Below are 60,948 nucleotides of genomic sequence, written 5' to 3'. Positions count from 1 at the left end.
ACAACCTCGATTCATGTTGGGTTTTATTGCCACTTCACTGCACTAAGGTGCAATAAACATTCAGTGTCATCTTTTAAAAAATGTTCCTGGGAGTAAACAGGAACTGTCCTCTATAAGAGTGTATCTTTATTTTCAAGGAAGACTTAACTAGTATTACATGGTTTAGCAAAGCACTGTAGAAAAGCTACATAGAATAATTTGTCTTTGATAAATTGTGCAATCAATTTATACAATAGAATACTATCCACACATACTAACAAACTAAGAAATGATAGAAATGCAATCATTGCATAGCAGAAAGCAGACTAATAAGAAATATTCACATCTAATGAGCAAAATACAGACAAAATGTTAGCCATGAGGAGTCTGGAAGGTAAAATGCTCTTAATAAACACATTGAGTTAACGCCGAAAAATAACAGATATAAACAGCAACACAGAGGTTAGAGCCATATTTCATTTTATTTTCTATACATGATATCTACACATGATACCAGAGGATGAAATGTCCTTGGTTCAGTCTTTATTGGCCTAGCTCATTCAATTTAGGCAGGACCAAATCAAACAATAAAGCACATTTAAAAAGAAAACCAGAGTTTGTTTAGGAAAACACAAACTGTTTTTTCCTATATCATTGGATAGCAGCTTTTTGAAAGAAACATTGCTCAAAACTTGGGTACAGATCCCAACAGACTTATTTGGCAATTATGCTGATAGGTTTATGTCGTAGTATTCTAAATGTGGTTAGACTATGACCTGCGGATTCTGGATGCTAATTTTAAACATCTCTGAAATTCTATCAGACAAAAGGAGACTTCAAAAATACCTTCTGCATAAATATTCATCTCTCAAACATCTGGGAAGTAATGAAACAGACCAGAATTTTTATAGGGAGTATTAATGGACCTCTTGTAGTTAAAGCCCTTACATAGTAAACCTACAAATATATTGCTACAGTATAAATGAAATGTAATAATGTTACTCAATAAAAGCTATTTCCTGTACATTCTTTCATGTGTTTTTATATTTAATGCTACATATGGTACAACACATTGAGAAAGTTGGTATCAGCAATTATAGCAATATTATACAGCTGATTTTCTAGCTCCAACTAATGCTTTTCCATTTTCTCTCTATTTTATAAGAGCCTCAAATAGGGAAATGTGGCATGACCTGAGCAGAGAGCAACTGATTTACTACTGCACACTGGATGATAGTTTACAATTATAGGCTTTCTCTATATAAGTGGACTTTATACCCATCTATTTTAAATTCCATCTGATTCCCACAGGCTGTTCTGTTTTTAATGCAGGCTCTAAGGTATTTCCGTAGCACTTCACAACATTCTAACAGCTAAGAGCGGTGAGTCCTACACAATATTGTAAGAACACAACTTTAAAAAAGTAAAAAATGTACAATCTCATGCTGTATATTTACATACATAATTTATATAATAATCTATATTTACTAATCATAAATTTCAATCTAAAGCTTTTAATGTATTGTTATATAAAATAATACATTCAACAATTCTAGAGCTTGCAAAATATGTTTGCCCCTCTGAAAACATCTTTTCATAATGAGAATCAAGTGATCATTGGACCCATGTGCTATCTGCATATAGACAGGGTGGCAAAGGGAGTATTTTTTAATTGTTTTATTTATTTATTTATTTAGTTAGTTAGTTAGTTAGTTTTTGGTTTTAATGAGTGTATGTCTCTGTTAAAATGATTCTTCATTGAATCTAGTGATAAAAGCTCAGATGATGGTGAAGTAACCTATTTATTAAACCATTTCTCTCTTTTGGATTAAATGTGGTTAACAGTAAGGAACTGCATGTTTGCCTATGCAATTTTCATGAATTTTAAAATAGCCTTTAACAACAGAATAATGCATTAGCCATTTTTAAACAGAGGAAAAAATGGGGATCTTTAGCTTTGGAAACAAAGTGTTAAAGCTATACATCATTTTAAAAAACAAAACAAAATGTAAACCACACTGCAGTTTGTGCAATAAAGACATAGATTTTTAAAATTTCATTAAACATTTATAATTTATTCCTTGAAACACCTCCACATAAAAATATTTTTGACATATACAGTATCTCTCTCTCTTTTTTTTTTTTTTTTTTTTTTTTTTTAGAATACTTGGAAATATATATCTACAAATGACCTGGAGTTAATAGAGTTAAAGTTTTATTTTCCTTCTACTTTTCCTCTTAGCCTGGACCTAGTCCCCCACCTTTCCTCTCTCTTCCATTCTGTCTCCTTCTGTCATGACTTTTCTCTCTTGCTTCCTCTCTCAGAATCCTGTCTCTCAGCTGTATGCTCTGCTTTGCTCAGGACTGCTGGACAGGGGTCTGTTGTTCTTGTATGAATTATGGAAATAAGGAAACCTTCAAATTCTTTAAGACAGAGGCAATAAAGCAGGTGGGAATCACTGCGTTGAGAACAGAAAGCAATTCCCAGTGTAGAGGACTGAACAACAGAATGTGAATGAAAGGACCTATTGATGTGGGGTGGGGGCTTTTAGCTGAGGCTCTCTGTTTAAATATGTAGCCCAATAGACCAAGTTAAAGATTCCAAATAGCAGCGGGAAAGCTATTCTTGACAGTCGGTCAATTTTGCTGACGCTGTTAAAGGTTTTCTTGGGTTCTGGTGGTTTTGTTTCCGGCTTGACTTCTTTTGGTTCTATGGTTGCACTTTTAGCAATGGTGGCTAAGCCAGGGTCACCCCTGGCCAAATTAGGGGTGTAGCTGGTTGCTGTTGGAGCATAAGTGTTGTTTTTCTTAATGAGAGGATCCTTCACTTTCTTTGGCTGTAGAAGGAAAGAGTAAAACCATTTTGTTCAGTCAACCGTGGGAAGGAAGTTTATAAGTTGCTGAGCAAAGTGACCTTTACTTTGGAACCCAAACCTATTATTTGTTTACAATGTGAGAAATGTGATATATGACTGTATTATGGAGATAATTTAAAAAAGCAGACACAGATGCCCAGTTATAAAATTGACAAGTTTGGACATCTACCATACAGCACAGTATTTACAGCTAATAATACATATTCTAGACTTGAATGTTGATAAGAATAGGTCTTAAATGTTCTTACCACAAAAAAGAAATGGTAACTATGTGACAGGATGGAGATGGTAACTGATGCTATGGTAGTGATGGCTTCACAATATATAAGTGTATCATATGAACCACACTGTATACCTCAAACTTACACAATGTCATGGGTCACATATCTCAATAAAGCTGGAAAAAAGTACCCAGTATTTTCCTGTCTTTCCCATCAGGAGGTAGAGTGAGATGATGCCAGATGATGCCTATTCTCAAGAAGCTTTGTAGCCTCAGCCTTTACCCTCTGGAGACATATTACTGCCTCATGAAGAAGTCTGGACTGGAAAACTGGGTGACCAGAAATCACGTGCAGTGAGAGGCCCAGCCAGTCTCAGGCCCCAGACGAATGAGTGGCTACTGCGGATGATCTCCCCCTGGTGGAGCTTCTTGTGTACTGCAACCATGTTGCTGAGCCCATAGTCTACTAATGGAACTACCACCAAGTTGTTCCCAGCCCCAAAGGTGTGGTGGTTTAAGGCACTGTTTTGGAGTGGTTTGTTTTACAATAGTAAGGTGCTGAACTATTATTTGCTCCTTCTCCCCATGTTGCCAGTGCGCAAATGATCAAGCAGAGTTATTCAGGGTATCCCGAAGTCAGTTCTTGTTCCATGTCAGCTGCTTGTCCATGTTACCTGTACAATGAGTCACAACTGCAGCATTTCCTGGGGTTTCTGTCATAAAGAAATTTCTAAAAACTGAAGCAGATCATTGTTTACAGCTATGTGGTCTGATACCGTTGCCACTAGTTACTTGCGACCATTGAGAACTTGAAATGTGACTAGTGTTTAAGTATAAAATATGTATAGGATTCTGAAGGCCTATTATAAATATAATATTTTTGTATACTGGTTAAAGAATATTAATAAGTCACTAATTCTACACCTGAAATTAGTATGATACTGTACATTAACTAGAAGTCAAATAAAAACTTGAGAAAGGAAAAAAAGAAGAAAATTTAGTTTCACTGGTTTGTACTTTTTAATTAAGGCTAATTAGAAAATTTTAAATTATATATATGGTTCGCATTTGTGACTCACATATTTCTGCTGGACAGCACTGGCCTAACAGTGTAGTTCTCTTTCTTTTGTGCACACTAAACCACTAGTTAAAAATTTCTAAAGGGCAAATCTCTTGTGCACAATCTCATATTTTGAATCAGAATTCCTCAGGAGCAGAGTCTGGTTACAGAAACTGCAAAAGGGTATATATGGAGAATACTGATGAGCCGCTAAACTTGACCAACCAGACTCAATGCTCTCTGGAAAATTTGTATTTTTATTATTGAATCAGAATAAAATATCACTACCAGAAGACCTGCTGCTTTTCACAAGGCACACTAGTCAGGAATTTAAACAGTTTAATTTTTGTTTTTTTTTATTATCCAGCCCTGTGACCTGCTATTTTTTCCTCCTCTCCAAATCCTTAAGAATTATATTAGGACATGACAAAAAGCCCAGAATTTTTTCTTTCTAGTATAACGTCATTAAAAGTAAGGCCACTTAGGGGCACTGGGTGGCTCAGTTAGTTAAGCATCCAACTCTCAGTTTTGGCTCAGGTCATAGTCTCAGAGTCCTGAGATCAAGCCCTGCATCAGGCTCCCTGCTCAGTGTGGAGTCTGCTTGAGATTCTCTTTCTCCCTTTCTCTGCCCCTCCCCCCACTCATGCTTGCGCTCTCTCTCTCTCTCTTTCAAGTAAATAAATAAATCTTTTTAAAAAAAGTAAGGCCACTTATGTACTCCTATTTTATAGTGAAGACAGATTTGGTTAAGCTTTATAAAGAGTGACAGAAATTTCCCATAATTATTTGTACAAAAATAATGCAAGTAAAAGTGATTCTCTCTTTCAATGTCAAAGTGACTACAGGTCAAAAATAGATATGGTTTAATATGTCACACAGGGAAAGACTAATACCATATGATTTCACTTATATATGGAATCTAATAAACAAAACAAATGAATAAATGAACACAAAGCAGAAAGAGAACCATAAATACAGAGAACAAATTATTGGTTGCCAGAGGGGAGGGCACAGGGGTGGATAGGCAAAATGGGTGAAGGGAAGTGAGAAATACAGGCTTCTGGTTACAGAATGAATACATCATAGGATTAAAAGGCACAGCATTAGGAATATAGTCAATGGTATTGTAACAGCATTGTATGGTGACCATTGGTAGCTACATTTGTGGTGAGCACAGCATTAATGTATACAGTTGGGGAATCACTAGGCTGTACACCTGAAATTAATGTAACACTTTGTATAATCTTTACTGGAATGAAAGAATAGATATGGTTTATTTCAACACAGTTAAACAGCCAAACTGAACTTGTGTTAGTCCATTTCTTAAAAATAAAAGTTCTAACATTGCAGACGTTAAAAACCGTGCATGTCCTTTAGATAAAATGTTTATGTACTCTATTGTGGAAGAGAGGCAATGGGTTCCAATATAATCAAAACTTGTTGAGTGACAGACATTCTGTTAGATAAACTGAAACAATCTGCAGCAGGAATGATTCTTGGAGAAGAGTTTATATTATTGATATATTTCATTTTTCCTAGTCTCAAATTATTATAATACTCCAATACTAATGCTTCTCAAGTTAAGAACTTTTTTTTGCAACATCATGTTGAATACAATATTGAGAAATATGTGGTTGGCTTATCAGGAAAGAATACTTAATTATCTTTCTAAATTTTTGAGAATGTTGAGTTCCCCCATATTCTTTAAGAAATTGGTATTTCTTTTAGCAATTTACCATATGAATATGGATCTTAAGCAGGCTCCTGAATCCTCAGTTGATAATGTGATGACTTACAGAAATTTGCTTTTTAATTTCAAGTTATACCATGTTAGAGACTGAAAATTTAACTCTCCTGAAAACACTCACCTGGGTCATAGAAAACATATTTTATTCATCTTCTCTGAATGTCAAAATGAGACCTGGATCACACTATGCTCACACTCCCTGATATAAGCAAATGAAACTGGCAAAGCCCTGGGGAAGATTATTTTAGAGGCATAGATAATTTACAGAAAGTGTTATCTTTCTCATCAGGATGAGCTTAGATGAATTACTGATAAATATATATGCATATATATAGATAGGATAATGACACTACATCTATATTTATATGCTGAATAACATGGACTGTAGATTGATGGAGATCAGAGTATTTTTGATGAGACACAGCACTTGAAAAAAAAATACAGGGTCAGACAGAGATAAATATAAAGTGGACTGTGAACTCAACCGATGCCTCAATCCAAATTGTACGTTTTTCAGACCAAATTCATGATACGGATACTGACACTGATGAGACAGAATCAGAAAGACACTGGCCTCTTGCAACAAAGAAAGTATTCAGCTAGAAAAGCAATTTTTCCCACGGTTGGCATATGACTATTCAGTTGTCTATCACCCACGTTTGCGTACCATTAATTCTGAAGCACTTTAGCAGACGATTTCCCCGATTCTGAGATGTGCATTTAAACATGTTCACATTTGTGACTCTGGGCTATGTCTTACACTTTGGTGGTGTCTTATGATTAACTATTTTCCATGTTTGGCTCACTCTCCTTTGGTCTCCCCTTCTGTTCTAGTACAAATGGAGACCATCAATGGCTAAAGTACGTATCTGACCGTCACTCTGTCCTCACTCTTTCACTCCTCTCTCCAACTGGTAAATGCGAATCCCTTTGTCTTGTCCTTTCTCTCTACTGAACCTGAGCCAAGGTCCTTGGTTTGCAAATTAAGAGAAAAAAAAAATTTTTTTTTCATACTTTGCAAGTATGTTTTAAGACAAGTGAATATCGAGGGCCTGGTTCAGGTTCTGTTGGCTGTCATAATGCATTCTACACAGACTTTCTTTTGCTTTTACTTGTGTAGGAGACCACTGGGGGGTTCAGCTGATTCGTCTGTGCCTGAGGGGCAAATCTAAAGGAGCTTTTCCTTGTCAGCTTCTTTTCTTTCCTACTTATGCATGTATTAATGGCCCATCCCATAATAGGTAACACTTTAAATTAGTTTAAATATGGTAGAGGTTTCCACCACAAAGGATTCTCTTTTCTAGTACATCTGTGGAGCCCTGAGAAAAATACCATAGTTAATCTCTTTACCATAAACCCTTCCCGGTTCTTGAATATCCTGAGACTCTGTGATATAGGACACGGCATTATTTGGGAGTATTCAACCAGACTTTATTCTTAGGGACTAACTCATGATACTAGTACTCTGAGGAATAGAATTTTGGGAAAAAGCTGCTATAGAGTGATTCCTCCTAGATTATTTCTAGACATCTTACAATCTCTGTGTCTCTGACTTTGACCTTTCTACCATCCCAAGACTCACTTGCATTTTGACATATTTTTCCTCAAACCATAGAAGTAGAAATAGCCTCACCACATGTGCTTTAAAATACATTCCAAATTAGGTTCTAATTTAGAGAAACAGTAATGAGCTTGACTTGATAATTTTCTATAATGAAGAATTTTTCTGTGATTTGTGTATGATCCTTAAAGCAAACCTTTAATTTGGAAAGGAAATATATTTCCTGTCCTTTACTTCACTGAAATTGGAGATAATACATTTTGTAAACTAAGTTCAACAGAGACATTAGAGTTAATAATTTTTATGACCAAAGTGATTAAGCTCTGAAAACAACAAAAAGACTATTATTTTCAAGTTCAAATTACAATGGCATAAATTTATTTGCACCTAATGTCAAGTTGAATAAAACTGTTCTTAAATCAATAGAGACCCAGGAAAACATATTTGAGAATAAATGTTTACGTTCATCTCTCTTTTATCTCCTTCACTCTACTCTGCACATCGGCCCACTTAAAACAACCTCTCTCTTTAGCAGTACCAAAATTGCCACAGCAGACAGTCACTTATGATTTAAGAAACAGAGAATCCTCATTAGTCTGTGTCTGCACTCTTCATCCATTTCCCAAAGTCCAAACATGCCATACCGCAGGTTGAATAAAACATACCAGTGACAGATCATAGGGAATATTAAAGTACTTACCTTTTCTGGAACCACACTTTTGCCATCCCATGCATAACCTCTCTTGGTGAAATAATTGACTGTGGCAAACTCGATCAGAGCTGAGAACACAAAGGCATAGCACACTGCAATGAACCAGTCCATAGCAGTGGCGTAAGCCACCTTAGGGAGGGAGTTTCTGGCACTGATACTCAAAGTTGTCATGGTGAGTACAGTTGTTACTCCTGTAAAGAAAGAAATTAAGTGAATCTGTGGGTTCACATCACAAAATTTGATCACTGAAGGTCAGCCTACTTGTGCAAAGGGAAACCAGCAGGACCATAGGTGCCCCTTTCATAGCTTTTTTTAAACCATCCAATATTCCCTAGTTTTCCATGAATTTTAAGGTAGATGATCTTTGTAACACTTCCTACGTTAGGAAGTGATAAGATTAAGAAGAAACACAGAGACTTCTATTAAATCATATTTTTGATACACGATCGCAGATGTAGGGAATGGACTTACTTTAGGCTTTGGAGATGTTACAGAAAGTTCTGGGGCATTACCTGTATTATATAACCAACAGATGGTTTAAGAAATAGTGACTGGTAAACAGCCCTTAAATTTACATATCAATATTAACAGGAGCAGAGAGCAAGGTACTTAAATGTCCGTATTTGAGGAACAGAACAGCCCAGTTTCACATCCCAGTTCTTTCACTGCTGAATGGGAAAAAATTGCCTCACAATTCTGAACTTCTGTTTTTTTTTTTTTTTTTTAATTATTTCTTGGGGCACCTGGGTGGCTCAGTGGGTTAAAGCCTCTGCCTTCGGCTCAGGTCATGATCCTGGGGTCCTGGGATGGAGCCCCACACTGGGCTCTCTGCTCAGCAGGGAGCCTGCTTCCCTTCCTCCCTCTGCCTCCCTCTCTGCCTGCTTGTGATCTGTCAAATAAATAAATAAAATCTTTTAAAAAATTATTTCTTTATAAATTAGTAAGTCTAACTCAGAGGGTTATTACGAGTATTAAATAAACTACTGTAATAAAGTGTTTAGCATTGAACCTGATACCACGAACAAAGTTAATGGCTATTATTATTGACAACTTCAGTCCTTGTTAATAAATCTCTGCTAGAGTGAATTCCTTTTTTTTCCCAAAATTTGGTTCATGAAGGCAACTGTCAGAAGTTAATTTGGAAATGTATGCTCTTAAACTAAATGTATCCATAAATTAAGAAGGGCATAAAGAGAGGGGTGTGTGTACGCGTATGCGCGTGTGCGTGTGTTTGTTGTCTTACAATTCCTGCTATAAGGACAGGGAAAAGGACAAAAATGTGTTGAGCATCTACTGAGTTCCAAGAATTCAACCTGATAATTTACATATTTTATTTTATTCTTCTCAATCTTTTAAACAGCACTATTTTACTTTAACTGTACTCTCATTTTATAGGCAACTGAATCTTTTTTTTTAAATTTTTTTAATTAACATATAATGTATTATTAGCCCCAGGGGTACAGGTCTGTGAATCGCCAGGTTTACACACTTCACAGCACTCACCATAGCACATACCCTTCCCAATATCCAACGACCCTCTCCCTACCCCCCTCCCCCTGGCAACCCTCAGTTTGTTTTGTGAAATTAAGAGTCTCTTAGGATTTGTCTCCCTCCCAATCTCATCTTTCCTTCTCTACCCCGTAAACCCCTTACTTTTAGGTAACTGAATCTTACAAAAATGAAGACGGAACCTAAAACTTGGATCTATCTGGCAGCAAAATTACACAACCGCATTGCCTCTAAATGACAGCATGGAGCACAAGAAGATGACTTTTGAAGACATAAAACAGGCTTCAGCATTGCTGCATTCTGGATGCCTTATACTAAACTGTTACAAAGTCCAACTTTTGTACCTTTTTCTTTTTCCTTTGTGTATTGTTTCTTTAAACATCTGTGACCCTCTCAGACTTCTCACTCAGCACAGAGGAAAGTGCTGAGTTGAGACTAAAAACAATAGAAATATGTGTTCTAAGTAAATGTTAAAAGGCTAAAGGTCTTGGGAAATTGTATTTGTGATTGTACGGAACTTAAAACATTAGAAATATATAACTTGATACACAGAAATACTTGGCCACATTTGAGTTTACAGATATGTAGTTATGCTCACCGAAAGGGCATGAGTTGGCTGAGACATCAGATTGTTGAAAATGTTAAGAGCAAGGTTTTTGACTTATTAAACATTCCAAATGCTTTAGAGAATTTTCAAAAAGGAAGAGTAAGATTTATTAGGGTAAGAAGGGGGAAGGGTGAGCATTTAAAAAAATCTTTTTCACTATAGCATTATTGTTCATTCTTACAAAAATAAAAATAAAACATATGCTCTCTATTCTATTTTTCTTAATTTTCAGTGAATAAAGGCCTCAAACTGAATATACATATAGAAATAAGCATCTTGACAAGAGTTCAGGATTTAGTGCTTGTAAGTGGCTTCAAGACTAGCTAATACTAACAAATGATAATTTTTTAAAAAGTTTGAAATGAACTACTCTTGTGCTCTGCAGCTGGAAGCATTCTGGATCTTAATATACCTGTGTTCCTAGGCTACTGTCAGAGCAAAGATTTGGCAGTTTCAACCTGGAAGCACTTTGATAAATTCAGAAGAAAAGACTCTTTCCGGGGCACTTGTAGCAAAGTCTTGCTTTTTTCCTGAGATAACTGATTTTCCATTCCTTGCCTATTCTTGAAGAATGATACCATAGGGATCTCTGCACATGAATAATCTTCAGATTAGATTATAAACATCTTAAGGCTTTTTATTCCGTAGTAAGAGTCTTAAACATAGCACATGCCTAGTTGATATTCACATGCATTTATCTACATACATTAAAACAGCTTTCTATTTAAAGAAAGAGGTTTTTTTTTTTTTTTTTAAAATCACACCACAATGAGAATGGTAATTCTTTGAACCTTTCTATTGTGCTAACTTCAGATTTTAATGTATAATTATTTTTTCATTCCACTTGTAACGTCACCAGCATAATATAACTTGCCCTCCAGACCCTTGCCTGTATGTCTTGATTGGCACTTACCAAAGACAGTCCTCGCTGGTACAGACTCTCTGTTGAGCCAGAATGAAACTTGGGAGAGAATAACTGTCATTATGCATGGCAGGTATGTTTGAATAACGAAATAGCCAATTTTTCTCTTCAGGTGGAAATGAGTGGTCATAACAACATATTCTCCTAGAGGGTGAAACATACAATAAAGTGAGCAATTTGACCCTGAAAAGAAATTATCTCTGGATTTTTTTCCATCAACAGCAAAATCTTAGACTTAAAACATGTCCCATGTGAATCTGGTTCCTGAAGAGAAAATGTTTATCCAGGAAAGAACAGAGACATTATTAAAACACCAAAATGGGGTTGAGGATAAGACTGAGGTGCCAGAGATCTTATGGATACTGCTACACCCTTATCCCGGTGTATCGAACATGTAAGAGATATAGAGTATCTATTTACAGAATGGCTCTAATGACCATGAAGGCAAAGTGCAAGATCCTGATGACACACAGTAATGGGTCAGAACAGATCAAATCCCCAGTTTACCACTGTGGAGGACATTCAGGCTGTCTAATGAAGGAGCTTTGGTGTCCAACTTTGGGGGAATTCCTGTTCTAATGCCAGCACTTCCTTTCAGCTGCTCTGTGGCCCTGGGTAACTCATTTAGCTTAGCCTGATCTTTGGAATGAGGAGAGTGGGATATAATCCATGGTTTCTCAAAATTTATTTTGAGGAATACCTCCACCAGAATCACCTGGGAAGGTTTTGAAACATTCAGTTCTTCAGGTCCCACCTAGATACACAAACCATTCTTTAAGGGAGGCCAAGGAAAATCCACTTCAATATAGCTTTTGAACTGTTCCAATTCCATAGCCTGGGCTAGGAAACAATGGACTAGCTGGGCACACTTAATGTCTTTGTATATATCAAAGTCTGATTTCATTTAGAAAAGCAATTTCATTTACCAAAGCGATTGACATGCAACCCAAATTATAGGAGTTTTTTTTTTTTTTTTAACTGATGTTATATTTTTTCAATTACAAGTCTTAGAAAATTTTAGCTTTATCCACTCTGAGTATATACTTAGCTGTCTGGGGGGGTGGGGGAGGAGAGAAATAAGTGTATTCTTACTAAGAAAACACAGCTTTCTTTGGTATTCACATTACTTCACCTTTCTCCTTCCTTTTAACTCCAAATTTTGCCCTATGCAACCTGTGACCATGACCAGCCCATGACCATCTAGCTTCAGCCCCTACAATGTAACTAAAACTGTTCACAACCTATTAATACCCCACTCTTCATCTTTCTGCAAAGTAATCATAGAGGTTCCTGGTGTAGTTCTGCTTTTAGGTTTCTTCCACTTTTTTTTTTTTTTTTTGGCTCTAACCAGGAACTTCCCTTCTCCTCCTGCCCCTAGACTCATTTGTATCTGAAGGGCTGCCAAATCCACAGCCCTAAATGACACTGCTTTCAGAATCAACCTGTATTCCCAATATCTACTGGACATCTCAGAAATACTGATTTTTCATTGACATCACCAAGTAAATATGTTCAAAAACTGACATTAGTTAACTTTTCCCATTAAAAAAAATAATGACGAGTATATACCTGTGCTGCTTTCCCATTTAAAGTCTATCTCTAAATTCATGATACTCTCTCATCTGTCTGCTCACTCAGACTAAAATCCTGGGATCAAAACTTGGATGTTAAGTATGGCTTCTGAGAGAGAGAGAAAGGAATCAGTTGATCATCACAATTTTAATTTCTCCTGGGCAGTATCTTTCAGTCTATCTCTTATCTCTTGGTCACTGCTCTTATCTCTTTTGTAGATCTATTAACTGCCTTGTTTATCTCCAATCACTTCCTCATTCAGTTTTCCCAAAATTTTGATGTCAGAGTAATCTTTTTAAAGCATACATAAAATCTTAAAATACCTTAATGGATTCCATTATCTACATTAAGATTTCTCAGTCTCAGCACTATTGACATTTCAGACCAGATAATTGTTTGTTGTGGGGGCTGTCCCAGTATTAGTTGACCTGTACTCACTAGATGATACTAGCAAATGCCTCGCCCTTCTCCAATGTGACAATCAACAGTCTCCAGTGTTCCTACTGACAGCAAACTCTGTTACCTGGATTTAAGACTCTCCATATCATAGCTCTAATAAGCATTTCAGTGCCATGTTTCTTGCCTTACCATGCATTTTCACATCTCAGTATCATGACCAACAAAATCCTCTACTTCACATCTATTATTGCTGAATATTTTGTTCATCTTTGGGTTGGGTTCAGTCCATAGCAGAAGAGGAAGAAATGTGCTGTAAAGGAAAGTTTATCAGCTTTGGAAGCAAATGGATTTGGGTTCAAAACTTAGATACACTATTTTCTTTCTGGATAGCCATGGGTAACTTGCTTACAGTCTCTAATCCTCAGTTTCCTAATCTATAAAAAAGCGATAAGTATGGGCGACTGGGTGGCTCAGTGGGTTAAGCTTCTGCCTTCTCTGCTTAGGTCATGATCTCAGGATCCTGGGATCAAGTCCCGCATCGGGCTCTCTGCTCAGCAGGGAGACTGCTTCCCTCTCTCTCTCTCTCTGTCTACTTGTGATCTCTCTCTGTCAAATAAATAAATAAAATCTTTAAAAAAAAGTGAGAAGTATATTGTGGGGAGGATAAAGAATAAGGGCTCTAATTAAGATAATGCCATGTAAGAGTTTCAAAATAAATTTTGGTTCCCTTCTCCATTTTCTTCTCTTTTCCCTCCAATCAGAATTGGTAAAAATATTGGTAAAATAAATGCATTTATTCTTTATAGGAGAAAATCATTCACACGCACAAGTATGCTTTCACTGCTAATTATTAATAACAATTGCCATTGACTGATCACTAGTAAGTAACTTCAAATTTATTTATAGCTTCTGTTTACATTTATAATAAAATCTCACACTTTTTATTTTAGCTAACTTATATCCTTCTATCCCTCTTATCAAACTGAGAGTTAATTTGGAAGAGGACAGTTCTTTGAATATAGCATGGCTTTACATACTTTAAGTATTTAACATCTGTGCATGGTGAAAAGGGATGCATTGAGGTTTAAGGGTGCTCACTTAAATTAACATCCATGAGGCTCTCTATTTGGGAGGGCAAATACAATGTTTACTAATTTCTTCTCGGTTTCTGTAGACACCCTGGGTGATGACTCCAAGGTCATCTGAAAGAAATGAGTGATTCAAATTTCAGAAAAAAGCAGAAAACCAATTTTTTCAGGACTACTAAAATGTAGTCTTGTGTGGACATGGCCATGTTACATTTCATCCTCTCAGGAGTATGCATTATTATTCCTAACCATTCATTCAACTGTGGTTTACAAAATGTCATCAGCTCAAAGAAAAAATTCCATCTTTGATATAATGTCAGAAGGATGAGTGTCTATACATATTCCATTATCATCTTTTGTTGTTCGCAATGTGACATTTTAGGAAGATTCTGCAGAGAATATTATTTTGGAGGAGCTATTATTCCACATTATGTTTGTTCTATAAACCACTTCCTCACTAACAAGTTAGAGAAAGAATAGAAGGATTTCAAATCTATTGAAACCATTTTCCTAAATTAAAAAAAAATCTAAGAAGTTTTGGCACAGAACATGTAAGTAAGGAGAAAAAAGGCAGCAAAATCAGAATGATGTTGTAATAGTTTAAAAATAAAAGAAGAACACAACAACAAAAAAATCAATCTCCTAAATTGAATTGAAAGAAATCTCTAGACATCAAGGGCTTATACGCTAAGCATGTCAAATTCTTTTCCTCTAATTCAACAGTCTAGAAGAATTATAATTCAAATATCCTTGCATATCATGTAACCCTCAGGGAAGCTTGTAAATTAGATGTGACAATATTTCTGATACATTACCATACAAAATTAAGGAGAAAGAAAGAAAAGAAGCAGGGATAGAATTCTATAAAGGAGCTTTGAGGGTTTGTTTAGTAAATGGCTTCCATGTACTTGAAGAGTAAATACTTTGCTTAACTTTATTTGACTTCAGTTTCCTAATTTGTTCAATTAAAATAATAGTGCTTTACTTAACTATTTCTTAGGATGTTGGAAGGATACAATGAAATGATAGATATGAAAGTCATTTAAAAAAAATTGAGTCATGTGCAAATTGAGAGTGCAAGATAGAAACGATAGAAATATAGTCTCTCCAGCTCTAGAAAGCAACCATTCACGTCAATGAAGTTATAATGAACATTGGGTCCCTATAAGTCTATAATAGGTCCCTAATAGATCACTTTCCTTCCAAGTATTCTTAACTTTGTGTTTTCTAAGCTATGTATTTCCTAAGTTTTTATGCTGATTTTTTAATAGGAATGAGAAATCAAAAGATAACATTGAGGGAGGAACTGGTATTTTAATATCTGTGTCAAAGAGTTCTGGAATAGAAATAAGAAAAAAAAAATGGCTAGAGTTCTAGGCCACTGAATCTTTCTAGACCTGTCTCTTCATCTGAAATATGAATTGACCAGATAACTACCCTACCCCCAATCCCTACTTTTTACATTTTATGGCTACAGTTATTTCTCTGGAGATCATATACTAGGCTTTGTAAATGGGGGCTCTAAGGATCCTTGGATGAATGCTGATCACTCTTATTGCCCCCTGGTCAGGGAAAATGCTTGTTTTCCTCATTCGTTTTGAGCCTGCAGTGTCATCCTTAAATCAACTCATCCAGAAAAGACTATCTTTAAGAAAGAGGATCTCACAATTTCTCTTGGTCATTTGTTCTAAGGATAAGACAGCCACTCATAAAGAAGAAACATTCTTATTCAGCAAGGCTAACCTAAAATTCCTTTGATCAAATCTCTCTTTGACTTTGGTAAATATGAAGGTTTTACAGGCACCACTATGTATTTTAAAAAGGCATTGTACATTATTATATTCTTATTATTTTCTGGCCATGATATTATCATTATGCCTGGTCACTAATTTAATTATTATATTTCTCTGTATAAGTCATATTTTCATGCTCTTTAGTCATGGTTATAATTTCTGTACAGGCTCTCCTTAAAAAATTACTTAGGAAACATAATGCAGTATAGTAGAATGAGATAAGGGGCAATGTCTGGGGTCCAGTTCCAAACTGCCTTCTCTGATACTTCAAGCAGAAATGACTTCTTTATGTTATGTCACTCCCTTGCACTAACTCTATCATCATTATTAATAGTAATATATAATATTTATTACATAATTTTTATATGTCAGACACTCTGCTAAGCAGGTTACATGCATTTTTCTTATTTCAATCTCAGAGCAGCTCATGAAGTAGATCCTTTTATCATCTACAAATTTTACAAGAGAAAGATGAACAGAGAAATGTCTTGCCAAAGGTCAGACAGTTAATAAGTAGTATAACCAGCATTTAAACCTTCACAGTATAATTCCAGAGTCCACACTCTTAAATCCATGCTGTACCACAGCCTTGCATTTCACACATGTCTATGTTGCCTGTTACTAGTCATGTGGTTGAGCACTCTGCAGCTAGACTACCCCCAGGTTCAAATCTCAGCTCTGCCATTTCCTCACTGTGTGACTTAGGAAAAGCAGTTAAATCTCTCTGGCTTCAATTATGTCCCATCTGCAAAATGGATATAATAAAGTTAATACCTATATCCTGGGATTGTCATATTAGAACAATGCCATGAGCATGTTAGCTACTTACAGCAATCAATTATGAATTTCTTGAGGGCAGGAATTAAATGACCTTCATCTATCTTTCCCAGGCCCAATTACAATGTCAAACACTGAAAGTGAATAAATGGTTGAAGGAATTAGTGAATAAATTGTATTGGGTAACAAAGAATTGTATTGGATTTGAGAGCTCACTGGACTCATCCTTCCATGTGACTGTAAAGGTTTTCCTCTGCCAGGTGAGTAGGTGTACTTCAAACTAACTCTCCAACTTACTGTCTTCTCCCAAATCTGGTGGCAGACCTCAGGAAAGATACTGGGACTTTAATGGTTTTGTACTGAATTAAAAAATCCAAGCAGTGGATCGAGCCTCATATTCCCCCCTCCTATGTCACTGAAGTGATCTAGAGGTATTTGACTTGAAAGAGATTGCTGGTAGTACCTATGAATGTGTGTTCACACGTAAGTTGGCTCAGGCAAGCAGGGAAACCCCTTCTAAGAGGTGATTTGAATTGCTTCTCTCCCCGCAGAGAATTTTAAGGTAGAGGAGGATGGTTTTTTACCTAATCATTCTCCATGTGGTGCTCTTTCTTGCTATCATTCCTAGTCTTCTGGCAAAAAGAGGGAGGTAAAGTACTCAATGCCATTTATCTTAATATTTTTAGGACTCTGCAAGGATTTGTGAAATATGGAATGGAAGACCTTAAAAAGATCTTTGTTTCTTCCCACAGAAATCTATCGGGTGGATTTTTGATGAGCTAAAGTGGACCCAGAGGAAGTGTTTAGTTCAGTGTTTTATTGTAAGGTTGAAAGTGTACACCAAACTGAACCCCTACATCTGAGAATTTTCTCACTATTTTCCTTACCTCCCTTCCCTTCCTCCCCACCTGTATCAATTATGGGAATGACAAGAAAGAGTTCTTGTTTGTATAGGTAAACTTGCTGCTTTAGCACAGATTGAGTACTTTCAAAAGACCCAGAGTATGAGGTACAGCCAGTTTGGTGATGGGGGGTTGGGCCCTGCCTCTCATTTCCTAGCTCCATGTATGTCTGTATATCAGTTTTGAATAACTACAGTGCATGTAGCCTAAATCCTGATGAAGGCAGAAACATCTCCAAGTTTATCAGAATGAGCCACTCACTTTGCCGACACGGAAATTGGTCCTAAAGAGGGATGAAATGACATGTCAAGGTCACTAGCACTACAACTGGAGTGAGGCACTCCTTTCTTTGGGTAACCCTCCTGGCTTGTGTCTACTTCTGCTATTGAATGCATGCCACTGGGGTTGAGTTATTGTTGCTTTCATATCCCTCAGCCTTTATTCTAATGATAATGGAGAATTTCTTGAGGGTAAGTTCTATGTTTATTATTTTCAATGTTCTGGGCCTAAAACAGTGATTATTTGGTTTCCAACAAATACAGATTAACAACATAAAAGTCAACCCCTGCAGCAATTCCTCGTTGATTATTCTAGGATGGGTACATTTATTGTTTTATTCATTAGTTCACAATATTTATTTAGTGCCTCTTCTGTTTTAGTTACTATAGTAAATGATAGGGATACAGAAGACAGATATGGTCCCTGCCCTCACAAAAATGTTAATCACAGCATTTACCACCCATTTTGATAATTATAGTTTATGTGTTTGTCTTCCCTTAGACTTTAGATTCCATGACAGCAAGCTCTCTGCCTTGTCTTTGATTGACTCTCCAGTGTCTACCACAAAATCCAGTTTATAATAGCATTTGATTTTTAAAGGTGAACACTGCTCATTTTAGAATGTTTTCCCACATAACTTACAAGCGAGAGAAATTTTCAGTATTTTTCCATGTTTTGGGATCTCAGACGACATACCATTTTGAGCACTTACCATATATATGTTCTGCTTAGTGTTTTATATCATCTCATCTTTAATGCAAAAGTATAAAATGCCCACATTTTAGAGGAGACCAGAGTTTCTAGTTGGATAAATGACTTTGCCAAAGTCACAAGACTTCTATGTGGCAGGACCAGGACTTGAGTGCATCTCTTTCTCACTACAAAGCCTAAAATCTTTCCACTATGACACATGTATTTTTAACATGGGCAAAACTGAGCAACAATCTTCTCCATTTTTCAAAAGAAGAAACATAAATATTTGGGCTTCCAGAGTAGCCATGGTTGCGGCAAAATAAGCAAAATGCAGATCCCATTAAACAGGGATTTTCTAATAGCCAGAATAAGATATATTGACCTATTACTTGAACTTGTTAGAATTATCAGGGTCCTAAGATAAAACCTGAAATCTAAGGAAGAAATTTTTTCTGACAAGAATAGCACATCTGCCCTTATATATTACCAAATTGCATTTTTTAAAAGAAATTACCAAAGTGGATGAACTAATTTAAAATTTTAAAGACAGCTATAAAAACTTCTGGCTCTTGTTAAGCTTTCATTGACTGAACATAATTAAAATTATTGGGATTGAGGAAGGGTTAACGATCACATTACATTTAGTCACAAATGGATATTTGCATAACTAAACTTATTTCTTGAAGCAACTTCAAAATTTAAAATTTGGGTCTAGCTGCTTAATAGTATCTGCTCTAGTTCTTATGTATAATGATCACTGCTACAAATTCACCAAGATTCACTGACTCATTATAATAAATCAGGCCTAGATAATATTAATAGCTAACATTTTTTGAGATTTTTTTTTTATATGCCAGAAGCTATTAAAGTACTCTTCATGGATTTAATTCATGCCTTCTAACAACCCTGTGAGGTGACCACAATCAACACACAAAGTGGAAGAGTAAGAATTTAATCCATACATTCTTCCCCAGAGTTCACATTTCTAAATACTCTGCTACCCTGATCACATAGAACTAGCATCTTATTTTGCAAACCAAGAAACAGAGGCCAAAAGACATTAAATGAGGAATACAAGGGCACAAATCTATAGAGTTTACACTAGTTCCTAGCTTAGGTAGTCTCAGGTTAGTGAAATTTTCTCTCTCTTTCTACTTGTGTTATTGAAGAACTTACTGAATTCTCACATTCTCACAAAAACTGTTTATATTTCTTCTGACATATCTGGAATAATCAACTGGCACTTACCTGTACTAGACTGAACAATTCCCGAGTCTACTGTTTGCCCAAGAAGATCATACTGGTTTAGGCGTGACCCATCTTCTGCTACAACCACCGAGCGTGCTGGCTCTCTGGTCCACTCATAAACAACTTCTGCTCTGGTATAGGCATCTAAAAGGAAAGGAAGGAAAATGTCCATGTGTCATGTTACTTTGATACTCCTCACTAGCTGATAAGTGCTATTAGTTTCCTATTTTCAATTGCATGGTTCCAGTGAGCAGGCCAGGAAAAAAAGAGCCCATGTTCTTTGGCTTAGGAAAATTAAAACACGTTTTCCTGATTTGTTCAGTCATCTGTTCACTTTTACAGCAAATGGTTATTGAGCATCTACAAAAGACAAAGAACTTTGCTGAAAAAATCCGTAACGAACAAGTTTCCCTGATGTTGTGGAATATGCACAGCAGTAATGGGGACAAAAACAGACAAGCTAATAAACACATAATTTCAAGTAATGTTAAATGCAATAAAGCCATACACAATAGGCTAAGGGAGTAGAGAATGAAGGATGTGGGCCTATTTTAGATGAAGGACTCGGAGAGGGTCCTTGAGGAACTGACAGTTAAATGCATGACAGAAATGAGAGTAGGGTATGTCTTGGGGAAGAGTTTGTTGGATAGGTGAACAAAGAAGTTTCTTCCTCTGGTCCTGGTAAAAGCTTGATATGTTTGAGTAAGAGCAGGAATACCAATGTGACTAAATCTGTGTACATGAGAGATGAAATACGGTTAGAGGCAGAAGCCTGGGTCTGGATTATGTCAGGCCAAGGGAAGATCATGATAAATATGAAATATAACACCAGAAATTCTACCAAGCACCCATTTTTAAAGGAAGTGTAACTTTACTTCCTCTTAATTAATTCTCCTTTTTATGGATGTTTACTATCACGATGATGATGTTGATGAGTTACACGATTTAGCTCATTGCACTTCTCAATCATTTTCATTCTCCATGTTACTTTTAACCTAGCCATCCTAGGATGAGGTCATAATCCTGATCCGTAGAGAGAGAGAGATGAGGTCATAATCCTGATCCGTAGTTCAGGAAGGTTGGGGGAAGAGATGTATAGAATGAGTGTGAAGGAGAAGAAGGGATTCCATATCTTTTCTGGTTTCTAGTCACAGAATACCCACTACACATGGGGTGGAATGACAGTATATGCTGTTAGATGTTTTATACACACACACACACACACACACACACACGGCTTTATTAAGGTAAAATTGAAAATAAAATTATAAGGTATTTAAAGTATACAACATGAAGATTTGATATACATATACATTGTGAAATAATTCCTACCATTGAGCTAACATGTCTCATAAACTTAAATTTTGAATCATTTCAGCATTGCATTTCTTAAGGAGGAGGACTGCATTTGTTAGCATCTAAAACATGTTTAGTTTTAAAAATCCCTCGAAGCGCAGAGCACTAGTTGAGAAGAACCATATTGCTCACAGTTTGTAAGAACTTATATTCAGTAAAATATTTTTCCCATCATGGTAAATTTTTCTTTTTTTAATGGAAAGGTCTAACCTAAGAACACATCTCAAGTTTATGGTAACACAGAATCACTGATTGTTAACATGGAAGGACTTTAGAGGTTATATAGTTTGTCTCATTTTACAGATGATAAACTAAAGCACAGAAACATTGAATGGCTTATTTAAGGGCTTAAATATTTAAATAGCTATTTAGTGAAACAAACAGAGATAAGAGCATAGAATGACATTCTTTCTACCCTACTGTTATTAATAAGGATTTCCTAGGCAAAAACTGTATATTATATGCTCAAAATCCAAGCAAGGGGATACTTAGTGGTCAAGTAATTTGGGATGAAACCAATTCTAAACCTCGTGCTATTTTTGTAACAAATGAAAAAACTCTTGCTACTGTATTGCACTATGATTAGCAGTAATGCCTGGACTCTACTTTTTTGAACTTCATCATGTGTTGTTGATAGGCTGCTAATATAGTTTTAGATGAAAAAAATCTGTTACCATCCCCTTTAAACTTCATATAATTCAATGTCTCACACTTGCAATCTCTTAGAAACTCCACTGTGTATGAAACCTACAATAAACTCAGCGTTGCTGTGAAAGTGGAGATGACATATTGTCCATGTCTCTCAATGGAAATCTCCCAGAATGCAGAGTGGACCCACAAGGTTAAACAGGGGATGGGGATGAAGGAGAGCACTTGTTGCGTGGAGTACCAGGTGTTTTATGGAAGAGTGGATTGACTACATTGTATACCTGAAAATAATATTACACTGTATGCTAACTAACTGGAATTTATTTTTTTAAAGATTAAAAAATTATTTAGGGGGAGAGAGAGAGAGAAAGAGGCTGAGAGAGCATAAGCAGAGGGAGGGGCAGAGGGAGAAGCAGACTTCCCACTGAGCAGGGAACCCAATGTGGGGCTTGATCCCAAGACCCCGGGATCATGACTTGAGCTGAAGGCAGACACTCAACAGACTGAGCCACCCACGTGCCCCAACAAACTAAATGGAATTTAAATAAAAACTTAAAAAAAAAAGAAAGTTGGTGTTTCATGATATAAGGCATCACAATAGGTGATATACCTTATTTCTTCATTTTAGTACTTAAAAAGGAGGTCCTATGACTGCTTCCTTCATTTGAGACTAATCAGCATAAAGAAGATAAGGTTAAAAAGAGTCTTCAGCTACTTAGTAAAAATGTTGAGCTCAGATTTAAAATAAATTAGCAGATTACCTCAGAAAAAATTTAAAAAGAAGACAAAAAATTTTGGTTGGGCTTATGAAAGAACTCTGTGGTGCTACAACATTGGGAGCATAGACTTGGTATCAGAAGAGCATCTGCTAATAAGACACTATCTCTTCACTTTTACGGGCCTTTGTCTTTTCATTTGTATGAAGCAGGTGCACTAAATAATTTCCAAAGTTATTTATTATTCAGAATTTGTTTAAATTTCTACTTATCCCTCTCTCCTTATTTACAAGGCACTATGCTTGATAATCAGCCAGGAAACCATCATTTATCTAGTCCATAACTAGATCTAGCACTTGCCTACATCTTATTGTCAGAATATCATCTGAATCTCTTCATTTAGAATCAAAGCCTTCTTTGTATTTTCCTCAAAAGCAGTTAAAAGATGTCAACTAAATCATGCACACTGTCTTCTAGTTATATGGCCTTATGAAGATGGCTTTATCCCCAATAAGCAAAAAGAGTGCTGTAACACTGACAATCAGGGTCGAATGGAAAGTGGTAATGGAAAGTGGAAAACATCTGCTTTTCTGAGGTTAGTTCCTATCAACATATGGATGATTTTGTTTCATTAGCATTTATTACATAGTATTCTACTAAATTATTACAAAATCTTCTAGCTTATCTCTTGATTATTTTCTTCTGTGCGATTCTGGCAAGATGTTTGCTTCAAAAGCTGGGTCAATGCATTTTTAGCCCACTTTTGCCTCAGTTTCTTCATTTCAGAAGTATGCTAGTTAGGCCAGGACAGAGAACTAACTATACAATAAATCAACCACCACTCCTTCTTCTCAAGCCAATGGCAGGTGATGGTAATTAGTCATGGCACTCTCTCACTGAGCTCAGATGCTTATTTTTCAATTTCAAATCTTCTCTGTTTAATTACCCACAGGTCTTAAACCCTTTTCTGAAGCAATCTTCTCTGAGACTTAAACATTAAAGGGGCATTTAAAACCCGATTACTATAATTTTTATCTATTCAATAAATATTTATTGAGTGTCTACATCATATTAGGCTCTGTACTAGGAAATGCTGAACAAAATAGGTTGTGCTTTCATGGGAGTTTTACAGTCTCCAGACAATAAAAATGTCAACCAATAAATAAAACTAATAATTATTGCTATAATACATCTAAATTAAACATGTATTATAATCAAGAAGATGGGTGGGACTGTATGTAAATTTAGATAAGGTCATTAGGGAAGCCCCAGAAGATGACATTTATGCTGAGAAGTGAAAAATAGAAGAAGCCACTTACATGAAGAACCAAGGGAAGAGTAACCCAAGTAGAGAAAAGAGCATGTATAAAGGCTCTGAGGTAGAAAGCAGATTTTTATTTAACTTCAGTTTTCTTACATGAGACATTATGTGTTTTCTACTTGCTATCCATTTCCTCCTTCCTAAAATACCTCCTATTTTCTTCAGGCTAACAATGTGCTTAGTTAAGAATATTTCTTCCCAGCCTCATTTGTAGTCAGCATTAGCAATGAGACACATCTTTGATTAATGAGATACACGTAAATGTCTGCTAGGATTTTAGGGAAAGCTTTTATCTCTTTAATACAGGTGCTCGTTCTTTCTTCTTTGTCCACTATTCTTTATTTTGAAAGCAGATGCAATGGCTGGAGTTGCAGCAACCATCTTGTGATCAGGAAGAACATCTAAGGGCATCTTAAACATCATTGTTGTTAAGATGCTGACAAAACAACAACCAACCAACAATCACTTACCATCATCCATCTTGTATAAAAATATAAACCCCTCTTCTTTTTCAGCTAGTTATACTCACGGCTTGAGAGCATTCCTGATTAGTACACTAAACAAGTAATTTGTTGTTCAAAATAAGGTATTTCTGAAGGTAAAAGGGGGCACTACTAGTAGTTATATTAGGATATAAGGCAAAAGTAAGTACTGCCCCAGGCAACCTATAATGCACGATCTTTCTAAGTATAAGATTTTGTGGATTAGATGAGCTGATACATATACAAATGTTTAAAATACTGCCTGGCATACCAGTAACACATAATACATAATATTGTTAAAAATGGAGGTGGTAATCAGGAGAAAATATAGTAGTCTGTAACATAGAATATACATTAAATTGGGAAAAGAGTGAGGAGGAGGGAGTTATCACCAAAGGCCTGTTTGGCTGACAATTTTTGAAGTAGTTTGTCCTTGGGTTTCAGTATAGAATTCAATTTATAAATAAACTTGTCTTTCCATGACTAGAGCTGCTAGGAGCCTGAAGGCCCTTTGCTATTTTCTTTGCTTGCTGTCTTCCTACACCACCACTTTTTTTTTTTTCTATGAATCATATCTTCACCAAAATAGTTGCTTAGACGGTCTGTCTAGTGGGAGCAGAAAGATGGTTAGGTAGTCCAGGAGCTGACTCAGTCCAAAAGTAACTCTCCTGCAGGAAACCAGGAATACATTGTTCTTACTTCTTACTCCCTTTATATATGCATACTAGGCAAAAGCAGAAGGCTAGAGGAAGACAAGAGAACCTGACTCTGCTGGGCACAGTTCTGTTCTCTTGGCTCCTCTAATGTGTGCCTGCACAGTTTTAAATAGCAGAAGCCTCAACAGTTATCATAAAGGTATCTAGGATACCTTCAAAAGCACGAATATACACATAAATTTCAAGGGATATCCAACCAGATCTAGAACTTTTCAAAAGGTTATGATTAGGGTAAATTCTCATCAGACAATATTTGTTAGGTGTAGGCTTCATTATGAAGAAACGATTATCATCCACTGCTGCCACCTACCAATATTTTCATCTGATAAACAACTTGCAATATTCTTAAAGTCAAACAAATGTCAGTAATGACACAAAATAAGCACAGTGATCTCCATCTATTGGCAGGGAGTTATTATCTATGTGGTAAAAGCATCCATACTCCACTTGTTTTTCCATGAATACAGCTTTAACAAAAGTAGCATTTTTCCACTAATTAATTAAATCCACTCTTTCTTATAATAATCTCTTCCTGAAAAACATTAAAAGTGAAATTAAAGATTATTACTTATAGAAAGTATTTTTTTAAAGTTTTCATGTATTTATTTGAGAAAGAGAAGGAGAGAGAGAGAACGAGGAGGGGGGTGTGGGGGTGGGGACGGGGAGAAAGAGACTGAGCAGGAATCCTGATTAAGGCTTGATCCTAGGACTTGGAGGTCATGACCTGAGCTGAGGGCAGACAATCTTAACATACCAAGTCATCCAGGCACCCCTAGAAAGTATTTGCAGCAAATCACTGAACTTTCTTCATTTTTATCTTTTTTTATCTTCTAACAGGTTTTACTAATTGGAGATTTCTTGCTTAAAGACTTAGGTTTCTCAGGGGTGCCTAGGTGGCTCAGTCAGCTAAGCATCCTACTCTTGATTTTGGCTCAGGTCATGATCTCAGAGTTGTGAGATCGAGCCCCGCATCAGGCTCTGCACTTAGTATGGAATCTGTTTGTCCCTCTCCCTCTATTCCTCCCCCTGCTCTCTGTCTCAGATAAGTAAATGAATAAATAAAATCTTTAAAAAAAATAAAGACTTAGGTCTCTCATAAGAATAAAGAAAAATTAAAATTAAAAATTTACTCACAGCTTCCAAATTTTAGTGGGCAGGCATGTGCATCCATAGGGAAGTCCTCCAAATGCATTGGACACTCAGCTCTCACCGTCAGCCTTATCAGTTGAGGAAAACAGAGGATATATAAAAGAGCCCTATAGATTGGGCACTTACTGATTAATACGACTCGATGTTATTAACTATAGCAAATATATTAAGAAAAGCAAGAGAGGCAGGCACAAACAGCAGCATGATACTGAGCTCTTAACCAAAGTATCTAAAAGGAATTATTTACAACGACGATTGGATTTTGTTTTTGAGAAAAACATTGACATCAGATTTTGTATGATGGGCAAGCATTTGTTACGTTTCCGAGGACAAGCATTATTACTTAATCCACCTAGACCCAGAAAATCTCTAAGGACTAAAACTAGATGTAAGCAAATAAATACTTAGATAAAGACTTGAATAGCTAGGAAGAGAAGAGGATGTCTCCTCTGCTCAGGGCAGCTCTCCCTATCTCCTCCTTTAAAACAGCACCAAATGGGATAAACCTACAAAGGAAATAGGCAAAGGAGAGTTTGTGGGTGATCTCACTATATTCCCACCATTTCGTTTTATACAAATTTACTGTCTAATGGAAGCCAGGACTCTGCTTGGCTTCTCTTTAGTCCCTATCTTCAGTTCTATTTACATTTGAAAAATATATTTCACTGAAATATATTTGATTTTGTTTGGTGGAATTATGAGGGAATTTATGTCAAATTCCTCACATGGTTCTTATAAAATATATTCACTCATATTAATAAGTAGCTCAAGAAATGTGGTAGGGATGGCTTTATAGTCAGTAAACTCATTAAGTTGCAATGTTGATTAAAGCAAATATGAAATGTATAAATTAATGACCAAACTTGCATCTTAAAATCAAAATATTAAGGAAAGTGATGACATATTAGCAAACGTGGTTTAGGAGTTTAGGAGATGGGCAGTATCAGGCTAGTTATTGACGAAGAACACAGCACACACCAGGTAGTATGACTTGGGCAACTTTTCAGTAGGTACAAATCTTGCCCCAGAAAATTGTCAGTTGCGAGGAATAAATATGGAACTTAGGCTCAAAAACAAGTGTAGGGTGTTTTGTAAGAGGAGAATATTTCAAGTCTCTATTATAAATAGATCCTACTTGGATGATCTGGAAAGGTCTCAGCACGTCTGTCCACTGATCCTCCATTTTCTCTCTCTCTCTCTCTCTTTTTTTTTTTTTTTTAGAAATTTGTCATTCTTTAATTCTATTACATGTTTACTAGTTGAGTCTAAAATCTAAAGTGTCTCTTAAAGCATTTTTTTCCCTTTCTTTTTCATTTGGATATTTTGTATAAAAAGGTAGAAATTCTGGCAGCTTTCTTCAAAAGCAAGAATCACTTTATTCCCACATTAAACAAAATCCACCAAGTCTAGGATTTTGCCTCCATTACCTTTTTTGTGCCAGAGGAATACTTGGGATGGTCTGAATTACCAAGTACTGTCCAGGTCTACAAAAATAACACTCTAACAAGTCACTTGGGTATGAAATAACTGCTTCCCTTAAGAATGAGTTCTGGACAGTTTTTATTTGCTTACAAATTAGGAATATTTTAAACATTTTTTTTTCTTTAAAAGTATTCACAATGTTTTTTGTTTCACATTTTCTTCATTGAACCATAAATGAATAAAGATATCTAGCTGCCACATTCTCCAATAATCTCAAAATGGAGGAATGTTTATTAAGCAGGAATTTTATATAGATATACACACACACACACACATACATACATACACATACACATGTATGTTCTTCATATATGTAAATATTCTTCAATGTAAGCAAGATTAAGAATATTTATATTCTCAGTCTAATAATAACACTATAAATTCAGATACTTCTTCTAAGTGCATACTTCCACATGAATCTATAGTTATTAAGATACTTGAACTGTTCTTTTTTTTTTTTCCTCCTTTTTTAAGTAGAAACATTTTCAGATACATACCTTGATATTGCTTCTAGAAATCTGATCTAGAACTTATTGGGATGCAGCAATATATGAGGTTAGTAGTAGAAGTAGAAGTTCCTCATATTGAATTAGAGCAAGTTGGAGAGATACTTGCGACATATTACTTAATATACATTATAAGCTTCCCCCACTTTACCTAATCATTTTACTTAATGCTTTAATGCTTGCATTAAACAGTCTGTTTATTTTTTACAGCGGAGTAATTATTAAGGTTGAAAAAAGAGGGCAAAGAGGAAACCAGATGCGCCGCCATGGCCTATCAGCTTCATGATCACATATATATGGAAGAGAAGTACAGAAAGAATCACAGAGAGAAACACAGTCATCCTTACCTCATGGTGTATAACAAGGTGCCATCCTCTGTGATCCTCAGGAGTTTGTTGGGCATGGTCATGTTGTGTGCCACTGACTTCTTTCCATTGTGAAAAAAGGTATCCGGAGTCCAAATCTTACTTGCCATTAGGTTATTTAACCGGAGAACTGTCATGGGTCCTTTAAATTTTAATCTTTCATCCTTCCAGCTTTGACGGAAAAATACATCTATTGTATATTCCTAGATAATTTTGGAGAATGGCAAAGAGTTCACGGAGCTGTATTTTGCAATGCAAATACTCAGACAATGCATAATTTTTACAACTTTAAAAGCAAAATATGAGCTGGGTGACGTTTTCAAAAGTAAACTTGTGGTGGTCTGTACATAGTGGTTTCCGGTGAATCATTTTTTTTAAATATCTAAAATGCCAGAAATATTGCTTGGTCAGAAAAAATCCACAGTTATCTCCTCAAGTATGTGAAAAGAAAATCATGCCCTTCTCCCTATGCCTCTACCACACCAGCACTCAAAAAAATAGAATACAGTACACATAAAAACAAAACTCATGCTGGAGTTTACTGTTTAAATTAGATAATGATAGCTACTTAGATATAGTATTTTGGGGGGTCCTTCCATAGTCTGAAAACCTCACAGTCAATTTCAAATCATCCGTGGTTCTAATACTAGCCTGGTAATCCCATCTCTTTTATGGGTAAGCAAAAAAGAAATTTTTTCACAGATAATGTTTATAGTCTTTCAAATTTTCCACAACAAAGAAGATTATGAAAATAATCTGTTTCACTGTTAATTGGGATCTTCACCAAAAAAAAAAATGCAGAATATGAGGGTGTGTGTGAGTGTGTATCTGAGTATATGTGTGTAGAAGGCACATGAGAAATGTGTGAAGCTCATCATCATTCACAGCCAGGGAATCTATTTATTTGAATAAACACAGCATTCCTTATGGCAATACCCAGAGACAAACATCTGCTAATCTGAAAACAAGCAATGTGACTTACCAGCTCCTAAAACTGAAAAGGGTAATATCCATCTTCCTTGCAGCACTTGCTACACTGACACTAAATTTGGAACTTAATGGTTTGAAATAAAGATTACCACATTCTCCATTAATCTTAGCATGCTCCAAACTGGAAGGAAGACTAACTTGAAAACATCATGCTACATTTTCTTAATCCCCTAAACTCTAATGCATTAGAAAGCTGTTTTTTTTTTAAATCTTATATATATCATCTTTAGAACATGCAGAAAAAATAATGTCTGTGTCTAGGCATATTTTGCATCAATTTAACTATCTGCTTTTTTCTCAAGCTTTAAGTAAGATTGGGTAAAGACTGAAGAAAGGTTTATCCTTCTGCCACACGTTTGGTATAGCTGAGATCTTCTGCTCAAGTAATTATTATTATATATAATTATTATTATTATTGTAATCAAGTAATAATTATTGGACAGTTTACAGAGGACCGGGCATAGCGCTATATCTTGACTGAAACAGCAACAAGGAAGTGTAACATGATGCCAGTTTATGTTTGTGGGCAAGACAAACTACCTTGTTTGTTGCTTAGGCTTTTCTGTGTCTGGAAGTGTGACGTGAAAAGGCACTGAGATACATGACATAGCAATTTACTCACCAGGAAACATTTGTTAAGCATCTTTAAATTTAGCAGAGGGAGAAATTGCTTAAACTTGGATGCTGTAAAGAAAACTCATGGAGTAGGATGGGCATCCAATGGTATTTTCCATGAGGAGAGAGATGGGGTGGGAACCTATGGACTACACTGGGAAATGATACACAGAAGCATTGCTTGCCAGGAAGCAAAGGGATGGATTTACGCTGAGCTCTCTATGTTCTCTTCTCTGGACAATAGGCTTATGAGATATGGGTATGATAGTAAGGACATTTCTATTACTCAGGAATCGACCACGTAAGCTCTATTTTCTATCCAACTGAAATACTTTAGCCTGTCAAATAGTAGAGGAACAGTCACTTGTTAAATCAAGATGCCCAACTCACCATATTCCTATGAATCCAAAAATTTTATTTAGTTGATTTGTTCATTTGCTCCAAGGAGATTTTTGAAAATGAAATAAATGTTAAATATCTTAAAAACCTTAAAATAGATTTATTATCAAATCTTTGATAAGATACATCCCCAAGTCAGTGATTCCAAAAATTATGTCGAAACTTGCCAAATTCCTCATGTTTACATATTTGTCATGTTTACAACCAGCTTTACTTGCCTGTGCTAATGGCAGACACTGAAATTCCCAAATTCATATGCTATTCTCCCTCCAAATACTATACTGGCCACACAAGCATGCACACACACACTGCAAAACTAACTGGATAAGCTTTCATTTAAATGTTCCCTTCAGCTGGAAGTGGAAATGAAAAGTGAAATAAAAACACTTGATAACAATCAGATCCTATCTAAGCAAGAGTGTAAATATTTAGTGTCCCATTTTCTAAGAACTGCCCGTGCAACAGTGCCATGGTAGCAGCAGGAGGTTCTCAGCATGACCTCACCCTTGGGGTCATAGTGCACTAGACCAGGATGGGCCAGAGCTCCTTCTTTAGGAAGCTGGAATATGAGGGAGGAAAGCAGAAGCCACAGCATAATGGTTATGGATGTAAGTTCTAAACCTGCTAACGAGAACTAAATTGTCTGTCTGCCACATGTGTGACTTTAGGTCATTCTCTATACTCCAGTTTCCACTCTATAAAGTGGGGATCATACAGTAGCGATTTCACTTGCCTATTGTAAGAAGTGAGTTAATGATGCAAGTGAATAGTTTACAAGAATGTCTGAAACATAGGAAGTTCTCAGTAAACATTAGAAGTTATTTGTCTCCCCATTTCTTTGCTTTTCAACAAATTTATATTAGATTTCAATGTAGCTGAGAATGAAAAAAAGTGCTCTTTGTTTGGACTGGTAGCAGGATAGGAAACCTCAGGAAAGTGAGGTGGTCATAACCAAGTATATCTGAAGGCAAAGGAAAAGACTCTACAGAAGACTGAACAAGTAGGAAGCTCTGACAAAGATGCTGTTCAAGGTTCAGTGTTCTAGCTGCCATCATTCAAGTGACAAGTCTCTCCACATTACCCTGTTCAATAGAGTAGGTCGCTGGAGAATTGAGTCTTACTCTGAAGACTGGACAGAACATCCGTTATGTTCCTAAATAAATATTGTTTTGAAGTGTTCCCACTTGCATCATCTACTACCATCTGTGTGTGCTTTGACTTCATACGTTTTCACCACCATGGAAAACAGGGCTCTGCAACTGTGCTGCCTGGATATTTCTGTCAGAACCTAGTGCCCTGGGATTGTGCCGTTTGATTGCCAATTAATGGTTTTTAAAATAAAGTTAAGGAGTTGCCCTAATTTTGTTTTCTATTCCAGATGAAGTCAGATGCCTTGGGAGCTGTGGATCCTCTAGGGGCACACAGCCTGAGTTCAAGTTGCTACTTAGCTAGGTCACTTTCCTCTTCTGGAAACTGCGGATAATAACAATGCCTAGGTAAAATCATGAGTACTAGATGAAATATGATCTATAGACCTATTAGCATGGTGCTTGACATATTGTAAGCATTCATTACTGTTGAATTCTGTTATTATGGTTATCCTTATTAGATATTTTATTAGTTATCACTTTAAAACCTACAAAGCTTTTCTTGTCTTGAAAAATAGCTTTGTCATTGGCCTTCTAATTTTGATAGACTCTAAATCATACTGCTCTTTATTTGTAATTCACCTATAATATGGTTTAAATGAGTAATCTCCAACGAATTGGCCAGGTAGCCACTTAGCATATCAGTTGTAGACCTGGGTAATTTGGTCCTCTGACAGAACAATTCAAAGATTATCCTGTTCAGAAATTTTAGGCAACAGGAAGTATAACCGGCTTAGACACTCTCTTCCTTCTTCCTATCTGATTTTTGACCAAAGGCCATTTATGAAAAGTAATGCACAAGTCATAGACTTAATGGTATATCAAAAGCCCCAACATACACCTTTAGTCCAAGAAAAAAAAAAACAAAATCAGTGTTTCCTTAAATGACAATCTAAGCAAATAACTCAAAGGTATGCCAAATATTTCCAAGAGAAAATATGCCTTTATTTGAGCACCATCCCATAACAACTCGTATTGAGCATCTAATCTTTGTGAGGCATTATGAAAGATGCCAGCGATAGAGAATATTCATTTTTAAATATGATGATGGTAATGATAATAATGATAATGAGGAGGAGGAATAATATCATTATCAGTGTGTGATGTTTGTAATGCTTCATCCCCTCTTGATGTTTCCATTTATGAGAAGAGAGCTTCACCTGTGCAAAACTTCTGAATGCTCTCCAATCCCTCATACTCCTTTATTTAGGGAGTGGAAGAGGGAAGAATAATTTCATTTGATGGGTAAATCTGGAAGGAAAAATCAATCTTGCCTATCTCAGCCTCTTCTTGCTGCTCTGTCCATAAGACTCACAAATTCTGATGTTTCTCCAATCTAGAAATTTTATATGGACAGTCTCTGCCCTAACAAATGGAGGCCAAAGTCTTCCCAGGTGACTGGGTGGGTTAATCAGATCAATTCTGATGTTTACTCTCTGGAAACTCACTTGTCTACAGATATAAAGCACCTTCCACAGGACCTTAATAATTAGTAATGAAGATGATTATTCTCAATTTCCAAATCCCTTATTTTATTATCTTATTTCTCAAAAGGTTCAGAACTCAGGAAAGAGGGTATTATTTGCTGAGTCTCACAAGATTTTGTTGTAAAGACAATAGAGACAACTAAACCTATCATTAAATAAGTAGGAATTCAACACTTACTATGAGGCAACCATGTGCTGATACTCTGAGGGATGTGAGGCAAATGTATCTTTACATTTTTCGGCACTACTTTAGGAAAATAAGACATTTATATAAGAGAAATAACTTTACAAAGCAGTGTTATAAATGACACCAAAAGCTAAGCTATTATTTTATAGTCATTAAATGTGACTAGAAAACAGAAAGGTAAACCTCATCCACTATCGGATTAATAAAAAAAAAAAAAAAAGTTTTCACTAAGCTTTTGGGTCTTGATTTGGGCCTTTGTGGAAATGTAGAATTTAGATGGGTGGGAAACAGAGGGAATTTTCCATGAAGGATACACAGCATGATAAGGAGTTCAGAGGCAAAAGTAATAACTATTGAGTTTACTGAGAGTTTATTGAGCACTATCTATAAACACTTTATTTACATTGCTCATTTAAAATTCCTAACTATCTTACAAGGAGAGGCTATTACAATAATACACCCATTGTAGAGACTTTGGGGCTTACGCACTTTAGTGATTTGCCCAAGGTCATGCTATTGGCAGTGGTGAGATGTAAATTCAGCCATCCTGGATCCTAGACAAGTTCAGCTCACCCCCAAGTGCTATGGCCTCACAGAAAGTAGTATTTAAGCAAATGACTAAAGTAAATTGTCAATATTAGGAACAAGAGGGGATGGGTGGTAACATCATCTGTGAACTGTATGGAATACAGGCAGAGGAGTTTAAATTTGACCTTAAACCTGACTGGGATCTATTAAATGTCCTTAATTAGAAAAGCAGCACAAGAGAATAGTGCTTTAAGACAGAATTCCAACATGGGAGAATCACAAGAGGTCCTCGGGGTGAATAGTTTAGCAAAAAATAGTGTATAACAATATTTCAAGAAAGTGGTCTACAGATCAACCACTATAATAAGTTGCCAAAGAAATAAATGCACACTTGTGGCTAATTATTATATTTCTATTTCTTGCATAGAAATAATGGCTGACATTCATTGAGTGCTTCCTATATGCTAAGAACTTTTAAATGTTTTTCATGTATGAATTCATTTAATATTTATGATAACCCCATGAGGTATTATCATCACTCCCATGTTACACATGAAGAAACTGAGGCAAAGAGATGTTAAGGAACTTAACACACACGTATAAGCACAGAAGTTGGGAATATAAACCCCGACAGCATTCTGGTTCAGAAATCTATATTCTTACCTAACACTCTCTTATGCTTGGTGACTCTGATTTGCATAGTTGGTACATTTCATAACCTGTGTTAAGATCTAACCTATCTAATTATCTTAAGCCAGCATTTCCCAGTGTTTGGCTCACAAAGTATTAGCTCTACAGAATGTCAACAAGTACCATATTAAAGGTTTAGACAAATATGACTGGAAAACACTAGATTAAATGTAGTTAAACAGGTTTCCTTACTTCAGGACTTGTCAGAGCTGCCAAAGTGGGTACACTTGTGAATCTCCACACTTTGAAAAATGCTGGTTTTAACTGATATTTTATGTAACTTTTATTCTCAATCACTTGAACTATTATGAAATCAGAGAACTTTTATGTAAAGATGGTGTCAACAGAAAGGCATTTCAAAAATAATATTCAATAAATATATCTTTGAAATATTTCACAACAGTGTGTCTTCATGGGCTCTTTATGATTTTTTTATTACATAGGAGCATGGCTATTATGAGTATGCAAATATTACATCAGCGTTCTACTCTTATACCAATTCCCATCAGATAGAAGAGAAATTCATGTTAACTTATTGGGTTAGGAAAAGAAAGAACAGGTATGCATTAATTTTATTTTCATTCTTGGTAATAATTAATGAATTTCTTTTGCAGTAAAGCTGAACATTTCCCACCAATGTGTTTTATTTGAACTATTTCTCTGTCTAATTCTGGTCAACTATTCACTCAGCTTTTATACTCACATCCCCTTTCTAGCCAAGAATAATCCAGAAATCATGATGTTCATGGCTATTGTATAAGAATGCTGGCTATCTAGAGACATAGCATCTTTCAATCAACATGCCCTCCTAAATAAAATGTAAGGCAGATTACACTATTTGGCTTACAGGACATAACCCAAGTCAAAGCAATCATTTCAGGAATAGTAAAAAAGAAGACTGCAGTGGTTGATATCATAAATGGGTTTGGCCTAGAAAGTAAGTGGGTATTTTCTATGATATGAATATTATATATTAGTATATGTTACTTATTATGCATACAGAAAAACACAAAGATAGAGCTAAGCTATTTCAAGTTGTCCTCTAAGTACTTGGTTTATATTTTCCTTTCAAAAGTTAAACTTAGGAAATACACCAAGAAAACCAAAAATGCAGTGTCACTTACCATATCATGGTCTGAAACAGGTCCGAAACTGGTGACGAAGATGTCAGTCTTCACTTCAGTTACACGCTCTGTTGAAGCAGGAAATTGGGACAGTGAATGTCTATCAACAGTCCTTATTAGATCTCACTACCACATACTCATACCCAAATGGGAAATTTATTGGCTTTGATTAGCTATTTCTAAAATTGGTCCACTGTGTAGTCCTGATAATTTACTGCTTACACATGAAATTTCACAGTTAATATTTTTCAGTAGAGAATGGAGCCTAAGTATGCCACTTGGGAGGCAGACTTTATGGAGAAGTCAACTGCTGCTTAACAAATTCCTCAAGAATGGGCACACTTTCCTAATGATACCAAGCCATCTCACATTGTAATAAAAAAAACATGTTGGCATATGGGTGTCATTTAAGCTTAAATACTCTACTCTCACTCTTACAGATCCTCTAGCTATTTCGGATACTTCTGGGAAGTATACGGTATACTGTAGCAAGCTTTATTAACTCCTTAAGGGCTCAGGGGCATGTTTTGTAAATGATGCTTTCTGGCATTAAATCTTAACTGAATCATCCAAATTACTCCCCAGGAAAAACTGACAACCTGTATCAATACTTGCAATTTTGAGGACAAGAAGAATATATTATGGCACAGAAAAAGTTCGTTTAGTAGATTCCATTTCAAGTTCAATGCGATTTTATTTTATTAGTCTCTGAGGCATATATATCAACCAATAAAACATATTCATTATAGTCTGGTGACAACTCAACACAGGCATTTTCAAGGAAATTCAGCCACCCCCCAAAAAAAAAAATGATAGAAAAATGCTGCTTTCATAAAAGGACACAATTTGTTTAGAGGTGAGAGTGAAAAAGATGGCTTTGTAATTTTAAACTGTAGCTCTGAGAAATAATGGTCTAGTATCTTAAGCAATTCATTTTATTTATCAGGACATTTATATCTCTGAAGTAGGACATTAAAAAGGTGATCCAATATATGCAGTAATGAATTCTTCTGAAAATCAAGAATTTTATCTCTCAGCAATTCACTTGTAAACAGTTAATACTTTCAGTATAAATTTCTCTCAAGAAGGTCATGTTGAATACTGTACATAATGTGTACCACAAATGAGAATATAACTTGGGAGGTAGAGATAATCCCTCCAATAACCAATATAATATTTTTTGGCTCATTTCCCTTCCCCCCCTTCTTTCTTTTCTTCCTTTTTTCTCCCTAACAATTTCATTGGCTCCAAAATGTTTAAATGAGCCACTTGACATAAGAATTATCTGAGATTTACTCTTTAAAAAACTTGAAAATGGAGGACATAGTTTGAGACAAAGAAAATAGAGCTGTGTTTTTAGAACTCACTTCCTAGAGCACCTGGGTGGCTCAGTGGCTTAAGCCTCTGCCTTCCCTCAGGTCATGATCTCAGGGTTCTGGGATCTAGCCCCACATGGGGCTCTTTGCTCAGCAGGGAGGCTGCTTTCCCCTTTCTCTCTGTCTGCCTCTCTGCCTACTTGTGATCTCTGTCAAATAAATAAAGAAAATAAAAAAAAAAAATTGTAGAACTCACTTCCTTCCAAAGTCATTGTTAACCTTCTACAGCAACTAAAGAGCTTGAAAGGAACAGCCATCAGCAATGTCTTAGCTGGAGTAACCACTGGCCTGTTCGGGCTGTTTCCATCCTCTGTCTGCATTTGCCCAGTGCTTATATCTCTTTTTCTCTCCTGCACCCTCTTTCTGTATGTATTCTTTACTCAATTAACTCTTTTTCTTAGTTTAAACATCTGTTATTTCTTAAGACTCCATCTAGAGTTCACACTATATTAGAATACCAGGACTGACTTTCAATTAAAACAAAAATAAAAAGAAAATACATGTTATCTATTCCCAAAAGCTGGAATTTATTTTATTAATTGAGCTCATTTTTGTCCTTTATTTTTCAGCATTTTCCTTTCTAGTTTAAGCAAAGGAGCCTTTGATATGAAAAAAAAAATGCACTTATTGCCATGAAAATAGTACAAAAAGAAAGATATCAGGTAATAGAGAATTGGGCACCTTTTCATCCTAATTACTAGTATCCCAGGTATGCTCCTTATTGGTAATAACTTTATTTCTTGTTACTTATGTAGATTAATTTCTTTCTTTTAAAAGTACCCTATATTATGTGATAAAGGAGAATTAACATTTATGTTTTCTTTCTACAAAAATCTTCAAATAGTTGGATCCTCTTGTTATTTATTTTTCTGAGTGGTTGATTCAACCTAATTTTGTTTCTAAGGTTGAGTTTTGATTCTCTGTAGATTATAAACTGTAAGACTTATGGTGAATATCTTACAGATCTGGGTAACATCTACAGAATTAAAATTATGTCCATTCTTTCATTTTTATTTTTGTGGTAGGGATCTACTATTAAATGCATGTTCATTTGGGAAATATGTATGAATCCCTGTCTGCATACTTGCAAGTGCTTTGCAGTTTGGGACAGCTTTCCTGAACTCCTTTATCACCATTATCTATTTCTTGAGTGTAGGGAGGGCATAATTTTTACACTTCAAGGTAACTCTTCAAGGTACCTAGCTTTACAAAAATTGGCTTAGCAGATGTTTTAGGAGCAACCAATCTGTTTTATCTAGCATGATAAAGCGCTCTAAAGAAGTGAGATATCCACTTGCCAAATATATGGGCTACTTCCCTCTGCTGTTTTAAAATTGTTAGTAAATGATGTTGCCATATAACTAACAAATTATAAAGACCAAAAAGCCTATTTATAAAGATTACTGTACCAATAAAATGGAGTGTGAAACATGGTTAAGTTTATACACATTAATTGCCAAACATAATTGTTAGTGTGCCATATAGAGAGATTAGGACTAAATGCAAAGCAGTTCACACAAATGGCTATAATCACACTTTAAAAATCTATTTCTTTAATCCTTTATCTATCCTTGCCCCTAAGTATATTTACCATACCAGTTCATCATCTTCAAGTGCTTGACCTTATTTTCTACTAGTTCTCTGATACTTCCCAAACATCACCACTGTAATATTCCAAGGCATGTACACTGACTGAGAGCCCTCACCTGAGTCCTTCAGATGACCTTCTCACCATGCACTCAAATCATACAGATATCCTTAAAGAGTTTCTGATTTGTCCTCTTTGTTCATCCTGTTTTTCCTCCAAACATATTCACAAACCCTAAGGTTAGGGTAGCAAAATTTCCAAACTGAAGGTTGCCTGGTGGGGGTTGGGAGGGGTGCAGGGACACTCAACTACTAAATGTAAGAGGTGGGTGATGGCACCAGAAGAGAAAGGACGATGGTGCTACGACATCCAGGAAACCATCTGGAACTTGGGATAAGGTAATTAAAGAAAGGGAACAACACTTTCTGTATTTTTCCCTCTAACATATTTTCCTTGCCACATACCCAAACAGTTTTCTTTGATTTGTCATCAGCTGTTTGTGAGTGGCCAGTTTCCACTGCTGAAAAACTCTGGTTATTATGTATGTCTCTGGAAGATGCATCATGAAAATTAGCATGTCAATGTCTCTAAGAAATCATGTTTTAAATAAATGTCATCAACCTTTTTTATCCCTGTATTTCCCAAACTTATCTGGGAATGTTACTATAAAATGTTACAAAAGCATTATGGTAAACATAAGGCTAATGTTATTTATCATGTTGTTTATTTAAATTTTTTTTAACTTGAAAGTATGTTCAGAAATTTCAAAAAGAAAAATATGAAGAAAATTAACCCCCTTAGAATACCTTCATTCACATACATCTACTACTAATATCTTGATGTATTCCTTTCCTCCTTTTTTTTTCCTATTCAAATGATTATCCTTAAACCACATTCTAATTCAGTTGAGTACAATTTCAGTGACAAGAAATAGGTTCCTTTGACCAAAAGTATGTTTTTCCTTACAACTCACAGGCAATTTCCTTAGTGATACGTGAAGTCATTCTTTACACAGATTTATAATTCAGAGTGCAAAGGTTCAAGATAGAGGACTGTTATGAATGTACTTTAGTCAAATTATAAAAAGTTAACTTGCCTTTTCAGTAAAGAGATGATGATTTGAAATCCAGACCCATTTAGGTCTAGGATCAGGCTTAAATGGAAGATATGCTCATATGTATGTGCTTGGGCTGATATCTCAGAATTGTTGAAGAACCTTCTTTTTTCCAATTCTGGGAAGATTTAGTCATCTTTTCCCCCTCCTTTCCAACTTGAAATTCCCACAAATCCCCATTAAGGAGAGAAATATATAGATATATAATTTTAGGATGTTATTTATTATTTAAGAAATTATTTATTATTTAAGGAACATTAGAACATTAAAGTCCAAATTGTATGCTCTAATACCAGACTTTATTGATTCAGCACTGGACTCTACTGTTATTAGAAATACCTAGAAAGTACTCAAGGCCTTTCTACAGAACACATGAGGAAAAGTGAAGATACTTTAATGTTCTAAAATATTCTATTTAAGAACACACAACATGAGTCAGGAACTTCTAATGAAATTTAGCTAGAGTGATTTTACTGTTAGTCAAAGCTAAACATCAATGAACCCCTTATGAAACTAGGAAATTGTCTGAAAATGGAAATCAATTAAAATAACTCAGTTGGAGGAAATGTTCAAAGAGCAGATTAATTAGCAAATGATTTTTAAAGTATTTTCTTCACAGTAATCCTTCCCTGTCCATTATAAAAAAAAAAACAACAGTCTTTAAAATTTGTATAAATTTATATACATGTTAGACTCTCACAGGGATAATCATGGAATAGTTCTGTAAAATGAAATTATAATGTTGGTGATTATTATTATAGTAATTTGGGATACCTTAAAATAGTACATCAATGTCAGCAAAATTTTTGATGATAAATAAACCAATTAAAATCAGTCTTTAAAGAAGATATCCTTCAAACATATACTTTATATACATATATAAATGTTTTATGTGCTTTATATATATGATTTGTGTATATTTATGTTATATATATACATACACACAAATGTATATCTATATATACAAACACATACACATACTGTATTATATACTCTATAGCTGTTAGATAGTAGTAAATCTGTTTTTAACAGAGATTTCTTACAATGTTGATATCCTGCTGATAAGTATTGAAATAACAGATGTTTTGAAGTGATAATTCAAAAAGATGATTAGTGCTTGAGGCAGAAATGAGAAAAGCAGTATAGTATAGTAAGTAGTAAGCACATTGGATTAAAAGTCAAAACACTCAGATTTTAACTCTGATTTTACTGGAGAACAAGCTGTGTGATTTTAGGTACAAGCCTTTAATATTTCTGAGCCTGTTTTTCCCCTTTTTAGTGAAGAAATAACACCTGCACAGTTGAGTACATAACACTAGAGTAAGGGCGGAATAAGATTAGATGCTAAAAACACTGTGAAATACATTTGTTGAGTATATTAGTTTAACCAACAAATGTTTACTGAGCATTTTCTACATGCCACACAGGCACTGCTCTAAGTAATAATACTGGGTTGGTGAACAAAAGTGCAAATGTTCCTATTCTGTAGCACATCTTACAGTCTTGGGGAAAACCTATTTTAGATAGGTTAGAAACATAAATAGGAAAGATAAAAAGATGATAGATTAGACACATGAATTGGTAGTAGATGACAGGAAGGTGACAGATATAATTACATATATAATTATATCCAAACACATACACGAATTATACTAATTCATTTCAGATCACTGTAAGTACTCTGAAAGAATGTCTTTTGAAGAGATAACTTTGAACCGAGACCTCAATGATGAAAAAAAATTCAGGGAGGAGCAGAAAGAGAAAGATGATTAAAGAAGAAGAAGAAATAACAAGATCTGAGGTGAGAACAAACGTGTGATGTTTAAGACACAAAAAGCCCGGGGGTACCTGGGTGGCTCAGTCAGATAAGTATCTTCTTTTGGCTCAGGTTGTGATCCCAGGGTCCTGGGATTGAGCCCTGTATTGGTCTCCCTGTTCAGTGGAAAGCCTGTTTCTCCCTCTACCCCTTCACTGACTTGTGCTCTGTCTCTCTCAAATAAATAAAATCTTAAAAAAAGAAACAGAGGGGCGCCTGGGTGGCTCAGTGGTTAAAGCCTCTGCCTTCAGCTCAGGTCATGATCCCAGGGTCCTGGGATCGAGCCCCGCATCAGGCTCTCTGCTCAGTGCAGAGCCTGCTTCTCTCTTTCTCTCTGCCTGCTTCTCTGCCTACTTGTGTTCTCTGTCTGTCAAATAAATAAATAAAATCTTTAAAAAAAAAAAAAAAAGAAACAGAAAGTCTGATAATATATCTGGAGCCTGGTTATGCCAATGATTGTGGTACAAGATGACACTCTGGATGCGAGTGTGACCACACCTAACGAGCTTTCTGCATTTCACTAAGCAGCTGACCTTTATTCTAATGCACTAAAGAACCTTTGGGTAATGAACTAAAATGATGTTACTTGTGGTTTAAGAAGATAGCTGATGCTGTGTGAATAATGCGTTGTAAGAGTGTCACAAAAAATGGAATAGGGAATCAACAATGAAGAATTAAAGATGGTGTTTTTATTAAGAATGCCTATCACAACAATTTATTTAATATGGTGTTGGCCATATTTTCACTGGAAATGCTGTCTACTGAGGAACTCAGAGTAATATTCACTAGGCCTAAGTCTATTCTGTAGACTTATAGCTTATGAAGGGGGTTTATTGTCTCCTTTATGTTATTTTCTATCTGTTAATTCACAGAAGCAGTCACTGTATGGAGACTAAATGGACTAACATTAGTCATCATAATAAAGTATATCTTAAAACCCCACTTGGAAATGGTCCTGTTTGGAAATTGAAAATGTTCTGGTCTCCCTACATAACCGTCAGTGTGTACTCCTGGATTGGACAATGTTTCAGCTCCCTGCCAATCTGCCTGGGGCAACATTTTTGCTCCCTGTCCTTCATTTCTGTTCCCTAAATTCTTTAAAATAATTGGCAACTTTCTCCAGCTGATATGTAGAGCTACTTAATTGTGGCTGTGTTCAGCTACTAAATCTGGACATGGGGTAGAAACCCACATTTCGAGGTAACTAACAAATCCCTGATCCTTTTGTGTTTTCAGATTCTAAGTACTCAAATGATACAAGCATCTTCCAGGGGGGAAAAAAGGGAAAGTTTACCATGGCAGAGATGAAACTCATTTCCATTGAGAATTTCCCTCCTTCCTTCTTTATGTTATAGGCAATTTCTATTGAGAGGGAGTAACCTATAGAAAGTTGGCTGTGTTGGAAGAATGGGTTTCTTTTGGTCTATGTAAGTCTTAATCAAAATTATATAACTGGGGCACCTGGATGGCTCATTCGGTTAGGCATCTGCCTTTGGCTTGGGTCATGATCTCCGGGTCTTGGAATCGAGCCCCGCATTGAGCTCTCTGCTCAGTGGAGAGCCTGCTTCCCCCCCCCTCTCTCTCTGCCTGCCTCTCTGCCCACTTATGATCTCTCTCTCTGTCAAATAAATAAATAAAATCTTTAAAAAAATGTATAACCTGTAATAGCTTTGAGGCATCATACTTCCTGTTTCCATCACAGCATTTTAGTTACATAAGACTAACACTATAGCAATCTTTGGAGGAATATGGGATCTATTTAGGACTGTGTTTTCTCTTAAGTTTTCCAAAACGGCAGAGTTTCTCATCTCAGAAACACTACAACATTATTTTTCAAGCAAGGAATTCAGATTGTACCTGGAAAAAAAAATCACCTACAGAAAACTTTTTAAAAAATATTCTACATTGTTTCTAGAATCAAGAAGGGAAATGAAAACTATAAAAAGTTCAAAAGTAACTGCACAGAAAATAAACTGCGGCTGTTACTAATAATTTGGTCTTTATAACTTAAGCATAGCCTCAGTGGCTACATTTTACCTCAGGAAATTCTTGGCACTGATCTGTCGATGATTTATACACAACAGGAAACGATGAGAGTAGAAAGTTTCTAAATATGCTACAACATTCCTTTGGGTATCTAGCTTGGATTCATTAGACAAGCTGGCTTCAGGAGCTGACTAGAGATCCCAGCCAGTGAAGGTTAAAAGGGGCTCTCTGTTCATTTTAACAGTTCCTCTTGGGTTTTTAGTAACTGCTTTTTCTCAAAACTTCAACTGGATTTGGGAATGTCTAGATATAATATTTCTGTGAAAATGGATTACATTATGCCAGAGTCTGAGTATCCGCTCCACAGCTCACATTAAATGCACCAGATAAGGCTATAGCAAATTCAGAATGAAGGATTCCAGAGTCACATTTCAAAAGGTAATACTAAAGCCATGATCTGGTAAAGGAAATATAACACAACTTCCACCAACAAAAAATATTAGATGAATCTAATCTTTCAAATTTTTTGGATGTTGTTATTAATTTAGAATCTTTTCATTCTGTCAAAAGCCATCACATTGTCCTCTTAATATCTCATCCTCTTAATTTTTGAAATTCTGGCTGTTTATTAGAAATATAAAATGTATGTGTTAACTTCAGTTGAACATGAATAAAATGGTTGTCTCTGATCTCAGAATCACACAGGATACAAATAATATTAATAATAATGATAGGATAAATATATAAATTATAAATTAATAATTTTAAAAATTACATGAATATTGGATGCGTTGGAATCCTGAGATAGAACAAAGTTGAATTTTGAAAAAGAATTAAATGATGCTTCTTTCTCTAGCCCCTAGTCACCTAAACTTTACAAAGCCACAAAAATATTTCCCAAAAGTTAATCTGCTTTTTTTCCAGAGTGCTTAATTTTCCACCTTTACTTCTTTTGATGTAAAAAAAAAAAAAAACAACAACAAAAAAAACCAAAAAACCAAAAACCCATAACCAAAGATCCCCCAGGAGTTAACACCACTTTGCCAACTGCATGCATATCCAACCCAGTCACCTTGCTTAGCTGGAGATGTTTACATCTTAACACTGAGATCTCTTGCAATAATTGAGCTAAAGGAAGTCTGAAAGGCCTTATATAGCATTACAAATCCCAAATTGGGAAAATTAGGAAGATAAGGAGAAAATCTGCTTTGAAGTATGATTGTTTTTTGAACATTAGTTAGCACTAAAATAACTAGAGAGAAAACCCCAATTATACTCCTTACAATTATTCATCTGATACATTTGAGTAAAAAATGATACAAATAAATAAAAATCCTAACTCTGTATGACTTACAGGAAAAAGAAGAAAATCTTAACTAAATATCTGTTAAGGGTATGATAGGGATAAACAAAGTCCATTATCTACCTGCATTCCTATCTACTCATTTACTGATTTACTTCTCCTCTCATCTCCTGGGTTTGTCACATGATGATTATGCATTCACTCTCTTAACTTGACCATCTTCATCTTTATGGTTTGATGATACAATCTTTGGGAGGTATCTATCATCCTATATATTACTTACTGAGATTAAACCTAAGGCAATATTTAGAAATTTAGAAAAATATTTCCAGAAACTATCATTAGCAGGGAGGGAGCAAGTGAAAAGTTTTGTAGTCCCTTGAAAATGTGGCTCAACCAAGATCTCATTCCTTTGACACTATCTTGTTTGATTTCTATTTAAATATAGTTTTACCCTAATCAGTTTTCCAAGGAGTGAAATAAAATTGTTTATAGAAGAAAAGGTCTTTTGTAAGCAAGATGCTTAAGAAGAAGCCTGTGAACGGGAGGGACAGTAACCCCTCAGCTTGGTGGTATGTTCCAGACAATAAACTGTACATATCAACCCGGTTCACCCTGGGATTGTGTCATATCATTGATTAAATGTAGCCTGTACATAAGGCTGGACAAAAGGAAAGGGTAAGATGTCACTGGAAGGGTATTACTTATCCTTAAAAACCTGAAACCTCCCTTCAGAATTAAGTTTGGGATCTGTGTTTATAGGCTGTTTTTGCCCCCACCTAGAGCGCAGGGGGAACCAATGTGATGGTGGCCAAAATTTAACTTGGATGGCTGCAGTTCAGGGGCTGTATCATTTAACTCTTTAGGAAGTTCAAGAAAATTCAGTTAATAAGGAGAAACCTTCAGAAAATGAATTGTTTCAGAACGTGCTTGGTTTGGTCCTGATTTAAAATGAGAAGAGGAATCTTGATTAATCAAGGAACACCTGAGTCTACTCATCTTTAGAACACAGATCCCTCTCTTTTACCATTTTCTCTGGGTTGCTCTCTTTTCACATTCTCTATCCCTCTCACTTCCCTCTCCTTATCTTCAATGCCCCCTTTCATTCTCTGTTCTTCTCTAACCTGCTCTTTCCTATCTTGCCATTCTTTCTGGCTTTTACCTTTTCCCCTCCTCCTACCATTTTATTCCTCTGTACTGACCAGGCTTTAGGCTAAAGCCTTTCAAAAACATTCTTTAGTTCCTGGTTGCAAGGGAGAAGTAGCCCTCTACACCTTGCCCTCAAAAAAAGAGACTTTTAAATGAGAATGAATTCCACAACTTCTGAGAATTTTGATTTGTATTTTCTGGCTACTGATTATTTAAATTCAAGTCCATTTCAAGTTTCCTTCATTAACTTTGTATTTAAAATATGAACATGGCCAAATTATTGTTCTCTTTTGTTCTTGAATAGAGGACATTACATCATTAGAATTCCACACATTGTATTCTTTTTCATCTCTCCTATCTAGAAAGAAAGAGAGAAAAAAAGAGAGAAAGAAAGAAAAGAAAAAAGAAAATGAAAAAGAAAAAGAAAAAAAGAAAAAGAAAAAAAGAGTCCCTTCCTGGATATCTCTCTTTACATTACCCTTTCATTTTCACCTTCTCAGGATTGCTCTCTGGGCTCTGAAAAGGTAGACAATCTACAAAGTGGTTTCTATCAACTAGATGAACCAAGTTAATATATTTTGTTTCTTAGTTATTGGACCCAGAGTATATATCTCCAAAGAGTATTGCTATGCCTTCGGGTGGCAGTATGTTTTTCTGAAAAACAGGTCATGATGAATTTGCACATAAAGAGTTTCTTCCAGTAGTTTCGAGTCTCAGCTTATCATATTTCTATACCTTCTGAGGACATTCAGAACAAAATATCCCTGCCTTCTGCATAACATTATTCTCAAAAAACAAAAACAAAAACAAAAACAGACTTTTGTCATAATAGAGAAGAGAGTGGGCCCATTTCTCTCATAAGAGAAGATCAACTCAGTGGTGATCATGAAGCAATTAAAAGGAAACTTTTACCCTCTTATAAACTAATAATAATATTTCAAGTATTTGCTCTAGATGGGCTTTTCATCTATGAAAATAGATAAAAAAGAAAATGGATCTTGTAACAACAACAACAACAACAATAAGAAAGGTCCATTTCTGCAATGGAGATCTACTGGAATGTATATCATACTTCAGAGAAATCTATGGTAAAGAAATGAAATTAAATAACTACAGAGAAATATTTATTCATTAATTTCAGTTTATAGCACTCAGAAAGCATTGTGGTAATATTTTTCTAATTCTATAGCTGATAATGCTTCGGAAAATTTCTAAAAACTGTATTTAATATTTTAAGGTATAGTTTTCTAAAGATTGAGAGACATTCTCAAAATGTACATAAAAGTACTGATGACTCTGGAGATACATATAATAAACATGTTCGTATATCCCTTAAGGTTATAAGATGCACTCCAAAAAAAATTTAATGAAAATTAAGTTAGTATTAAAGCTTCCTCATAACTGTCAAATTTATCAGATTTAATTGTAGTACATCCCAGGATGATACGTAAAATAGAAACAGAGGTAAATATTTGAGCTACTTTTTAATTTGTTTTGTCTACCATATCCTCAAAATCAATGTTTCTAGGAGTCACAGATAACAGATAAGTCATCTTTAGCAAAGATTAAAGCACACCATTCCTTTAAATTTTCTTGAGCCCTTGAATTATTTATTATTATAGCACATTATATCCATTTCAATTTAAAAGAATATACTTTGACTATAATTGGCCAACTATTTCTGTTCTTTAAACACATGTCTATTTTTTCTTACTTGGGGGGATTAAATAGATATTAAAAGTAGATTCTACAAAAACAGTAATGTTACAGGTTCAATCAATGCAGTTGTTTCTGTTAACATATCTAGCAATATCTCATTTCTTGAAAATTAGCTTTTCAATTCATTCTTAGCCTACATTATACATCCCCAAGTTCTATGGCTCTCTATGGTCCAGGTATGCAGATAAAAAGTAGGTGAAATGCTTCCTGTTTACACTCTATTTGATTAAAGAGTTAACATACACATTTATTTAAGAATTATTATATATAATTAAATGTCAAGGAGCAGTTCTGGGTTTGTTACTTACACTCCAAACAAGACAGTTGATCATTAAAGTTATGTGCCTGGGTGTGTGTGTGTGTGTGTTTAAAATTCTTCAACAAACTGAAAATTATGTAGAAAGCTTATAGAGGTTACTCATATTCACATGTTAAAGTATTAAAAGAGATTTCCTAAACTAGAATGGAAACAGTGTTTCCTAGATGCATTATAAAATTCTGTTGATTAGTAAGGACTGATATCATGGAGTAGGAAGTAAAGGAATCAGATGCATGCCAATTAGTACTTTGGAAAGCCTTACTTTTTTAAAAGTTGTATCACTATCCTGTTTCTTCCTTTTGTACATTCCTTCCCTACTTGAAATCTTTGCAACTTATTTCAAATTCTGTGAATTAAGAACAATTCTCTTGAAGCCAGTTTAAACATTTAGATATATACAAATATCATTGCAATACATCATATACCCAATTATGCATTCCATTTAATGACCAAAACATTGTTCCTTGAGACTTTTTTTTCTCAGAATGTAGTAAAGGAACACTAGGTGGAATTCAAACCTGAAGGAATTTGTATAGCATGTCCAAGAATGGACGTTTGAAATTGACAAGAAAGGACACCTGGTAAGGCCTCTGATGTATATTTGAATTGTGTCTTTGACAAAGCAGTTCCTCTTAAACCTCTGAGACACTAATGGTGTTTGTTAGCCTCAAAACAGACCTATTATCCACATCCATGTGATTACACTACTCTCTCTCTCTCTCTCTCTATATATATATATATATATATATAAAGACTAAATTCATGTTACCATTCAGTTTTAAAATCAAAATTTGGATTCCCAAGCTTCTTATTTTTTGTATATATTTACCTCAGTGAAGGAGAGATGACTTTCTTAATATTGCCATTTAATTGGAATTTAAATATTGCTATCAAATAGTTTTAAACAAATGCTTCAGAGAAGGTGCAGCATTATCTACAGTTGGGAATCATAGATTCTCACCTTGATTTCCTGTGTGACTTTAAACAATAATTTATTTCCTTGTTTCCCTTGTTTTAGTCTGAGATCAATATTTTGTTTTGGCTTCATTAGTCTCTGCTTAACTAAATAAGATTAGTGGATTATCTTATTCAAAGTTTATTCAAATATGTGAGTAATATCTAGCACTATTTATTCTTATTGTAATAAATATTGTATTATTTAGCGCTTTTTTCTTCCTAAGTAGAAATCCATTAGTATAATTGGTATACAAAGAAAAACAAATTTTTACTATAGAAAATTAGGGTTTAAGTTCAAATGCATGGTTAAAAAAATTACCATCTATCGCATTCACCTTTTATCCCAGAGTTGGTACTAATCTAATGCAAAACAGTGGATCAATACATAAAATTCAAAATAAATGTTTAGAGCATTAGGCTCAGAGATAATCTATTTGAATTCAGTGTAAACAGAGCAATGCCAAATGAAGTAGATGTACTCTTTGGGCTAGCAGGGAGAATATTAACTTCATTTTTTCCCCGGATAATAAAATCATTACACAGAAAACATTACGATTTCCAAGTAAATGTAACATTTTTTAATGCAATTATGAAATGTTTATATCTGCCTTTTTCTACATATAGGTATGTGCACAGAAATACCATAGTAAATTGAACTAACATTGAGCAATCTATTAAAAATAGGATTAGTCCTTAAACTACATGCTACTATTCTTACTACTTTACATTTACAAGGAAAGCAAGGCTTCATTAGTAAAGATTTGATACTGTTCTCTAAAATAAAAACACAATAACGCAACCCACCTCCCAATCCTGGTCTCAGACGATTGTCATAACCATCTAGGAGTCGGTCCAAAATTCTGGTGAAGACAGTAGTGTTGTCTTTAAGTTCATCTTGTAATGAGGGTTGTCCATAGCTGAAAAAGATATAAAGGCAGGTAATAATCTAAATTACATAATTCTATTAAAACCTTTTTCCCAAATAAAGCTTTCCCTAGATTTTCCTATCTTCTTTCCTATTGAATCTTAATTTGAAAATTCCTTCCGGCAAAGTTAAAAAAAAAAAGTCATATTTTAATTTTTACCATTTTCTCATACTTGTTATCACACATGATAAACTCTTTATTCTAATTTTCTAACTATGGAAGGAAAATTATAGGAAATGAGTTCTGTCTCTTTGCCCGTATAAATCTCAGCATGTATACAATGCTATAATGCATGTTTCCCTGGGCAAGAAGGTTAATGCATGCTAAGGAGAAATAAAAAAAATCTGGCAAACTTCTTCCAAAAATAAAAACACAAAACGTATTCATGAGCTATCAAATTAGTAGTTTTGCTTTCATTTAATGTAACGTATAGCATTAGCCTAAGATTTCACCTACCAACATTTACTTCTTTCATCCACTTTATATATATATAGATATAGATATAGAGGTAGAAATATCTACATATATCTGTATTTATTCTTTTGATGTTCTTTTAGGATATTTAGATGAGAAAAAAAGTTAAAACGTGTTTCTTAGGATAATTATAGTTTCAAATCAGTGTGTAATTTCCATTCCCCTTGAGTTTTATGAACTGATTTCTACAATGTGCCTAATTCAAATCTCTAATTAAATGAGTTTTTGTCATTTCTGTCTTAAAGTAAAAGATACCTTGGAAAAGATATGGTCCAATATTCTTAATTTATGGTTTATTGAACTGTAGTGTCGGATTAGTGTTTTAAGAAAACATAGCAATCTGTGAGCAGAGCTTGAACAAGAACCCTGTTTTCTTCAACTTTTAGTCTAAAACTTTAGTTCTATTCTTCTATAATGGATTAATTGTTTCTATTTAAATCTTTCTAGCTTCAGGTATCATTTCTACCCCTTATCATTACTAGTCTTTGAGTTTCAACCACATAGTGACCATAGTTCAAATACTGCGCATTTCTTATAACAATCACATTATCATTTATGGTTGTTGAATCATACTTTATGTAATGATTAGGATGACACCTCCAAAATCCTTTGAGAGAAGTTTTTTTATCTCAGTGGATCACACTCACTGATACATTTCAATGACAGTTCTGACCTTGAGTTAAAAAAAAAAAATGGAGAGTGTAAACTAAGAAACGCCACAAAAATATCACTTTCATACTCTGTTTAATATGCTTTTGGCTTCACTCTTGTGTGTTTGTATTACTGATCAATGAAAAAAACAGTAACATCCGAAACCAGGATTCACTTATTTGACAGGAGTAAGAAATATAAAGAAAGTATCATTTCAAAAACAAACATTATTTTTAAAAAGGTAAGTAGTTTTATATCGTCAAAATTCAATGGCCATTTTTCTGATAAAATTTTAATTTAATAATTAAAACTATTATAACTAAAGGCTCTTCATGATGCTAAATATATGAAATTCAACTGCATGGAACAATTTCCCATTCTCCTAAATTCAACATTAATACCATACAGCTTGACAGTTTATTCTCCCTTGGCAAAATTAAACATCTTACTAGTTTTTGAAATCAAATTTTCCAGGATGTCTCATTAGCAGATGATACCAGTAAAGCAAAAATAGTTGTCTAAATGTAATTACTTATAAAAAGTCTTCACAAAACGAACTGTCACACATGCATGCATCTTTCAAGGATATTGAAGGTCATCTTGATAAAGGTGGAAAAGAAATGCTAGTCCACTTTAAATTGTGAGGAGGGCCTGATCAAGTAGTCTAAGGAAGAAAGCAGCAAAATAAGAAGGTTAAAGATGAGATGGGGTAAGGGACAGAGCACAATTAGATTCTGGATACAATTCCTAGAATATGCAGTTGTCTATTACCTTTTCCTGCATTTTTTTGTGTGTTGAGGCGTATACTAAATTCAGGAAAAACTTTCATCCCTGGTTTTATCTTATAAGTGCCATTTCCACCAATTGTATACATCAGAATGCAAATGCCAAAGGAGACGTTTCCATCCCTCCCAGAAAACTAGTTCTGCTATCCCAGCTGGAATAGTACCTTATTTCCTGTGATTTTCTAATGAGGGTATTTTTCATCTCCACTTCTAATTTACTATGTCCAGTTATAACTGTCAAAGAATAACCCCAGAATAGAGATCAAGATTGTTTATTGCTCTTAAACACTTATGCCAATGTAAGGTTTCCTAAACAGAATATATAATTTGAAGAGAAATGTCAGTTACAGTACCTGATTTTGATTCCGAATGAACCACTCTATAATAAAATACTGTGCACTATCTCCATCTACAGGTCATTACAATAGTAACACTTCATATAATTTTTCAAAAGAAATGGAAAACATTTAACTCCTCGGATTAAGAGTATCTGGCAATAGTGGATCTCCTCTTTATCTGATAGTCATTACTTACCACACACAATAGCAAATAATAAAAACAGACGTCTTAATTAAAAAAAAATTTCCTAAATTCACATCTTTCCAGATCATTCCTTCTCTCTACCTTAACTTTTTAAGAGTTTACCTTCCATTACATCTCGAAGAACCTTGGGTTTTTATGTCTAAGACTGTCTTAAGGGCCACAGGAGTATACCATGCAAGAAGTATAAAAGCAGATAAAGAAGAATCTGAAATTTTTGGTCACTTACATCACTGCTACTACAATATGTTTATATGCTTGATTTGATCATCAGCAAATTTTCAAATATGGTTAAACATACGTTTAAATTTTTCTCATAACTTTTCCCACAGTAGTCACGCTTAATTAGAGAAGTTCAATTTTATGTAATGTTCTTAAATATTCGTTTAGTATATTCTACCTCTATTGATTATACAAAGAATGGTTTCAAAACATAATATGCACACATATTTATAGAGACTTAGGACTTTCAAATTACAAATATTATTTTAAACTTTCCATTTTCATGCAGTCACAAGTTACTCTATGATCTTTACAGCTGGCTAGAAATTTTCTTGTTGGAAAATCAACTCACAGAGTATGCAGACATTAATTGGGGTAACTTTCTCTATGAATTAGGAAACTACATATTTCATTCAGTTACAACTGAACAGTGAGAAGTTCAATTTAAGACTTAAATGTTGAATTAATACATTCCTTTAACAAAAGCGTGTTAAGTGTATTCTAACCATCATGCAAATAAGATGGCTATTTTTTCATACTGCTCTTCTTTATTCTTAGTTGGGATTTTATTGCTGTTAAGTTTTTTGAATTCCCTTAGTCATGAATTTCATCCAAGGACAATTTTCTTCCCCCTGAAAGAATAAATGAAAAGTTACAAAAATTATCATGCGGATCTAAAATAAAGTGCCCCCACCTTCTTCCAGTCAATGTGCTCAGAAGGAGGGTCCAGGCCCAAAGATACTCAGAGAGACCCGGACTTTTCTTCATTGCGGGCTTGTGCAGCTGAAAAGTAGAACAAGCAGAGATCAATGTCTCTTGCAAGAAACATCAGGTTATAACCACTAGGGCTGACTGAGGCAGTTCAGATGAATGCTTTGAAGTCAGGAAATGACCTCACTGGGATATGACACCTCATTGGAAGCAATGGAAACCTGGACCATCCATTCTCCACTATCCCTTCCATTTCTCCATTCAGAAATATATCAGTGTCTTAATTTCTCCTGTAAAAGAATACAAATTGAAATGCTTTCAAGTGCCAATACTGCCCAACATAAAAACTGTTTTTTTTTTCCTTTAGGTTTTATATTTCCAATATAGTGTGAATTACTCTCTTCCTGTTTTTTATGATCTGAAAATATTGACCTTTCTGATTGGAGTTTCCACGCCTGAACTGTGAATTGAAATTTTTAAGCTGGTGTCTGTAACGGGGAGAAATGTTTTGGAGCTGAGATGGGGTAGGTTAGTATGCTTCAATGACTGAATTCATCTTTGAATTCTGGATGCACCTTGATTTCAGAAGCAACTGTATTTATCTTAAAAAAAAAAAAAAAAAAGAAAAGAAACACACTGTTGAATGCCGAAGTCGTGCTTATGTTCTCTGCCTGTGATTGCCTTATTAAATATGCTCACTAATGCTTCTGTGAGGCTAAAGGACATACTTTACAGTCAAACCATGTGCTGATCTCTCTCATACACACAAACCACACTCACATAAATGCATACAAACATGCCCACACATATCTTTTAAGCCCTCTTGAATTCTGCCAGGTTGCTGCTAGAAAATGTTTCATCTCAAACAGATGGAAGCTGGAGTGCTTTGCTTTACATGAATACGGGAATCTTTTTTCCCTCTTAGGTAAAGTGCAATCAATCACCATCTGATTGTTGAATTTTAGACTTGATAGTGGGATGCTGGAGGAAAGGAGGAGTATGGAAAGCTTAAATATTTCAAAAAATTATGATCTATTTGTGGAGTCAATTTTTAAAAATCAGTGCACTACCTGGATAAGGAGCAGATATGGTAACACTTTATTTCATGTGTCATAATTAAAGGCAGTTATAACATGAGAATGTTAAAGGTATTTATTAGCACTTCCCTGAATCTATACTCCTTAGTATAGACAGTGATTAATGGATTGCATGTCTTTTAAAGCATGTTTTTCATTAACCACTCTATGGTTTAATGTGGTATGTCTTTAAGTACATCTACACAAATGCTTTCCACACTCTTGGGGATCATTTATATCAGTAAAAACCATTACAAACAGGCATGTAAGCAATGAAACATAATTAATGTGTTTGGAGTAAAATGGTCTAGATCTACAGAAAAGAGCTGTGAGCTTCATAGTTTTTACTTAATTTAGTCACTGGTTTTGGCACGGACGAGAAGAAATATTGGATAAATATCATTATGTTAAAATACTGCATCTAAATTGCACATTTATAATTCACCCTTGCATTAATCTTCAACATGTTATGAAAGAAAAGCAACTTCTCTTGCCCTATTAATAATTATTGGTCTTTATAAAAAAGGGGGGGTATTCCCAAAGGGGTAAATGAAACAAAATCCCAGGACAAGGTACCATAGCTTTTTGTCCTCCTCTGGCATTTTAAAGAGAAAAACAAACCTATCATGGTGCTCGAGTTGTTGAGTAAGAAAGTTTCTTGCAAATACAAACATAATAGTTTAAAAGAAATGCTAAGCTGCTTCCTTACCCTTTTCCACCTTCCCCCACCAAACGCACACCCTCCAAACACCCATATCCCATGCCACTCATATCAAATGGTAAGTTGAGTTTTTCATGTTCAGAACCAGAGAGACCCCTACACCAGAGGGCATTTTAGCAGCGTCCCCTGGAAAGGAGAAAAGAGGCATTTTTGCAGACAGAATGTGAGAGTGCCTTCCATAGGACAGAACACTAAGACAGGTTTTCTGTCCCAGCGTCTTAACTTTAGATGATGCCCCCCAAAGCCCCTCCCCAGCTCATCCCAGCACGCTCTTGGAAAAAAAAAAAAAAAAATCAAAACAACATGTCACCACCCACCCCACGGAATAAATTCATATCTGCCTAAGAAAGAGAGAAAGAAAAGAAGAGATACAGAGGGGCAAAAATAATGCTTCTCTATCGCTGCGGTTTTCACCCTGAAAGAAAAACATTCGTTGTTTCTACCTGCTATGGGATCGGGCTCTTGTCCTGTTCCTCTTTCTCTTTTTTCTCCAGCATTCCTGTCTCTCCAGCTAGGAAAAGCAGCGTTCAAAGCTCAGTGTGTAGCGGTCTGAAGCCGCACTTACCTCGGGCCCCCTCTGGGCACAGGATCGCTCAAGACCCGGGAAAAGTGTGCGAGAGAAAATCGCGGAGAGCCTGGAACCAGCGCGAGTCCGCGAGTCCGGGCGCGCCGCGAGCGGAGGGGCGTCCTCGCTCTGCCTCTCACTCACTCGGTCTGAGCCATCATGGACTCTGTGTGCTCCTTTGCTGAAGATTTCACACCCAAATTTGCTTCCCAGTATCCGATCTGCAGCTATACAACAAAAGATTTCTCTTTACCAAGACAGTAGTAATACGTCCCAGGGCAAACCGGATGTGAAATAGGCGGTGACTTCATGCCAGAGAGATTTTATTTTAGAAAGGAAGGTGGTACCAGCCTCTGGATCTGGAGACCAATCCGCCCATTTTTTATATGCAGCACAATTTAACTTGCACCGCTCTGGCCCTAATCCCCTTCTCTCTGGCTGCAGACTCAAATCCTTCTACAATCTGCTGCAAGCTTTCCTTTTTTTTTTTTTTTTTTTTTTTTTTTTGGTGGGGAGTAGAAATGGGGGAGCAAAGGGTAGACAGGGTTAGAGACCCAGGGACTCTACTCAGAACCTTTTCATACTTTCAATTTATGAACACTATTTTAAGGTGTGCCCATTAAAAAAAAAAAAAAACTCATCAGTGTAACTAATCCTTTGATCAAAGATTCAACCACTGCATGCATATGAATGAATGCAGGGAGCTGCAGGGTTGCACATGTGGAAAGCCACCGTCCTCTCGCCTGTCTCCCTCACACGCACTCCCACACACATGTCTGAGTCCCTGTGTCTTGCGGAGTCACGAATAATGAGGGATGGCGGGGAAGAGTTCTGGCCAGGAGGGAACTGGCCACCGGGTTTCGAGGCTTTCGCACTTTCACAGGTTGTGAGCGCTTTTCACCCCACCTTCGTCTGCAGCTTAGAGGGCAGCAATAAACGCTCTCCGGAACCGCGTTTTTAATCTCTGGGGGCAACCGTTTGTCTGTTTACGTTATGAAGGAGAACACACGGGCTTCTTTAAGTAAGAATTGTGCTGGGTCCCTAGGACGAGGAGTATTTAACTTTAAATAAAGCACCCAGATCATTTCTAGGTTTGAGAGTCATAGCTCCATTTCCGGAATCATTCCCTCGCCTCGAACTCCATCCATCATCCTCCGGATTAGGAAAATGGGAGAGGGGGAGGAGAGAAGATTAACAAAAAGATTTTTAGAAGTCAAGACAAAACCGTCTTCTACTTTTTTTTTTTTTTTTCCTCCTCCCTGCCCTCTTCTGTTACCCTCCCTGGTGGCTCTCCACCCACGAATAAACTATACACTTAGGGAAGGAGGGTGTATTTCAACATCAATCTAACTAAAATTTCAACGAGCCAGGGGCGACTGAGTTCTATCTTCGGATTTTGTGAATGGGTGTTTGTAGCACAGAAGAAATGGGTGTTTCTGAAATGACCCGAAGCTCTGGAAACTGTCCCTTCTGTACTTGCGCTAGACTAGATAGGAGGCGCTGAAAAGATAGGGTGCCTTCAGGTATTTCTTCTGGTGAGGAAGGTCCGACCTTTGAGCTCCCTAGTCATTTTGACGACGAAGACTTCTAGCAGAGGAGACTTTTTTTTTTTTTTTTTTAAATAGGGGCGGAGCTTGGCAAGGAGAAGAAAAAAACCCTAAATGGCAAGTCTATACCACTCACTGGTTTTTGATGCTGGAAGCCTTCCTTGACGTTGTGCTGCAATGTAATCAGCTTAGGTGGTTAAAACATAGGACAGGTAATTGAAAATAAACTTATCTTATTGAAAAAATGAAGGAAAATAAAAATGATGACCACATTCAGATTTGGGCTTGGTTATCATGAGTTTTAAAAGGGAAATGTTACTGGGAAATTATTTTAGAAATAAATCTTCAAGAAAGAGAGATTTAAAGACCATCTTATGTTGCCTACTCTGTTCAGATAGGACAAAGATCAATGCATTCTTAAAGATATCCATTGAGGATCATCATATCTTCCTTATATGAGAGTCCTCAATTTTTATTTACTTATGTACTTATCCATTAATCACTTACTTCTTGAGCAGTTCTGAGAATTAAAACTCACTTCAGCGATATTCTGAAACCCTGGGTTAACAATTTAAAAATACTGTTTTCTTATCTGACCATTTAAAATGCAATTCCATTGTTTTCCTTTGATTCAACAAAGACTATTCAATAAAGACTATTTCTAGATAGTCCTAGAAATGTAATCTTTTCATCTTTTTTCCTCCTGGTAAAACTGTCACAGCTCCTTGTACTCTCCTCCGCAAATGAAATAACTTTATATCCTCTATCTAATGCCATACAATCAAATCACTCTACTGATTATGTTTTTTCCAATCAGTTACTGAAACGTTATCATTCGCACCATAATCTCTGAAAACAATGCCAATCACATCTTTCTTCAGATTAAATATTATGTGACTATCCAATAGGATGCAACTGCACAGCATTTCCATACATTTTAAGACAAATATTTAGAAATAAGATTGTATTTATCTTAAAACTACAGTTAAAACTACAGGAATGGAAAAGTCCATACTATGATTTTCTAAGTAAAACAAGGCAGTTTTTACTAGCTGATCTGTGTATGATTTGTTTTAAGACATATGTTTTAAATAAATGAATTTAATAAATAGTGGCCATGTAAAACATTGATAATTTGACTACTCCAAAAACAGCAATTGCAACTTTAAATTATCCGTGTATTTATTATTTCCCATCAAGGTATCATTAACATATGCACATATTACCAACAAATAAATATAAGAAAAATATAAATTAATGACAAGGAGATAATTACTTTATATTGTCTTGTTATATTGAATCTTTTAGATCATTGGTGACACTCTTGTTTTTTCCTCTACCTAGGGGAATAAATTCCTTCAAACTGTGTGTGCAACTTATATCTGATTGAAGTAACTTTTTATAATAGTAGTAACCATGATATTTAGTATTCTTAAAGTGTTTACTTGGTGCCAAGTAATGTGCTAACAAACTTGCATAAACCATTCAATTTAATTCATAAAACATGTCTGTGAGAGATAGTCTTAATATACCTGCTTTACTAATCATCCAATAAATTATGGGTTAGAGAGAGTGAGATTTGCCAAGGGTCACATAGGTAGTGAATGTTCGTGCTATGCAAACCCAGATCTTCTGACTTCAAAGCTTATTTTCTTGACCACCCTTCTACATTACTTTATTTCCTTAATTACTATAAGTTGTAAATTCACGTTAAAATCTGTTTTATTCATCTTACATCTATGCTTACCATCTTCATATCAGTTACATAAAACCTATCTCTGAACATTTTTAAAAAAATATTTGTTCAGGGGGTGCCTGCGTGGCTCAGGTGGTTAAGCCACTGCCTTTGGCTCAGGTCACGATCCTGGAGTTCCAGGATCGAGTCCCACATCAGTCTCCCAGCTCTGTGGGGAGTCTGCTTCTCCCTCTGACCTTCTCCCCTCTCATGCTCTCTCTCTCTTCCTCTCTCAAATAAATAAATAAAATCTTAAAAAAAAATTGTTCAGGACAAGATTCTTCTTTTGCTGGTCTAGTGCCTCAAACTGCAACACAGGGTCAGGTTTACTTCAGTGTTTTGGAGGTTTCTGCTATTTTCCTTCTTACAAGGCCACTCTCTCAAAGGACCTCCAAACCCTCACTGGTTGTAGGCAGAAGGGATTTGAGGTCAAACATAGGACCACAGATCCTGGGGAGGCCTAACAGCTCTATTTCCAGTGTTGCAGTCTGGTACATTTTGCTTTTTCTGTCAATTTTAAATGGCAGGAAGCCCTGACCTAATTGAAGAAGTGGTACTGATTCTTTTCAACAGAAATGTTTTTACTTTCTCCAACTAAATGTGAACCAAATGAGGGAAAAAAAATAGCAAGAGTATTCTTATTAATTCAGTGTGGCTTTTTATCATTTATAAAATAATTTGGGGTGAGGGAGAAGAAGAAGCAAAAATAATGAAATATCAAATAAGTATCAACCGAAGCCTAGAATAAAGTGGTCTTTTTAAATGTCTTTGCATAGCTTAGATATGGGTGCTGCAAGTACATTTTAACATGTAGGAAGCCCAGTTATCAATCTGCAACAATAATGTACAGGTTGCAGTTAAACATGATGCCACCTACATTTATTTATATATACAGTTGGATATTAAAATGGAATTTTTACACTCACTAAACTAGTCCCCCTTTTCTAATACTCCTATTTATCATACAGACCATCTTGCTAATGAACTATATGAGCACATCCAGAGGGCTATACCTTCTATTCTAGTTGGTACTGAAATAATAGCTCAGTGGGAAAAAGAATTGTGATTTAAGTAAAAGAGCACTTTTTGTACTTTCACCTAGACACCTTTGTCATCTGGGTTACTTAGACAAATTCTTTTTTCCCATACTAGCAGGCTAGTTTGACATCTCAGCATAGTGAGAAACAGAGTATGTATAATAGAAATAAAATCAAAATTTTCTCATATTTGTGTCATAAATATTTGGCACTCTAGAGGGATTTAAAGATTGTCTGCCCCAACCAATTTGACAGATCAAAGATGATATAATTTTTCCTGTGATCTTTGTAGAAGTAGAACTCAGGTTAGCATGGTACAGTGATTGTCATGCATGGATATATATCTGAAGTTACTGGTATGTAACAGCTTCATGACCACTGATATATTGCTGAACTTTTCTGAACCTTATTTTCTGAAGTTTTAAGATGAGGTAATGTTAGAGGCACCTGGGTGGCACAGAAGATTAAATGACCGACCTTGGTTTTAGCTCAGGTCGTGATATCAGGGTCGTGAAATCAAGCCCCACATGGGGCTTCATGCTCAGCGCAGAGTCTGCTTCAGATTCTCTCCTTCTGCTCCTCTCACTCATGGTCTCACTCTCTAAAATAAATAAATAAATATTTTAAAAAAATAAATAAAATGAAGCAATGCTGCCTCATTCGCTGATTGTGGCGTTATATGGGAAAACAAATGCGAATCACATAGTCTTTTTGTATACACCTAGTAGGGGCCCAATGAAAGCCACTTTCCTTCTCTCTCTTCTATCTCAATACAAAT

General features: G+C 35.5%; 1 protein-coding gene across 2 annotated transcripts; it reads right to left on the bottom strand.

Annotated features, from left to right (window-relative positions):
* Positions 1 to 2,285: 2,285 nt before the first annotated feature.
* On the bottom strand, positions 2,286 to 56,282 carry GABRA1 (gamma-aminobutyric acid type A receptor subunit alpha1). 2 transcript variants are annotated; one of them, XM_032851732.1, is made up of 10 exons: positions 55,852 to 56,282; positions 53,473 to 53,561; positions 49,985 to 50,097; positions 35,854 to 35,921; positions 28,668 to 28,888; positions 26,318 to 26,400; positions 19,945 to 20,088; positions 11,185 to 11,337; positions 8,144 to 8,346; positions 2,286 to 2,816 (listed from the first exon to the last, which is right to left on the bottom strand). In XM_032851732.1, the coding sequence occupies exons 2-10, from the start codon at positions 53,544 to 53,546 to the stop codon at positions 2,505 to 2,507; spliced, it is 1,371 nt and encodes a 456-aa protein (XP_032707623.1). In that variant the 5' UTR covers positions 53,547 to 53,561; positions 55,852 to 56,282; the 3' UTR covers positions 2,286 to 2,504. The 2 variants fall into 2 exon arrangements, with proteins under 2 accessions (XP_032707623.1, XP_032707624.1); XM_032851733.1 differs by lacking the exon at positions 55,852 to 56,282 and adding an exon at positions 55,730 to 55,845.
* Positions 56,283 to 60,948: the final 4,666 nt, after the last annotated feature.

This window comes from Lontra canadensis, unplaced genomic scaffold (genome assembly GCF_010015895.1).
Source record: "Lontra canadensis isolate GAN:19392208 unplaced genomic scaffold, GSC_riverotter_1.0 scaffold5, whole genome shotgun sequence".
NCBI classification, from domain to species: Eukaryota; Metazoa; Chordata; class Mammalia; order Carnivora; family Mustelidae; genus Lontra; species Lontra canadensis.
The sequence above is the reverse complement of the archived record's forward strand: the minus strand, read 5'-3'. Positions and strand labels throughout refer to the sequence as shown.

Excerpts from the sequence above, each read along its gene's own strand:
- GABRA1 (XM_032851732.1), bottom strand. The coding sequence starts at position 53,546 with ATGAAGAAAAGTCCGGGTCTCTCTGAGTATCTTTGGGCCTGGACCCTC. Across the intron at positions 35,922-49,984 it reads TCTGAGACCAGGATTGGGAG|AGCGTGTAACTGAAGTGAAG; the intron begins GTGGGTTGCGTT and ends CTGCTTCAACAG. Across the intron at positions 20,089-26,317 it reads CCCACTAAAATTTGGAAGCT|ATGCCTATACCAGAGCAGAA; the intron begins GTGAGTAAATTT and ends CTTTCCTTTTAG.